At 42.3% G+C, this 72,089-nt stretch overlaps 1 protein-coding gene across 1 annotated transcript; it reads right to left on the minus strand.

The window, feature by feature from the left end:
• Positions 1–45,017: 45,017 nt before the first annotated feature.
• On the minus strand, positions 45,018–47,157 carry LOC309383810 (vomeronasal type-2 receptor 26-like). Its single transcript, XM_081936745.1, has 2 exons — positions 47,020–47,157; positions 45,018–46,257 (listed from the first exon to the last, which is right to left on the minus strand). Exons 1-2 carry the CDS (start codon positions 47,024–47,026, stop codon positions 45,350–45,352), a joined length of 915 nt encoding a protein of 304 aa, XP_081792871.1. The 5' UTR covers positions 47,027–47,157; the 3' UTR covers positions 45,018–45,349.
• Positions 47,158–72,089: the final 24,932 nt, after the last annotated feature.

Below are 72,089 nucleotides of genomic sequence, written 5' to 3' on the forward strand. Positions count from 1 at the left end.
TGCAGAGATGTAATTAATTTAGATAGTAAGGTTTTGTTTTTATTTTATTTTCATATTAAAGTTTGTTTTTCATTAGAACATATTATTGGGTTTTATTTCTTATCAAGAGATATGCTGCAAGGAGGGGCGACGATCCGCACCTCAATCGAAGGTGGAAGGGAAATTTTCATTCCTTCTCATCAGGTTGCTCCCAGTTGAGCCCAGATTGGGAAAACTGGTAGTAGTGTCGGCGGGAGGCTACACTCACCCATCTGAACGCTTCTGTGTGTTTGCAGAAGGCTTGCACGCAAGAGAGAGAAAGCGTCAGAGTGAACTGGTAGTAAAAAAATTGGAAACCCACCCCTGGTGGTGGACCTGTAAAAAAGCAAAAGAATTTTGGTGACAGATTTAGGTGTGGTTAGAAAAAATGGTTGGACAAAGATTAGAATTTAAACCAGAGTTATTTTTATTAAGAATTATAACAAAGGACCAAAGTAAAGGGTCAACATATTTAATACTACACATTATAACAGCAGTGAAAATGGTGTATGCCCAACAATGGAAAAATGAAAATGTACCTTTAGAAAGAGAGATAATAAGGAAAGTATTGGATTGCACAGAAATAGTTAAAATTGTGGTAGAATTAAAGAATAAAGGAGAAACAGAATATCATGATATATGGAATAGATTTTATCAATGGTTGGAACTGATAGGTAGGAGTTGGAACAGGAAATAAACAGGATTTGTAGACCCGAAATGTGTTGTAATATACGTAAACGTAAATGAGTATATTGGCCAGAATAATTGTATATAATTAGTAATGTATGATGAATATATGTCTAGCTTAAGAGAAAGAAGGACTAGGGGAGACATGATAGCAGTGTTCCAATATCTCAGGGGTTGCCACAAAGAAGAGGGAGTCAAGCTATTCTCCAAGGCACCTGTGGACAGAACAAGAAACAAGAAGAGGAGGAGCTTCCGGTAATGGCGATCGCCTCCTGAGCTCCGGGAGATGCCGCGGAGCTCCAGCGGGGCAATGGGTGCTGTTTCCGGCCCTCGTTCCATCGGAGGGCCGAGAGTCGGACTTGTAGACCACCCAGGCTGGTTTTGGAGGTATTTTGGTCCGCCAGGGTGGTCGCAGTGGTCGAGGGGAGGCCACAGAAGATCGGCGTAAGGCAGGAAGAGGCAGGAAGAGGTCGGGGAGTGCGAGAAGGGAGGAATGGCGGCGGCGCTGCAGCGTTCGGCGTCTGGGCGTGCGTGCTGGCAGATGAGACAGAGGAGGCAGAGGAGACAAGTGGAGACGACAGAGCGGCCGGTAGAGAGGCGAGACAGCCGATTTGGAAAGGCTGAAAGAAGACCTGCTTGTATTTTTACTTGTAAAATGCCGTATCATCCTCTGTCGGCCCCTGGTGACTCCTGGAGGCCGGCACTGTTGGGAAGACGCAGGAAGACCAACGCACGGAATTTAGGAACGCTGGGTGAGCACTGGGTGAGCCTGGACTATTGGACCCTTCAGGTGGGAGCCAGGACAGAATGGGAGAAGATGGTGGTTATGGTGGTTGTGGGGCTTGGATCATCTGAGGCCTCTGGGAGATCTGGTCAAGAGCCCTGGACCGGGCCTATGACCATGGAGAGGCTGGAAGGCTGCCTGGGAGTATGGCTATCTGGATACCTGGGCCAAGACTGCCCCCCCACCCACCAAGGACCCTGAACCTCTGTTCCTGAGCTTATCCCCACCCAGGACCATCTAAGACTACGGAGGGTTTTTACTAACCTTATAGTCAGGGCTATCACCCATTTTTCTATCATTTTTACCATTATCGTCGCACCCGTCTAATCCCATTATTTGGACATTTGCTCCCCCCCCCTCTTTACTGAAGAATCATCTAGGACAATGCCTCTCACCTCCCACATTGATTTATGGGACTAATGCCTTCAACCTTCCCCCCATACTGACTTATTCTTACCACCTACAGCACCTTAACCCCTATTGGAACTTTGATAATAACTTACTCGAGGCTAGATTTGCTCCGCCTGCGGGAGGCCCCTCTCTCGCAGGTTTGGCCCTTGGCTCTTTCAAGGGCCCGCCTCGAGGACGGGTTCGTGGACCCCGAGAGGTGCAGGAACCGGAAGCTAAGGGGATTTTTAGTAAAATGTTTTTTATCTTTTTTAGGGGGTTCCAGGGTGGGGGGGAGGGCTATTCAGACCGGGAGGAGAGCCAGTGCCGGACATATAGGTGAGTCCAGGAAGGACGGGGATGCGGTGGAGGGGGGGAATATAAAGGTCACTAAAGCAGAGGGTTGCCCTATTACAACGGTCGCGGGGAGGAGGGGATGCGAGGACAGGATAAGATCTCAAGGTCGGTTGGGAGACCGTGGCTGTTGGTTACGCCCGGTCGCTTGTACCAACCCCTGCAGTCTAGGTGGACAGGTCATACAGAGCCAGGGCCTGCGGCTGATGCTTTGTAACGCAAGGTCTGTCACCAACAAGGCCCCCCTCATTAATGAGTTGATCTCAGAGGGGGAGCTAGACCTTGCAGGGATAACGGAGACCTGGCTGGGCCACGAGGGTGGTTTACCCCTCGTGGAAATGTGCCCACCGGGTTTCCGTGCATTTCATCAGCCTCGGGCCCTGGGTAAGGGTGGAGGGGTGGCGGTGGTTATGCGGGAATGTTTAGAGCCGAGGGAGTTCACTGTTCCTCAGATACCCGGGTGTGAGTCCCTTGGTGTGAACTGGGGCCCAGGGAGGCAGTGGGGCTTGCTGATTGTATACTTGGCTCCTCGCTATGCATCAGCAGCCCTGCCCGAGCTCCTCGAGCTAATCTCAGCGACGGCAGTTGAGACTCCCAGACTTTTGGTCATGGGGGACTTTAACTTGCCGTCGATGGGAGCGGCTTCCGAGGTGGCCCGGGAGTTCATGGCTTCCATGACGGCCATGGACCTGACCCAATTAGTGCAGGGCCCCACTCACGAAGGGGGCCATACACTGGACCTCATTTTTGTATCTGAACAGTGGACGAGTGATCTGGGAATAGGGGATTTAGTTATCACGCCCCTGTCATGGTCAGACCACTCATCCCTCCGGCTGGACTTCCCTGGCGCTATCCCCCACCGCGAGGAGGTGGAACCAGACTCTATAAACTGGTACCGCCCCAGGCACCTGATGGAATCTGATAGATTCCAGACGGAGCTTGGGCCAATTCCTGTAGCCTTGTCCCGCTCCCGCTCCGAGGACCTAGTGATTGCCTGGAATAGGGCGACGACTGGGGCCTTGGACCGGGTTGCGCCTTTGCGACCTCTCCTGCGGCATCGACCCACCCGGGCTCCTTGGTTCACTGAGGAGCTTAGGGTGATGAAGCGCCACAGGAGACGTCTAGAGAGCAGGTGGAGGTCCTCACGCTCCGAATCTGACCGAACACAGGTAAGAGCCTATTTGCGGACTTACCTTGTGGCAATAAGAGCGGCCAAACGTAGACATTGTGCTGCTCTTATTGCGTCCGCGGATAACCGCCCTGCCGCCCTGTTTAGGGTGACTCGCTCCCTTCTATCGCAGAGGGTGCGGGAGACACCCTTACAGGGTAGAGCAGAGGAGTTTGGGGAATATCTTCAGGACAAAATCGATCAGATCCGGAGCGGGTGGACCTCCGTCAGTGGACCAGACGAGCCGCCAACAGCGAGTCTTGAGAGACCACTCTGGGAGGAGTTTGACTCTGTTGCCCCCGAGGATTTGGACAGGTTGCGTGGACGGCTGCGACCCACCACTTGTTTAACGGACCCGTGCCCCTCCTGGCTGGTACTGGCAGCCTGGGAGGTGACACGAGGCTGGCTCCTGGGCCTGGTGAGCGCATCATTGGGTGAGGGTTACTTACCAACCGCCTTGAAAGAGGCGGTGGTGAGACCCTTGCTCAAGAGGCCTTCACTCGACCCAATGGAGCTAGCTAACTATCGTCCAGTCTCCAACCTTCCCTTCGTGGCGAAGGTTGTTGAGAATGTGGTGGCGCAGCAGCTCCCGCGACACCTAGACGAATCCGATTATCTAGACCCACGCCAGTCCGGCTTCCGACCCGGGCACAGCACCGAGACAGCCTTGGTCGCGTTGGTCGATGATCTCTGGAGGGCCAGAGATAGGGGTTGCTCCTCTATCCTGGTCCTATTAGACCTCTCGGCGGCTTTTGATACCATCGACCATGGTATCCTATTGCGCCGGTTGGAGGGGATGGGAGTCGGAGGCACCGTTTTGCGGTGGTTCGGCTCCTACCTCTCTGACCGGAAGCAATGTGTGTTGACAGGGGGACAGAGGTCGTCCCTGAGGCCACTCACTTGTGGGGTGCCACAGGGGTCGGTCCTCTCGCCTCTCCTGTTCAACGCATATGTGAAGCCGCTGGGTGAGATCATCCGTGGTTTTGGGGTTGAATACCACCTCTACGCTGATGATACTCAGCTGTATATTTCAACCCCAAACCACCCCAACGAGGCTGTCGAAGTGATGTCCCGGTGTTTGGAGGCCGTCGGGGTCTGGATGGGGGACAACAGACTCAAACTCAACCCCTCCAAGACTGAGTGGCTGTGGTTGCCGGCACCTCGGTTCAGCCAGCTGACTCCATCGCTGGCCATAGGGGGCGAACAGTTGTCCCCTGTGGAGCGGGCGCGCAATTTGGGTGTCCTCCTTGATGCCCGGCTGTCAATGGAGGACCATGTGACAGCCGTGGCAAGGGGGGCATTCCACCAGGTTCGCCTGGTGCGCCAATTGCGCCCCCTACTGGACCGGAGTGCCCTGCGCACGGTCACTCATGCGCTGGTGACGTCTCGCCTGGACTACTGCAATGCTCTCTACATGGGGCTTCCCTTGGGACGCATCCGGAGACTGCAGCTGGTTCAGAACGCAGCCGCGCGGGTTATTATGGGAAGCACTCGTTACTCCCACGTAACACCTCTCCTGCGCGAGCTGCACTGGCTACCTGTAGCCTTTCGGGTGCGTTTCAAGGTATTGATTACTATCTTTAAAGCGCTCCATGGCAGAGGACCTAGTTATCTGCAGGATCGCATCCTACCACACACGTCCCTGCGACCTATCCGCTCACACAGGGAGGGGCTCCTCCTGGTGCCGTCTGCCAGGCAATGCCAGCGGGCGACACCTAGGAGTAGATCCTTCTCTGTGATGGGCCCAACCCTCTGGAACGACCTCCCCCCAGACATTCGAACCACCACCGACCTCCGCTCCTTCCGGCAAAAGTTAAAGACTCACCTATTTCAATCAGCTGGCCTGGCACCGTCTTAGTTTTACCTCCCGGGATTTATTTATTTTAATTGGGTTTTAAGGGTTTATAGGCTTTTAACGTATTATATTTATTATTCGATTACAGTCTCATAACCTCCTTCACCAGTATTAATTTAATTGTTTATGTATGTATTTTAGAATGTATTTTAGTGACTGTACACCGCCCCGAGTCCTTTCCGGGAGAGGGGGCGGTCTATAAGTGTGAATAATAAAATAATAAATAAATAAATAAATGGGTGGAAACTAATCAAGGAGAGAAACAACTTAGAACTGAGGAGAAACTTCCTGACAGTTAGAACAATTAATCAGTGGAACAGCTTGCCTCCAGAAGTTGTGAATGCCGCAACACTGGAAGTCTTTAAGAAGATGTTGGATAGCCATTTGTCTGGAACGGTATAGGGTTTCCTGCCTAGGCAGGGGGTTGGACTAGAAGACCTCCAAGGTCCCTTCTAACTCTACTATTGTATTATTGTATTGTATTATTGTATATATGATATGTTTTACATTATAGTGTATATGGCAGAGATAATGCCAGGATCGTCGCACTGTATCTGTTATTTTAATATGAAATGAATAAAAATATATTTTTTAAAGAATTTCATCCTATCTGTGACTCCTCCCACTGGGCATCTATCTGTTGACTGACTCAGAGTTTAGAGAGGTGATGTCTCTCTTTAATGTTGCCATTATCCAAATCATAGTAATTTACTTCTTCTCTTGGTGCTAAATCTCTAAAGACGTTTTACAAAAATTTCAGATGTCACACAAAGACAGATGAAATATGCTTTTACTTTGATATTACATCAAAGCCTTGTTGTATTTGCATTGGACAATCTTGGGGGCTTAAATAGCTCTGTACAAAAAGAGAGAATATGGGAGGTTTGGGGGCCAAGCAGGGCTGCATTTTCTCTCTTCCCCTTCAGATGTGAAGCCTCTGCTGGATTCTGTCTGTATTAGGAAGCTTCTGAAGTTTCTGATCGAAGAGGGCTTCGGTTTCTTCCACCTCTTCATACCATTCCTTCTTCAAACAAGACAAAAAACTGCAGATGTTCTGGGGAACACAAGCCATGTTGCTGCTTCTGCTGCTTCTGCTGCCCCAGGTAGTCTTGGCAAGTCTCAAAGCCAAATGCCTCCTGACTCTGAAGAGAGATGAGGTGCAACCACTGAACCATTACAGGCTAGGAGAATTTCTCATTGGGGGCATAGTCTCTGCAACAAAGGCTGGGTTTCGTCCACTAAGCTTCAACAAATCTCCTTTGACTCAATTTGATGGGTAAACTAAAATTTCTAAATGTCTATGGAGATTCTCAGTCATCTAGGCCATGGTTGTCCCAAAGGTGCTTTTTGAAGAAGCAACAGGACTTTCTTGTTTTTCTTTGAAGACATTTTGCTTCTATGCCAAAAAGGTTACTCGGAGCTGAAGAAGTTTCTTGGATGAGAAGTCAAATGTCTTCAAAGAAAAACAAGAAAGTGTTTTGAAAAATCACCTTTGGGTAAACAAAAGTTCCTGCACTGCATGAGAATCATTCAATTCCACTCTCATTTCTTCCAGTTTCATCTCTTGCAATGAATTCAACTGCTAGTTTTCCTCTCTGAGGAGTCCTTGCTGCTTTTTGAATTTGGTTGTTTTCTTGTAGACATTTTGTTACCCAAATTGGTAACATCATCAGTACTAGTCTCTCTCTCTCTTTCCCTCTCTCTCTCTCTCTCCCTCCCTCCCTCCCTCCCTATCTCCCTATCTTCCCCCCCTCTCTCTCATTTTGGTCCTCCAAGATCCCTTTTCCACCTTGCAGTGAATGAGCTTGATTTGAAATTCTCATCAATAGTAACCTTCTGTTTTTCTTGATTTTGAAGAAGAAGCATCCACTTTTCTTGAGCAGAGCAGGATTGGTCAAAATGAGAACAGAACAAACAGAATAGCAGAGTTGGAAGGTGGCTTCGAGTTCTTTTAGTCCATTTCCTATTTGAGTAGGACATCCTATACCATTTCAGATAATGGGTTGTCCAGTCTCTTTTTGAAAGCCTCCAGTGATGGAGAACCTACAGCGTCTAAAGCCAGGCTATTAGCAGAAATGTTGCAGTTATGAGTGGAAAAATGCAGGAATGTTGTGATTTTTCTCTGCAGTAAAAATGGGATAACCTCCAGGTTTTTTTTTTATTTCTTACCCAAATGCACCAATTAAAAGAAAGCAGCCCAGATACATTTGGACTTTCCTTACATGCATTAAACCCATTTGAGTTGACAGGTTAATCAGTTAAATGTCAGTTAATATAGACAATGTACTGAAATTAACAACTCATTCCTTTGGTTAACAATCTCTCTCTCTCTCTCTCTCTCTCTCTCTCTCTCTCTCTCTCTCTCTCTCTCCCTCTCCCTCTCCCTCTCCCTCTCCCTCTCTCTCCCTCTCTCTCCCTCTCTCCCTCTCCCCCCTCTCTCTCTCCTTGAGAGAGGGGGGAGGGAAATGTTGATTTAACAGCAGAAATAATGACAATGTGAGAAATAAATCAAAGCTTTTTATAGAATAAATTTAAAGCTAATGTTGATTTTAAAAACACATGAAAACATTAAGAGTATGGAATAAATAGAAACAGAGATACATTTATGAGAGAGAAACAGCAAATAGGAAGAAATGGTTAATGTGTCAAGTCTTGTTAATACTGCATGATAGAGAAATTGGGATGCAGTCAAGAGAATGATAGATTGCAGAAGGACAAAGTTCTCAGATGTTCTCATCTGCACAGGTAAAAGAAAGTTTTAATGTGGATTAAAAGACAGTCAGAATTGAAAAACAAAAAAATTCAGAATTTGAAACTGAATTACTGTATGTAGAAATGATGAACATGTATGAAGTTTTAAAGATATGAAACAGAAGATGAATAGGTTAAAATTGCACTTTTGGATGTCATGTCAAACTTTAGAGATTTTTTTTCAAATAAATTGATGCATCGTTCATATATGACACCAAATAAATTATCAAAAATATTTCAAAACAGTACATGAATTGTGAAAAGAATGGAGAGCATTTTATCATGCAGGGCAGACTTTGCCAGAAAGCTAAGAAATTTTAGATACTAATTGGCATAATAATGCAAAGAATTTGACAGACCAGAGTTGCGAAGAGATCAGACTTATTTTTTATTGGGATGTCTGAACAACGAATTAGAAAAGATTCATGGTCGTTGTATTTTATATATGGTAATTGCGGCAGGATGATCAAATGCACAATGTTGGAAGAATCATGGAATTCCCACAGTGGAGAACAAGATTGTGAAAATGTCAGAATTTGCAGAAGTGAAAAATTATTTATTGAAAAGAAGATGGGAAGTCATTCCTATAGTTCTAAATGTTAGGGTTTTTTCCTCTTTTGGATTTCTTGCACCTTTTCTTCCTTTATTTATTTCTTTCCTTTTTTTTCTTTTGATAAATATTTTATTTTGTGTAAAAATTCTTAATAAATATAAATTTAAAGAAATAGAAATTAGCAGAAGCCAAGAATAATAAGAATACTTCAGGCATAATATGCATTCACTATCCAAAAATAAAAGAAAAACTGAAAGAACCCCAAAGTTCCATTCAGATAGGCAAGATATTTTTTGGAGATTTGGAAAGAAAAACCTAATATATAATGAAATGTCGCTTTAGGTGGATTTAAAATACAAATGCTGAAAAAACAGTTGGATAAAATGTTGCTGCCACTGATTATGTACTAATATATTCATATTTTCAGGAAAGCGGTCACAGAGTACTGGAAAATGCTATCCTTCCTTTTTGCCATCCATGAGATCAACCAGAATCCCAACATTTCATCTAATGTCACCCTGGGTTACAACATCTATGAAAATTATTTCAGTGAACAAATGACTTCAGAGGCTTTGCTGGACTTGCTTTCTGGTGGGGAGGCCAACGTTCCCAACTACAACTGTGGAAGGCAGAGAAACACAGTGGCTGTTCTTGAAGAGGCTGATACTGACATCTCCATCCAGATTTTGACCATGTTGGTTACCTACAAAATCCCACAGGTGTGTCTTTGCTGAGAAGACAATTTTAAGCTCTTCCAACCTTGAATTAAACTTTGTTGTAAATGAAGAGCAAAGTTCTATTATGGGAATTACATTAAGGAAAAATGAAGGAAAAGAAGGGGACAAAATGAAACATCTAGAGATATGTCTCCCTGGCACATTCCTAATGCAGATAGGGCATCTTGGGTAGCTATTTTCAAGGACAAAATGCTGCACTGAAGTGAGAAGAGAAGCAATGTATGAGCAGAATGACTAGAGATGTCCCTACAGAAAGTTCTTCATTGCTAGAAGTGGAACAATTCCACCATTAGGTCTAGATTTTTGGTTTTTTTTATTGCATTAAATTTTTAATATAATAATTCCATCTTCCGTTGAACAGTGTGTTTTCTGGGTACACGTATCTTTGTTGAACAGTAATCAAAATTTGCTACATCATTCATTACATTGATATTAATTCTACAACATTAAAATATTAATATTCCACACATTAATTCTACAATATTAAAATAGTAATATCCAACATACTAATCATAATATTTGCATATCACTTTTAACATGTCTTCTTAATTTTGTTTCCCTGTTTCTAACTTCCAGTTTTTTTTGTTTAACCGTTGATAAAATAAATCCCATGTTATATTATATTCAGTTTGCTCTTTTTCCTTAATTGCCAGCATTGTTTTGTTCATTTCTGCACATTCTAAAATTTTCCCAATCACATTCTCATCTGTAGGTATCTCTTCACCCTTCCAACTTTGTGCAAATACAATTCAAGATTTTTGGTTTTATGGGTCTCCAATAAAACAGGGATTCCGTTTTTTCTTTGCAGATCAGTTACAGTTTTATTTCACAGATTCTGAGTGACAAAACACACTTTCCTTTCTTCTACCCAATGCTCCCTGCTGAAGGAGTTCAGTACTCAGGGATGGTGAAGCTGGTCCTCCATTTCAGATGGAACTTGGTGGGTCTCCTCGCTCCAGACACTGAGAATGGACACTGGTTCATGGAGACATTGACTTCCATTTTGATAAAGAATGGTATATGTCCAGTTTTATCACAAACCTTTAACCCCTCACTTGAGGAAGCATTTGTAAACTTCCATTTGTATCTCAGTTGGAGAAAGGTGAATGTCTTTATGTATGGTGCAGACATGAATACATTTCATGTAGGCGTTATAATTATGCATCAAATATTTAAAAAACTTACCAAACCTGTTAGAGGAAAAGTCTTGATCACAACAATCCGCTGGGACTTCTCTATTTATTTGACAAATAGCTACTTTCCTACTGAATACTTCCATAGTATTTTTTCCTTTCTTATGAAGAAAAATCAAAGAGCAAAGTATGGTGGGTATATGAAGTTCTCTTATTCCATGAGACGTTTTGCAAGGAACTCCTTCCTGTGTTCTTACACCAAGGATGCCTTTTCAGTGAAAATCTGGAGAAGGTGCAGGCAGAGAGAAGACCTAAAGGCTCTGAGGAAAGAGGAGATGGATCCGATCCTGACTCTGGACAGCTATTTCATTTACAACATAATCTGGGCTGTGGCACGAGCCATTAATGTTGCCTATTTATCCAGATCCAGGAGGAGAACACATATAGGAGCTCAAAACACAAAAACTCCAGTGCTGAAGGCATGGCAGGTATTTCCTTTTTTCATTGCACAGCTTCCCATTGTGGTTGAGAATCAATTGTACGATTGTAAAAACTGTGTATTAATAATAATTTATTCTGAATATAAAAATTAATTTGAATTCTAACTTTCTATTGCTTCCTGTTTTGTGTCTTGCTGATTTCTTACACATTATATTATTTTTAACCACTTCTTTGGAAATGTATTATTTAGCTTCCATCTCTTTCTTCTTTGACTCTTCTCTTTAAAAACCACATCCCACTCAGTCTAAACAAGTGTACCTCTTTGCTCCAGGATATCATTTACCAATAGTGGGTCTCATTACTTAGTTAAAAACTCCCTTTGATTCCTCTTCCCTTGCTTTAAACTCTCTATAGGACCACAGATACCAAGGGTCTCATCAAGAGATAGGAGATGTAGAAACCACTCTGGGCTGACAAACTAAGCATGATTAGCTCAGATCAGAAAGTGAAGGGTTGGAGTGAGAAAAAGTCTAAAAGAAGGAAAAGTGACGAATGTTTATTTCAGCCTCTGTTTCGCTATTTGCTTTCGGCTGCCATTGAAATGGGTAGGTGGGGGCTGGTATTTGGGAGGGGAGGCCAACTGTCCGCATACCTTCCTGATGATGCTCCTTGAAGATGGAACTCACATGACACCTAAGGGATTTGCAGATTGGACAGTGGGATGAGGGTTGCCAGAGGGAGGGGGTTGGTCACGTATTGATATGTATGATTTTGCGTGCTTATGCCTCAGATCTTGCTTTGCTTAGCTACTATCTTTTCATAACCAGTAAAAGTACTCTTAATTCTGCAAAATGGAGTTAAGTGGTTTCTTTCTTGGTTACTGAGGGAGGCCGGCTTGACAGTTTAGAATAGAATAGAATAGAATAGAAGAGTTGGAAGGGACCTTGGAGGTCTTCTAGTCCAACCCTGTGCCTAGGCAGGAAACCCTACACCACTTCAGACAAATGGTAATCCAACATCTTCTTAAAAACTTCCAGTATTGGAGCATTCACAACTACTGGAGGCAAGTTGTTCCACTGATTAATTGTTCTAACTGTCAGGAAATTTCTCTTCAGTTCTAAGTTGCTTCTCTCCTTGATTAGTTTCCACCCATTGCTTCTTTTCCTGCCTTCAGATGCTTTGGAGAATAGTTTGATGCCCTCTTCTTTGTGGCAACCCCTGAGATATTGGAACGCTGCTATCATGTCTCCCCTGGTCCTTCTTTTCATTAAACTAGACATACCCAGTTCCTGCAATCTTTTTTCATATGTTTTAGTCTTCAGTCCCCTAATCATCTTTGTTGCTCTTCTCTCCACTCTTTTTAGAGTTTCAACATCTTTTTTCATAAAATCTTCCATAGAATTGTAAAGAGGTGACCTTAACTAGTGTTGAGGGATCATCTTTCATGGTGAAGATCTCTTCTGGGCTCTCTTCAGCCATGCCAAGTGATTCCTCTATTACTTCAGTGCAGTGTTAGAGCAAAATCTCCCATAGTTAGCCTTGAGGTGACAATTGATTTCTCACTTGGTGATCTCCCCATTGACCTGCAAATCAGTCTTTTACAGCTTTGTTTCTTTATGGCACATATGATTTCATTCTGGCTTCACTGGCAGAGTTTGTTCAGTGTGCTTGTGTATACTTTTTCGTTAAGGTTCTAACTTTGGTCAGGGTGACTTCCCATCCTTGTTCCAGATATTGCCTACCTAGCAGTTCAAAAGAATGCAAATACAAATAGATAAATAGGTACTGCATTGGTGGGAAAGTGACTGTGTTCCATGTGCCTTGGCATATAATCATGCTGGCCACATGACCACAGAAATATCTTCGTACAATGTTTGCTCTTATGTCTAAGAAATGGAGATGAGCACTGCCTCCTAGACAAGGGAAATCTTGCCTTTTTTTCTTTATAGTGAATATTTCTCATTGGTTTTCCAGACTCTGCAGTGACAACTATGCATGGGAAGAGATAAAGAACATCTGATCACCATTCTTTTCATTCTTCTTCCTTTTAATAAGACTATTTTGTATATTTCTCAATACAGATCCTTCATTCCATCCCAAATGGAGGTTTGCTGTTGAATTTTCTATATCTTGTGTAACAATTGCCCATTTTCTCTCCCATTCCAGCTTCATGCCTTTCTTCAAAACTCTCAGTTTTACAATAATTGCATTGATGGGGTATATTTGGATGAGAATGGAGAGTTGATAGCAGAGCTGGATCTTGTGAACTGGGTCTTTTTCTCCAATATGTCTGCTAGCAAAGTGACATTTGGAAGTCTAGAAAGACAAGGATCTTTGGATTTCAGCTTGATGATCAACCAGAAGTCTATTGCAGAGGTGGAAACATTGAACAAGGTGGAGAAAAGACTTTATTCTGCTTTTTTGGAGGTCTCACCAAGAGGACTGTAAAATTCAGCAGAAACAAGTTTGGGATGTTATTTCAGTTTTCCAGAGATGAAACATCTTCTTTGATTAGGTGTTCAGGTGTCTAGGAGAAATATATTCTTAGCTATTCCAGTTAACTGTTGATCAGTTTTCTGCAAGGGAATAAGATTTAGATCATGGAGAAACATGATCAACTTCATCAAAGCCAAAAATCCATTCAACTTTTTCTCAAATATACTGTATACACTGACAAATGAAACTAAACATTGTAGTGTGGGAAACATTAGAAAATAACTAGGCAAACAACAAACAGCCTGATGAACTGCAACAATCAACCATCAGTTTGATGAGTTTCAAGTGGTAAACTTCTAATGTAACAAAGCTAAGCCTTGAAATGAAGATCCTGAAACTTTTCCTTTTATTAAAATTAGGATATGCAAATTATTCATTTTGGGAATGTTATTGCTTTCTTTTCCTTTCTCAGCCCTTGCCTACTTCCAGGTGTGTGGAAAGCTGCCGTCCTGGATTTATGAAGGTGGCTCAGGAAGGGAAGCCCATCTGCTGCTACAATTGTCGTCCATGTGCAGAAGGATCCATCTCTACCATGGAAGGTGGGTGACAGCAGGGGAAAGGGACAGACTTTGGGGAGAAACTGACATTTTCCATGAAAGCTTGTCCATAGTGGGTCTTCTCCTTTTGGGTATTGATCAAGTGTGGGAACGAGGTCGCCATGGTATATGTGCAGATCAGTTTTCCTGATTGGAAGACATATATGGAATTTGGGACTGGAATAAATTGAGTATTGAACACGGGTTGAGCTGGATGCCCACTGGGAGGGCCCCATCTAGAAAGCTGTGTCTGCAAAGTAACAGCTTGCAGAGCAATGCATAACGAGGACTTTCCAGGCTGAGGCAGTTATCAGCAGCCTAGGGAACATATGGTTCAAGCTGTTAAGATACCCATACCGAAAGCACCGACTAAGCAAGTAAAACTAATATAACCATATTAGGCAATATACTGTATGTAACCAATGATAAATCAGAATGCTTTTGTTTCCGTATACGCTGTTAATAAAAGAGGAGTTCAGAACACGCTCTGGGCTCACTCACCTCGAGGAAAACCATGTGTTTGTCTTCATTCCCCCTGAGTGGCCCGCCTTGATGCGGTCAACCCCGGTACAAGACCCGGTAAAACCGCAATCAAGAAGTACATTTATTTCATGGTGAACTACAAGAAATGATCTTGGAGGCTAATCTGATATACATTGTAATCAAGCATACAGTGATACCAATCATGGATAAAAATATAGGATAAAAAAGTTATTATGACAAAAATGACATCTCTTGCCCTTTATCTTTTACAACACAACTTTCATGCTTCAGATTAAGATTTCCCTCTTTGCTCTGAATAGAGAGCAATTTCAGATTCCAGAATATAATGATTGAACTTTGACTGGATCTTTGGAAGAGGATTGATCAGATTCTTGCAAATCTCCATCTCTGGTAGAAACCATTTCTACAGGCAGTTCACTGTTTCAGATTTTCTCAGGACCCAAGATTCTGGAAACTGTCTTTGATGCTTCCACAACTCCATGACTTCTCTCTGTTCCTCTACCATTCCCCCAATCCTTGGTATGTTCATCATCCAGATTAGAGTACCTCTGAATTTCAATCCCTATACTGAACAGGGATGTAGACCTGATGAACTAAATTGACTTTTTAACTCCGTGATTATCTCCTGAATTAAGGAGAGGCAAGGAGTGTCCTGCTTCTGATTTCAATTACACAAATCTGGCTTCTAAGAAAATTAACAGTTTACTCAAGATTGAGGAGTTAACAACAGACAAGATGTTTTGTACGAGCTTGAGTCCAATAAGAAAAGTTATACAACAAGGGTGCTTTTAAGTCAGGCTTCATCCAGTTCTCTTTAATTAAAATATTAATTAATTAATTTGCTAAATGATTCCCATAATGTGCCTTTTCTGTGCTCTTCATTCTATTGACTGTTCATGGTGGGTGGGCAGCCTTATGTAATAATCCTCTGACAACTGCATATATTCAGGTGGCTCTGAGATTGACATGCCCAGGTTCTGCTGGAGGCTCTGAGTCCAGTTATTGTCCTGGCCAATGAGGAGGTGAAAAGAATCATAAGTTGGCACTGAATTTAACTTAAACTCATCCTCTTGCTGTTTCTCCAAATAAAGGAATGCATTTTTTAAAAAAACAAAATTTTATTGATTTTTAGGGAATAAAAAGGAAAGGGGTAATGGAAAAGGTTACAAATTTTGGCAGTTGCAGTGTGCGGCAGGTGTTCCCTCCCCCCATACTCATAGTATACATTTAGACAAAATTCAATACAAAATAGCAATATTTAGTCAGCATATAAATTCAGGTAATAATTTCAATCACTTTATATCAAGCAGATTTTCTTACTCATTTCTGTGATCTGAGTTTTCTTGGTATTGCCCCTTCTCCCCCCGCTGGCAGAGCTCCGGCCCCTCCCATGTCCTGTATGTCTGGTGCAAGATCATCTGGTTTATCTAGGAGTGCTTTATTTTTTTCCATAAAGGCTTGTGCCTCTATGATTGTGTTAATTCTAATTCTTGTATCCTCCCAGAATATTAGCATACCTTCAGGCATCAGCCATCTGAACCACACACCCTTCTGGTAAAGTTTCTTCGCTAGTTGCGAATAGTTTTTCCTTTTCTCCCTCACTTTCTTGGGGATCTGTTTCAGAATGGTTATTTCCCTATCTTGGCATTTCAGAACTTGCCCCCTCTTGTAGTCTTTCTAAGAAATTTAATGTGTACCTCCCTGGGTACATTGTGTGTTCTAGCATATGCAGAATTTACTCTATAAACCAGATCTAGTTCCCACCCCATCTGTTGCTTCTCTTTATGAATGTATTCAGCTAAAATGCTTGTCATAATGTCCCTTATATCTACATCATCTGCCTCAACCACATTTTGAAATCTAATGTAAAAGGACATTCTTTCAAATTCTATTTTCATCTGTTGGATCTCAAGCTCTTTGTTCCCCTTCTGCACCCCTTCCATCCCCCCCCCCTCATCTCAGCCGTCCCCCGCTCCAAGAGATCCAGTTTCTGTGAGTTTTTACTGGTCTGGTCCTGGTTCTCTTTAAGTTCTTCTTTCATCTCTTTTAATTGCCTTTTTATCTCCTCTTGTCCCTCTAGGATTTGTTGAAACATTTGTTGAAAATCAGTCTCAGTAGTTTTAGGCTGCATCAAAGATGTTATCGTCGGTTGTGTATTGGGACTAGATGTTGTAGATATCGGGGCAGAGGCAGCAAAGCCGGGCTTCCCAGGTGGTGGTTTTTTACGTGACATTTTATGAACAATAAAGAGTTCAGAGTCAATACAGAGAAAGATCAGTCAGAGGGGTAGAACCGCCAAGAGAGTCCAGGAGACTAAAGGTCCAGGCAGAAGGAGATTTTTCTGGTCACACTTTCTGGCAATGGAGTAATAAGTCTTTCACTCCAGGGAATCCAAAAAATCCAAATCAACAAGAGATTTGTCTGAGTAGCACGGAGACAAAGACCGGAAGGCTGAAGTTCTATAGGTGGAGTCAATTTTCACTGTTTATAAAGACAACGGAAGTGTACCATCTTGCCCTGCCAGCTCATAAAGGAATGCATTTTGATGCCCTCACTCCATATCCAATTCATCATATTTGAAAAATTCCATCTAACATTTCTTTTTCCATGGTAGTGATCATGCAATTCAGTTGATATAAGATATGCTAACTGATCCTTCACATGTACTTCATTTGTTTGCAGGAAGGATATCATTGGTGCCTTAAAGTATTGAGAAAAGTCTCGGCTTCAATTTTTAACCCGTTCATCTGTGGAAATGTATAATGCTGTTCCTTCCTTCCTTCCTTCCTTCCTTCCTTCCTTCCTTCCTTCCTTCCTTCTTTCTGCCTTCCCTCCTCCCTCCCTCCCTCTCTTCCCTCCCCCTCCCTTCTTTGAATCTTTACTTCCTCCCTTTTCTCTCAACGTATTTATTGTTGAAATGGTGACAATAAAAAAGAAAACAAATTAAGTTGTTCTTGCTGGAGGGAAATGAAGAAATCCTACTCTTCTTTTTTTTCAGATGCAGAAAAATGTGCCAAATGTCCAGAAGATCAACATCCAAACAGCAATCGGGATCACTGTATTCCCAAAATTATAAACTACCTTTCTTATAAGGAAAATCTGGGGATCATCCTGACTTCCATTGCCTTGTTCCTCTCTTTAACCATAGGATTTGTTTTGGGAATTTTCATTAAATTCCTGGAAACACCAATTGTCAAAGCCAACAACCGAGACCTCTCCTACATTCTCCTGGTTTCCCTTCTGCTTTCCACCTTAACCTCTTTCCTGTTCATTGGCAGCCCAACTAGATTGACCTGCCTCCTCCGACAAATAGCCTTCTGTATCAGCTTCTCCATTGCCATTTCTTCAATCTTGGCCAAAACAATCACAGTGGTGTTAGCTTTCTTGGCCACCAAACCAGGGAATAAAGTGCAGAGATGGTTGGGGAAAAGCTTGGCCAACTCCATTGTCCTTTCCTGTTCTGGTCTTCAAATTGTCATCTGCAGCATCTGGTTGGGCACTTTCCCCCCATTCCCTGACTCTGACATGCACTCCCAACCTAGAGAGATCATCCTACAATGCAATGAAGGTTCTGTCACCATGTTTTATGTTGCCCTCATGTACATGGGCTTCCTGTCCACTATCTGCTTCACGCTGGCTTTCCTGGCCAGGAATCTCCCTGGGGCCTTCAATGAAGCCAAGTTGATCACTTTCAGCATGCTGGTCTTCTGCAGTGTCTGGGTTACTTTTGTGCCCACCTACCTGAGCACCAAGGGGAAATACATGGTGGTCGTGCAGGTCTTCTCCATCTTGGCCTCCACTGCTGGTCTGCTGAGTTGCATTTTCAGCCCCAAGTGCTATATTATTGTTTTTAGGCCAGATCTGAACACCAAAGAACATTTGGTGTTAAAATAAAAATAATAAAAAATTAACACATCTATTATTTCTAGAAATTAAATTTTGTAGGCTCCCTTAATATGTTTTGCCCATTTTGCCCAATAGCTACTAACCAAGTCTTAATTTTATTCACAAGTGTGGGTATAATCAGTTTCCAGATGAATGGGACTGTTTAGTAGACAAATTAAGATATAAGGAATATGGCCTACCTAAGGTAAATTTTATCAGAATGTTCCCAAAGCAACCCATGAATGCAAAGATGCAAAGATATTTTTCTTTGTAAATTTCAGAAGGGCAATATGTAATTCAAGGTTTCTTATATTGCTATTTATGAATGTGTATATATGCACCATTGTCTCCTTTTCTGCATAATTTCCCCCTCCTTTCTGAAAAGTGTGTGTATGTGCGTGTGTGTTTGTGTGTATGTGTGTGTGTGTGTATGTATGTATGTATGTATGTATGTATGTATGTATGTATGTATATGGCTGCCATACTAATCCAAAGATGACTCTGGACTCCAAAGAGTCTTAAAATACTCTTACATCTTTTAAGAAATCGCAACATAAATGTATTGGGGCAATGCAATCCCATGTGGCAACGAAGCTGGCATAGTCCTATAACTGGCAGGCTCCAAAACACAAAGCCACTCAATCTTCCAATGTTTAGCTAAAGCCTGTTCTTTCCTATCTAAACACCATAGTGTCCAGGAACATGGTTAAGACATTCACATCAACATTTAATTCACCAGGAGCAGAAATATATCCCTGAAGATGTTATCTAATTTGGTAATGAAATGTCTGCAAGAAAATAACCAAGCTCAGAGAGCACCAAGAACCCCTCACTGCAACCCCAAGCTACAAATATTTTTCTTTATTGGCAGAAATATAAAATTAAGTATGGTTGAGCTTAACTAGCAGCTTCACATAGATGTTGAATAGGAGAAAAGAAATAATTAAGCCCGTCAACAACTGAAAAGCAGGAGCCAAGGACAGGACCTCTTCACCAATCACCACACCTGACTGGTATTGACGCTCAGAGAAAAGAGGCAAACCAGCACAGCACCATGGTGCCCACCCCAATCCCCTGAGTTGATTGAGAAGGAAACTGTGGCCACTGGTATCCCAGGCCATTGAAGGGTCAAGTAGGGCAAGCATGGATGCACAACCTCCATCCCACCCTCCCCAGAGTTCATGAAATTTGAATCTAGTCTAGACACACTGAGCAACACGGTATATCCAATACAATGCAGTGAGCCAAGCCTTCCTTCAGGGCTAGAAAAGAAAATTGAAATAACATAGGGAATTATTTTAATATAAAAGATTAAGGTGTAGACAGAAGCTTATATTATTCCCCACAGCTATGAGAAGCAGAGATGGTCAAATTGATTCTTTTATCCAAAGAACAGAATATATTTGCTTCTGAATTTTGAGCTTGCAATGAAAAAAGAAACTTTGATTTTTGTCTTTGCTAATTGGATAGGTTTGTTGTTATAGAAATGGCTAGTACATATTGTTATATAAAAGTAAAAAAGTTGAGGTTATAATGTTGTTATCTTCTTCTTTGCTAAAGACAGTTGGAAGTCAGTGCCTTTTTTCCTCCTTTTCCCTCCCCATTCCTCTTGCCCAGGAGACAAAGGAACATGTTAAACAGTGGTGAATTTCAAAAATTTTAACTACTGGTTCTGTGGGCATGGCTTGGTGGGCGTGGCTTGGTGATCATGTGCCTGGGTGGGCAAGGCTTGGTGGTCATATGACTGGATGGGTGTGGCTTGGTGGTCATGTGACCGGGTGGGTGTGGCTGCACAACTGACTCACACACAATGTAAAAGCAGCTGGACTTCACACAAAATGGTCCCTGCAACAAGCTTACAGAGTCATAGAGAGCTCAAAAACCAAATATTACACTTTACACAAAAATAACACAAAAGCTACACAACTGACTCACATAAACGCAAAAGCAGCTGGACTTCACACAAAACATCCCCTGCAGGAACCTCACAGAAAATCAGGCACAGCTGATCATTGGAACTTTTTCTTTACTTTTTAAAGCATTTTTTTAACTACCAGACTGGGGAAATAGGTAGTAAAAAGATGCTAAAAAAAGTTTTAAAAAAGTTCCAATGATTGTTCAGCACAGCTGATTGTTCCACAGTTGATCATCAGAACTTTTTAAAAACTTTTAAAAGCATTTTTTCTAGTACAATGTTCGGGCGAACCGTCCGCAACCAATAAAATTTCACCCCTGATGTTAAAGGGATCGTATTCTGCCCCATACATCCCTACGACCCATCCGCTCGCACAGAGAGGGACTTCTCCAGGTGCCGTCTACCAGACAGTGCCATGGGGCGGCGCCTAGGAGCAGAGCCTTCTCTGTGGCGGGCCCAGCCCTGTGGAATGACCTCCCCCCGGATATTAGGACTACTACTGACCTCCGCTCCTTCCGTGTCAAGCTCAAGACCCACCTTTTCCAAATAGCTGGCCTGGCTCGACCATAACTTCGTAACGCTCCTGATGGGTTTTTTAATTTGGTAATTTTATTAGGGGATTTTAAATTGTATTTTTAACTGTCTTTCACTTAAGTCCATCCTCCTCCATGCACATATGTATATGTCTCTGTTCTCTTGTATATATGTTTGTCTTATGTGTATTTTTTATCTGTTTGATTGTACGCCGCCCCGAGTCCTTCGGGAGAGGGTTGCGGCTAATCAAATAAAATTATTATTATTATTATTATTATTATTATTATTATTATTATTATTATTATTATTATTATTATTATTATTATTAAAGGATAGTAAAAGTCAGTTTCCTGGGTTTTGAGCTATCTTCTTCCAGCATCACTTTTTGGACATGTGACAGGAAGGACCGCAACTACTATATTGGACACTTAGCCTCACCTCACATCAGCACTCTCCAAAGCAATGAGAATGGTGTCATAAGAGGATGTGTGTGCATTGATATTTTACCCATCCCCACTGTGAATCCTAATCCCCCAGCATCATATAACAGAATAATAGAGTTGGAAGGGACTTTGGAGATCTTCTAGTCCAACCTCCTGCCTTTTTTGCCTTTTCCCTCCCTCCTCTTCTTGCCTTGGAGACAACAGACCATGTTAAATGGTGGCAAAATTCAAAAATTTTCCCTACCAGTTCTGTGGGCATGGCTTGGTGGGTCATGTGACTAGGTGGGAGTGGCTTGGTGGTCATATGACCGGGTGGGTGTGACTGCACAACTGACCCACACACGATGGAAAGCAGCTGGACTTCACACAAAATGCAACAAGCAGGAGCCTCACAGACAATCAGGCATAGCTGACTGTCACGCAGGTGATCGGTAGTACAAAAGAATGTTTTTTAAAAATTTTAAAAAGTTCCCAGATCAGCTATAGCTGATTGTTGCAGAGCTGATTGTGGGAACTTTTTTTTTTACTTTTTAAAACATTTTTTTTAACTTCTGATTTGGGCAAATAGAGAGTTAAAAATGCTTTTTAAAAGTTTTTAAAAGTTCCAATGATCAGGCAGCAGAGCTGATCATGGGAACTTTTACAAAACTTTTAAAGCAGTTTTTTTGCTACTGGTTTGGGCAAATGGTAACATTTCACCCCTGATGCTAAAAGTTAGTAAAAGTCAGTTTCCTGGGTTTTGAGCTATCTTCTTCCAGCATCACTTTCTGGACATGTTGCAACAGGAAAGACCATAACCACTATAGAACAGTGCCCTCAGGGGTGTATCTCTGATTTCGCATTAACATGCTTTTCTCTGCACATGAATCTCAGAGAGAACATCTGGTTCCCTAGAGGAGAAATTGCTTCTAACTATGATTATCACCCATTCCAGTCTTTGAGCACTTGTCTGCTGCTTCTCAAGTGAAAACCTTTGATATAAACATTGCACTGAACCAACATGGAAGGGATCTTGTATCAGAAAAGGATAAATGCATCTCCTCAGGCTGAATATTTTGCACAAGATTTGGGACAGGCAAAGGACTATGATCTTTGGTGAAGCTTGGTTTGTTGCTGTCTGAGTCCGGAAAGCTACGAGATATTCCCCCCTTCTGAGAATACTTTGAATTCTTCAAACTCATCTTTTTACTTAGAAATCAGAAGATAACTTCATTCAAACCTATACATTATGGGCCTCCTGCTTCTGTTGCTGCTGGCGTCCCAGCCAGTCTCTGGGAAGCTTAGAATGAAGTGCTCACTGAATTTGGAGGATGGAAAAAGACCATGGAGCTATTACAATCCGGGAGACCATCTCATTAGCTTCGTCATCAGCCTAACAAAAATATCACAAAGAATGCTGAGATTCAAAAAGACTCCTTATAGTCAGGTTCAATTGTAAGTCATTACATGTGAATGAGTTGCACTGCTTCCATTTGCAGTTCTCACCTATGCTTTTTCTTCTTGGTTCACTTATTTCTATATTGTAGAACCTGTCTAATTTCTTGAATTACTTTGATTTCCAGAGCTTTCCTCCTTTCTCTTATTTTGGGAAAGGTTCAAATTGAAGCACAAGGTAAATAAAACCTGAAGCAACTCCAGATTATTTATTTCTTCCCATCCAATCTTGAGTTCACTACTCGAATAATGACTTTTGTTTAAAGTAAGGGTGGAAATAGTCGTAGATTCCTCTGCCTATCACATTTCCATATTTTTATAACCATTCATTGATATTAACCATTAAACTAGAACTGGGTATGACTAGTTTAATGAAGAGAAGGACTAGGGAAGACATGATAGCAGTGTTCCGATATCTCAGGGGTTGCCACAAAGAAGAGAGAATCAAACTTTTCTCCAAAGCACCTGAGGGGAGAACAAGAAGCAATGGGTGGAAACTAATCAAGGAGAGAAGCAATTTAGAACTGAGGAGAAATTTCCTGACAGTTAGAACAGTGGAACAGCTTGCCTCCAGAAGTTGTGAATGCCCCAACACTGGAAGTCTTTAAGAAGATGTTGGATAGCCATTTGTCTGAAGTGGTGTAGAGTTTCCTGCCCTAGCCAGGGGGTTGGACTAGAAGACCTCCAAGGTCTCTTCCAACTCTGTTATTCTATTCTATATTGAATGCCTGATCCTTAGAGGAATAGAATATGGCTTGTTTTCATACTTGCTTGTTTTGAAACATCCTCTTCCTTTTATGATTTTTCTGCTGTGATCCCTGAATGATATTGAATCCTTATTGCAGCAATGAACAGCACTGTTACAAATAGTGACATATTTCTAACTATTATCTTATTATCCTATTATGCAGCCCTTCTTCTCAACACTAATATAAAGTTAATGATGATGAGTATCATTTGTCTCTGATTTTTAATTTCTATTAGTTTAAAGCTCGGTCTTCTTAAAGAGACAAAGAAGATTATATTGAAAAAAAGTATTTTGTTACTGCTGTTAGTGATGATGGTAAAAATGATTTTTTTAAACATTAGTTCACCTTTGGCTATCTCACCAATGGTACGTTATATTACTGCCATTCAAGTGGTCAACAAGAATTCCCAGCTCCTGCACAATTTCACACTAGGCTACAACTTCTGTGACAACTTAGTCAATACTCTTGGCACTTCAGATGCCTTGCTGGACATGCTCTCTACTGGAGAAGCCAATGTTCCCAACTACAGTTGTGGAAGGAAGGACAACATTTTAGCTCTTGTTGATGCAACTCTCAAGGACTTCTCTATCCAGATTTCAACATTAGTAGGCCCCTACAAAGTTCCACAGGTTTGTATATGTGTGTGTTTGTGTGTTTCGCTATCTGGTAAAGTAAGTGGGATGGTAATGGAGTGACAGAGCCAATCATATCTTCTCTATGGAGTTCAAGAGCTGCTTTTCATCAGGCCATTGTAGATATCATGGCAAGCGTTTGGGATACAGATGAGGAGGAGACAAAGATCAAAGCAAACATGCTACCTCATGTGTAGCTTCTGCTACACACATGTGAAGGTGAGGAGAGGATCTGTGTCCAATCAAGGTGTCTTCTGTACAAAAGAATAGTGCAGCAGTGAAGGTCATAGTTTATATGTCATCTTAGCCAAATAATTATATTTTTAATGGGGGACAAATCACAGATCCATGAAAAGAATCCCAATGGATTAATTTATCCTAAGGTGTTAAATCCCATATATCTTATTGATTCATAGTGACAACTAGCATTGATTCAACACATTATTTTAAAAACTAAACTGTATTAGCCACATGCCAACTATTTTTACCCTATTTTCATAATTCATTAGAAAATGCTTGAAGAGCAATAAGAATTCTGGAGGGCCATTCTACTAACTGAACTAATTAAAAAAATACCTGGCTTCTAACTGGTGGGGCTCTCTATTGGTAGGTTAATTTACACATGTACATAATACTTGTTAAATCCAGTTGGGTGGAAGGTAGCAATACTATTTTCTATGTATATAAAAGGGAATAAAAATTATCCTAGCAATTATTGGCCCATTGATCTAATATCCATGGGGGCTAAAGTAATTGCTAAGTTCTTCTTGAGTAGAGTTGAAAGCAAGTAAATGAACAAAAAAAATTCTTGCGGAAGAACAAGCAAGCTTTAGAAAGACCTCAATGGAACTACACCTAAATGGAGGAAAGCATGAAGTGTGTCCCTTCAAAGTTCTGTCATAGTCCTCTTCAGCATCTTCATAAATGATGTGGATGAGGGGATAGAAGGGGAAGTCATCAAATTTGCAGATGACACCAAGCTGCTGGTGGGTGGGTGGAGTTTATAACATATTGGAAGATGGATTCAAAATTCAGATTTATCTTGACAGAACAGAGTACTGGGCCTTATCCAATGAAATGCAAACCAGTGATGAATAAAGGTGGTACATGGCTCAACAGTAATAGCTGTGATAGGGATCTAGTTGTCCTGGTAGACTATCAGTTAAGTATGCTGCCGTGTGCCAACGCAGTCCAAGGCTGCATCAACAGAGCTTTGGATAGCTGCCATATCCAGTTGGGAGCTTCTAGTTTACTTAATTGATTTCTTGTATGCTATTTCATATAAGATCTTGTTAATATTCCATGTTTAATCATTTATATCTTGGTATGACTTAACAGCTAAGCAATGATAAGCTATTCTAATCTGTTCATCAGAACAAACTTGGGCTTATTAAAAGCTAATGCTTTGGACTTGAACTAACCCCAAATATAATATGGGATTCATCATTGTTTTCACAGATCTCTTGCGGAATGGCTTCAGAGATACAGAGTGATAAGAGTCAATTCCTCCCTTTTTACCAGATGTTCCCCAAAGAAGGGATCAGCTACTCAAGAATTGTCCAACTGCTCCTCTATTTCAGATGGACCTTAATTGGCCTCTTTGCTGCAGATACAGAGAAGGGAGATAATTTCATGAGGACTTTTACTCCCATGCTTCTCAGGAATGGAATTTATGTTGTTCTATCAAGCCAATACTCCAAGCATGATCACACATCCATCAGGAGTTCCCTCAATAAGTGGAAACAACTCAATGTCTTTGTCGATCTGACAGAAAATGATTCCTCTTCGCAGAGAATTCTTAATTTCCATTTATTATTTAAGAGTTTGCCAGGACCCATTGAGGGGAAAGTCTGGATCCTGATATTATTGGCAGAACTTCGATTGAAAAAGGACAGTGTTTTCAAATACATCCATAGCATTTGGACCTTTTATTTTCAGGAAGAAGAAAAACCAAAAGATGATGCCTTTGAACCCTATTTCTTTCTAGATCCCCAGTTTAAAGATCAGTCTTTTCGCTGTTCTTTCTCTAAGCATATCTTTTCTGTCAAAGGCCGGAGAAGATGCACCAAGAAAGCACCACTGGAGACCCAAAAGAAAAGCAACAGTATCCGGATTAAAAAACATGAAGATACTGCCACTGTCATTAAGACTCTGGCCCACACCTTGAATGCTGCATATTCATCCAGATCCACGAGGAGAAGGAAGGAGGAGGAAACGAGTTTGGTGACTTCAAGGCTGCAGCCATGGCAGGTAAGAGGATTTGGGTTTAGCTAGTCTAGAGGAAAGAAGGACTAGGAGTAACATGACAGCAGTATTCTACTGCCGACTTCCGCTCCTTTCGACAAAAACTGAAGACTCACCTGTTCCGTTTAGCCGGCCTGGCCCATTTATAGTTTTATTCTACCTCCTGGCAGATATTTTAATTGGGTATTTTTAGGGTATTTAAATATTGCTTTAACTACTTTACTTCAGATATGTACAGTTTTTTATTGCCTCCTCTTTGTGTTTGTATTTATTTATTGATGTGTTTTTATTTGTCTGTACACCGCCCCGAGTCCCTTTGGGGAGAGGGGCGGTATAAAAATCTAAATAAAAGTAAAGTAAAGTAAAGTAGTACTTGAGGGGCTGCCGCAAAGAAGAGAGAAGTCAATTTATTTTCCAAAGCATCCAAGGGCAGGACAAGAAACAATGCATGGAAACTAATCAAGGAGAAAAGTAATCTGGTGTTGTGACCTGTTGGTGGCCAATGGAGCTGGCAGCAGAGTCGGACAGTGAGGAGGTTGGGGAGGAACATGGGCCAGTCCTGGGGGTTGATGAAAGCTCAGATGAAGGCTCTGCATCAGAGGCAAAGAGGAAGTTAAACAGCAGTGAGGCAGAAGAGAAGCTGGAGCCTGTTCCCAGTGTGCACATGCGCAGAGGTCCCAGAAGACAAGAACAACTAACAAAGCAGGGTTGACTTGAGAGTAAAGCCACACCTTTGAGGTCATTGGCCCCTCCCAGAGGAAACAAAAGAAGAAGGAATGGGCAGTGGGCTTTTGCTGGAAACAATTTGTTCATTCGGTCTGGAAAGTTCTGTTTGTGATTATAGTAGATATGTTTTGCTTTGCTCTGTGTTTGGAAACTAGTTCTCTAAACGAGATAGGGTGTGTGTAGATAAACATTCCTCTGAAAGACTGTTTGCTAAACTGTGCTGACTGTGAATGAAAGGAATACACAGTTGTGTAAATAAAAGAAGTTTTCTTGGGACCAAGACTTTGTTTATTGCTTTCTGAGGAAGCCCTGAGTCAGAGCACCTGAAATTGAGGAGAAACATCCTAACAGTGAGAACCACTAACCCATGGAATAGTTAAGCTTGCCATCAGAAGTTGAAGGTACATCATCCCTGGAGGTTTTTAATAAGAAACTGGACAGTAAGTTGTCTGAAATGAAATAGGCTCTCCTCCTTCCGCAGTGGGTTGGACTAAAAGACCTCCAAGATCCCTTCCAGCTCTATTCTGATTGAGCTGTATGAGACCCGGTTCAAACCAGCTATGGCCTGAGGGTTGGGGACTCCTGTTGTAGCTGGTAAACATGCAGACAAAGATATTCAGGAATCAGACTCCCTAAATTTTCAGGCTTTAAAAAGAACTGGTGGGAAATTTATACCTTTATGCATGCAAGTTTCTGTGAATTTAGCCTTACATTAAAGTAGAACCATCTTATCTCATCATGTTTCTGAAGCTGGTCTACCTAGGAGAAGATTAGCCTGATAACTTTCTTCTTGACAAATCCATGCTTTCTAGTAATTCCCTGTTGTTTTCAAATAATTTATGAACCATCCATTGGTTTGTTTCTTTCTTAAGTTATTTGGGACCTACTCTAAATGTTCCCAAATTTTATCAATTATCCTTTGTGAATATTCATTTTGTCAATATATGCTTGGCAAATTTTTGCAGAACTTTTGCTTTGACTAACTCTTGTTCACTTGTCTAAAAATATTTACAAATTAGATAATTGTAGAAGAAAGATTTAAATATAGAAAGATCATGTGAGATAAGAAACCAAGTTTATGATTTTAAAATTACTGGCTGATTCCATTCTAGCTTCATCCGTTTCTAGAGAAGAATCCATTTTGGAATTTTTCTGACACCAAACTCTACGTGGATCAAAATGGAGATGTGGTGGGAGATTTGATAATCATAAGTATGGTGGTTCTACCCAAAGAAGATCCCATCAAAGTTATTCTGGGGAATTTTGAAAGGCAGAGATTAATTATCAAACAAGATGCTCTTTCACAGCTAACGTTGCTCAATAAGGTGGGCTAAATATTAGCGTCTTTCTCTCTTTTCCAAAGCCTTAAGACCCATTTTAAGTAAGATAAGTGTTCTGACCCCCCTTCCTCCATTGCCCACACAGCACACACACTCCGGAACAGTACAAGGGAACAAGGTTTATTGCACAAACAGACAAGAGGTTCCGTGGCAGCAAGCCACCAAGACAAAACTCACAGGAACAGAACACAAAAGCAGCTATCCAGCTTGCCAGGATCCCAGACTAGAGCTTCTGGCATAAGTCTTTTGTTGACTGCTGCGAAGGGCGTATCCAAAGTCAACCCTTTTATAACCTAAAAAGGGTGCCTCCCAAACAGCACCTGAGAGCCCTTTACCGCCTATAATTACGCCCACGCTCCTTGCGTCTGTGGGCGCGCCGGTAACGGGCATCCAGAAACTCCCTGCTGAGTCCTGAGTCACTGTCACGTGACTCTTCCCCGCTGCTCCAAGGCATGGTATCGGGAGTCCTCCTCCTCTGGCTCTCACTGCTGCTCCATGCCTCAGGCGCCTCCTGGTGGCCGACCAGACTCTCGGATCCCTGCTCAGCGTCCGAACCCTGTCCAGGGTCCCCCATCTCCTCTGGCGCTGACTCGTAGGGACTATCACTCTCGGAGTCTGGTGGCAGCGGCAACGGCTGGGCCACAACAGATAAGCATGGCCACCATGGCTCAATAGTAAAGTAAGTTGTTAAGTTCCAGGCAATGAATGGAGGCGAGGCCTGAATGACTTCTAACAGCTCTTTATTTACGGCCTGTGAGGCAATTGAACACCTTGGCCAACACACCTCCTTTTATAGGAAACTGCTCAGCCAAACAACCAATCAGGAGAGAGTATTTTCCCACTCCAACAGAGGACCAGACCGAGAACTTCAACTGTCAACTATATACAATACATAACACTCCTCCCCAACAAGATGGAGCATTATGGTCATTATAATCACAACTTAACATAAGTAATCTTTTAGGTTGGCAGGGCAGCGATGTGTCCGTCCCGACCTACGAGATTCCATCTCAAGACTAGTAGCTCTGGAGCCTTGACTAGGCAGAGTGGCTGATGCTGCTTCAGGTATAGCTTGCGGCAGCAACAAGGGCTCGGTCCTTGACCGAATGTCCTTTCTTTCCACATCTTTGACAAATGGCATTTTTGAACTTACACGCCATTTGCGGGTGATAGTTGCCACAACCAGCACATGTTGGTTGCCTCTTTTCTGTGGCCACATTCCTCCCCTTGAAGGATTTGAGGTGATAGACATCATTGTCCTCATCTGCTGATTCACCATGGTTAGCATCTTCATGGTGTACAGTGACTGGTTTGAGTCACGGACTAGAGCCAGCTTCTCTGAGTCCCCGTCCAATTTGCTCCTGAATCGGGGTGGCTCATTCAGTGTTGCTCTTCCCTCCTCATGTTGGCCCCTGTAAGCCACCACTTGATATGGCTGGCAGTCTTCCTCAGCTCTATTTCATAGAGAGGGGAGGGGGCTGCCTGCCCTGGGTGGCTTGTCTGTTGCATGGGGGAGGAACTGGATGCATCCTTGGGCTCCTTCTCCTTCTGGTGGGTGGCAAAAAAGGGTTGCATTCCCATCTGCATCTCCTCACTTCAAAGGGGTCAGCTCCAGCCCCTCTCTCTTTTGGGTGGCATGATGACCCCTCATCACAAATGGGTGGTCCTGTCACATTCCTCCCTCAACTGCTCTATGGATATCCCCAAGGGTTCTGTCAGGGGTTTGGGAGCCTGGTCTGTGCCCAGTCCCACATCCATTCCACTCTTCCTAGCTCACTCAGGGGCCATCCCCCACTTAAGGTGCTAGGGTGGGGGGAACTCAACCCCAGTTACTTTAGGGATTCTTTTCCACCAATAATCGTCCCTTTTTGCTTTGGTCGCTGGAATGGGCATCTCAGATTTGATGGTCAGGAAGGGCTGCACTCCAGTTGCAATTGGACTGCTGGGTCCTGGAGTCCCTGGTTGGAGGCATGTTCTGCCTCTTTCTGGGTCGCCTGGTTCTCATTGGATAGTCCACCTTCTGCCATGGTAGTCTGAGTTTCTCTCCAAACACCTCAGAGGTCAGGGAACAACTGGAAAATTTGGGGCTCAAGAGTCCCGGCTATTTTGATTAGCTTTTAAAGAGTTGACTTTCTGTCAAGGTTCTGACCAATGACCTAATTAAATCATGAGTCTCGACCCAGGTTCAAAGGAAATCCAATTATTTATTAGGAGCGTCATGGCGACACTTTCCAAGTGAAGCCAACTCTGACCCTACGTAATTTGTGATCCAGTTCTGACCCTGTTTCCCACCTCCCCCCAAGATGTGTCATCAGTCACATTCTCCAACAAAGCAATTTTGTGGGTTATAGAGATCACTCCCCTCCAGCCATTGTGGGTAACTCCGGGAGATTGCCTTGACAGAGATACAGCTGGAATGTGCTTTTGTTTTTTACTGAGGTGCTGCCTCACCACAACTGCAAGTTCATGTTCCCATCCCACTTGCCTATGGCAACTCGAGAGCAGGCCAGGGATGCTTTGTGAGTTGATACTCAAAGGAATCAGATAGGTGGCTGAGGCTTGGGACCCCGGTAGGTGACTCTTCTTTAGAGTCCAGTTAGTAGACTAGGTTTGATGTCAAGGTTCTGAATAATGATCTCAACCAAATCAGAACTCTGAGTGGCACCTTTCTTAAATATTTTTTATCGAGAACATCATATTGGCAATGATTAAATGTAAAATGAACTCAAGTATAATTTCAGTATAATTAAAAGTGTCAACGTTTCCCTTTTCCCGAGTGTCAAAGGTGACATTGTCCAACTAACTCAATTGGAGGGCTCTTCAAGCATTCTTCTCTGTTCTCACTCAGCACCTGTGGGAAATGACCTTGGTTCCCATGGGAGTATTCCCTGTTATGCCTGGCACTGGTGAGAATAGCGTTCCAAATCTTCCCCCCAACCCAATGTGATGGGTAACTGAGGAACAAAAGAAAATGGTTTTAGCCAGGATTGTTTAGAGGTTGACACTTGATAAGTTTTATCTCTTAGACTTTGCATCATTATTGTTGTCCATCTCTTGACTCATTCAATCTTTTCAATAACTTTTTAAAGTGAGGTCTCCCAGAGGGGTGTAACTAGATTTATTTATTTATTTATTTCTTCGCACTTCTAGACCGCCCCCTCTCCCAAAAGGGACTCGGGGCGGTGTACAGTCCACATAGCAAATACATCATCCACAGTAAAATTCATTAAATAGATAAACAGATGAATAAGTGAATAAATATAAATATGGAGGAGGTTAAAAGAATTAAAAGAACTGTACAGCAAGAATATAAATATGGCTTTAAAACCCCTAAAATCAATTAAATTTAAAACGATACCCTTAAAATACCAGTTAAAAGTATATTTCCAGGAGGTAACAGTTATAACAGTTATAATTATGCCAGGCCAGCTAATCGGAACAGGTGAGTAGAGACCTATATAACAAAATTATTGTTGTTGTTAGTTGCAAAGTTGTGTCTGACCCATTGCGACCCATGGACAATATTCCTCCAGGCCTTCCTGTCCTCTACGATCCCACAGAGTCCATTTAAGCTCACACCTACTGCTTCAGTGACTCCATCCAGCCCTCTCATTCTCTGTCATCCCATTCTTCTTTTGCCCTCCATCTTTCCCAGCATTAGGCTCTTCTCCAGTGAGTCCTTCCTTCTCATTAAGTATTTGAGTTTCAACTTCAGGATCTGGCCTTCTAAAGAGCAGTCAGGGTTGATCTCCTCTAGGACTGACCAGTTTGAATAACAGAATTAGGACCTCCTTTTTCCTGCTGGAAACTATCTAGGAAGTAGAAATATCCCTTTCTGACACAGGATTCATACTCATGCCTCATGTTCTGTAGCAGAAATGTCTGATTTACTCTGTTTGAGGGATATGTTATCATGATGTTACCTCCAACTCTCCAAATCAGGCAGTCAGTGTTTGATCAAGATAGCTACCATATAAACTGAAGAAATAAATAAAGAATATGTCCTTTAAGGTTGACTGCTCTAATTTATAAGGAATTTTTTCCTATATATCTCAACTGGGAGATTAGTTTGGATTACTTTCAAAGGGGAACAAATTTGCAATGTTTTGTGAAGTCCAGAAGAAATCTGTTGAAATCCTACTGGTGAGCGGTTTCTTTCTTCATCTAATTAAATAAAATGTTAAGAAACATTTTACAATAACATTTGTTTTAAAACTTAACATGAACATTTCATCATACTTTACAATCATGCATGAAAAATGGAGAATTCATCCATGAGGAGGAAGCCACTGATTGCCACTTAACACCTAAATCTCTTTTTAATTTGATTGCTCCATATTTTTTCAAGCAGAAAAGCCTTTTATTGCATTGAGATATTCCAAAAGCAAAAGAGATGAACTAAATGAAGACTCTGTCAATAGTTGTATCTCCTGCAACACTTAGCAATTAGGTAGACATTTCATCCTTATATAAGTGAAGCACAAAGACTACTTAATATATGTTCATGTTGACTTCCATTTTCCATGGATACGAATCTTAATATATTTCTTTGGCATTTTTTGTTTATCTTCTTAGCCTCTACCTCAGTCTAAATGTGTAGAAAATTGTCATCCAGGATTTGTCAAGAAGGCTCAAGAAGGAGAGCCAGATTGCTGCTATGACTGTGTTCCTTGTCCAGAAGGGACCATCTCCACTCAGAACGGTGGGTGATACCAAAGAAAAAGCAGACCTCCTGGAATTTACTTCATTCAGAGCATTTTCATGAAAGTGCAAGTTAAAAGACATATTTCAGACCTTGATGGAATCTTTGGTTTTTTTAGTTTAGCTGTCTCCTTCTGCATTAACCTCTCTAGGAATTTATGATAGTTGAATCATCGTCTTCCTGAAGCACTTTTGAAATTCATTCAACATGGGCCTCCCCTATTCAGCAGGTTCTCACCAGTTCTGGAGAACTGGTAGCAGAAATTTTGAGTAATTCAGAGAAGTGGTAAATACCACCTCTGACTGGACATGCCCCCATCTATTGTCTACATCCTGAGTCCCAGCTGATCGGGAGGGAATGAGGATTTTGCAGTATCCTTCCCCTGCCATGCCTACCAAGACATGCCATGCCACGCCTACCAAGAGATGCCCATAGAACCAGTAGTAAAATTTTTTGAATCCCACCACTGGGCCTCCCCTTTTGGTTGAGGTCAATTGTATCTCTACTCGATGAGTGCACCTTTATTGCACACTAATCACTACTTCTTCCTGAATCATTTGATGCTTATTTGTGGCACTGCTCCCCATAGCCATTGCAAATAATTGGCAGACCCAGCTTTCTCACAAGTTATGCATCATGTGAGTCTAGGATTTTAACAAGTGCCATCTGGCAAGAACAAGGAGGTGGGTGATACCAAAAAGAAAAGCAGGCCTCCTGGAATTTACTTCATTCAGAGCATTTTCATGAAAGTGCAAGTTAAAAGACATATTTCAGATGTTGAAGGAGGGCTGGGTTGAGTTATCAGGGTGTGGCAGATTGCACAAGCTTTACTACTGCCAGAGACTGCCATCTCTTTGGGGTTTTTTTCAGCTTAGATGTCTCCTTCTGCATGAACCTCTCTAGGAATTTATTATATTTGATTAATTGTCTTCCTGGAACACTTTTGAAATGCATTCAACATGGGCCTCCCCAGAGGTGGTATTCAGCAGGTTCTGACCAGTTCTGGAGAACCAGTAGCGGAAATTTTGAGTCGTTCAGAGAACTGGTAAATACCACCTCTGACTGGCCTTGCCCCCATTTATTCTCTACCTCCTGAGTCCCAGCTGATCGGGAGGGAATGGAGATTTTGCAGTGTCCTTCCCTTGGCACTCCTACCAAGCCATTCCACACCCACCAAGCCATGCCCACAGAACCAGTAGTAAAAAAAATTGAATCCCACCACTGGGCCTCCCCTTCTAGTTGAAGTCAATGACATCTCTGCTCCACAATGAGTGCACCTCATTGCACACTAATCACTACTTCTTTCTGAAGCATTTGATGCTCGGATGAGGTACCACTGCTCCCAGAAGCCATTGCAGATAATAATAATAATAATAATAATAATAATAATAATAATAATAATAATAATAATAATAATAATAATAGATTTCTAGACCGCCCCCTCTCCCCGGAGGGATAATTAGCAGAAGGAGATTTCTCATAAGATATGCATCATGTGAGTCCAGGATTTTAACAAGTGCCACCTGGCAGTAACAAGTAAGTTAGTCTAGAAATATTAACTGATTCATTATTCACTTCTTAAGTTGTTGTTTCCTATGAAGTTTCACTGGAAATCATTCAAGTCCTAGGACAGCGATGGTGAACCTTTTTTGGCTCGCGTGCCACAAGTGGGGGGAGCGCAGGGGGGGGTCATGTGCGGGCATGCCACGCCCATAATGCAACGCCCCCCCAGTGCGCACGAATGCACAATGCGCGACCCCCCATTTTTACATGCTTTTTTCGCCCTCCCCAGGCTCCAGAGGCTATATAGGAGCCTGGGGAGGGCGAAAAGAGCCTCCCCCGCCCCCCCGGAGGCCCTCCGGAGTCTTCAGGGACTGTCTGGAGGCTTCCCTGAAGCCTTCGGAGTGCTTAAAACCGCCCTCCGAGCAAACCGGAAGTGACTTCCGGGTTGCTCGGAGGGTCATTTTAAGCGCTCCGAAGGCATCAGGGAAGCCTCCGGACGGTCCCTGAAGCCTCCGGGGGGGTGGGAGAGTCTCTTTTCGCCTTCCCCAGGCTCCTATAAAGCCTCTGGAGCCTGGGGAAGGTGAAAAATAGCTTTTAAAAAGGTGAACTCAGCTGGCCAGCGCGCGCATGTGCGCTGGCCAGCTGACAGGGCAGCGCCTCGTGTGCCACGACAAATGGCTCCGCGTGCCACTTGTGGTACGCGTGCCATAGGTTCGCCATCACTGTCCTAGGACTTCCCCAAATTTCATAGACAATTAGAAATATCGCTATTCTTGGAAGAAAAATCTGGTCCGGTTCCAAGCCGGGAGAAAGATGCTGAAAATGAAGTGGAGGCAGGCTATAGGAAAGGTAGCCTCTGTTTCTTTGGTAGCCAGAAGCTAGTGACAGCAGCATGTTTCTGGGGCGGCTGACAAAATGGGGTTGAGAGTAGATGGGCTTTTATACATTTTTTAGGGCTTTGTGATTGAGATGCCTGTTCCTGTTCAAGAATATGTTTTTTTTAAATATTGTAATGGTTATTGACGGAACCCTTTGGAATCATGTAGGGGTTATTGTTGTCTCTACAGGCAAAAGGAAAATTCAAATCCTAGGTGTTTGATTTGTCTGAGCTAATCTTGTCAGTTTTGGCTCCTTGTCTGTTGTGTTGCTTATTTGGAATTTCTGGTTGCTCTTTGCTTATGATTAGAGTAGCCCAATCTTTCTGAATGGATACGAAATCTCCATTCCTAAAGACGAACCACTTCATGCTTCTGCTTGTGGCTGTTTACCTATAATAGGAAGACTGGGGCTGCTTTCTGCTTTTAAGAATGTTTCTCTCCTCTTCTACTTCAGGGAAAATGTTCTATTCTGCATCTTTTTAATATTAAGAATAATGCATATTTTGTTCCTACACTATTTTTAATCATATTCTTTTTACCTTATCCCTGTGGAGATGTGAAGAAATGAATCTTGAAAAATGGTGCTGGTATTATGATCTCTCCAAATAAAATATTTTTGTGAGGTAAACAGATATTATAGAAATATTGCTTTTTGGTTTACTCAGATGCAGAAAAATGCACCAAGTGTCCGGTTGATAAATATCCAAATGAGGACAAAGTCCAATGTATCCCCAAAATTCTGGCCTACCTGTCTTATGAAGAACTCCTAGGCATCATCCAGACCTCATTTGCCCTACTTTTGTTCCTAGCCACAGGCTTTGTGTTAATCATATTCATCAAATGCCAAGACACTCCCATTGTCAAAGCCAACAACCGGGATCTCTCTTACATCCTCCTGGTCTCCCTCCTGCTTTGCTTCTTGACTCCTTTTCTCTTTATCGGTCAACCAAGGAAAGAAACCTGTCTTCTCCATCAAATAGTTTTCAGCATCGTCTTCTCAGTTGCCATTTCTTCTATCTTAGCCAAAACAATCACAGTGGTGCTGGCTTTCCTGGCCACAAAACCAGGGAACCAAGTGAAGAAATGGTTGGGGAAGAGTTTGGCCAACTCCATTATCTTTTCATGTTCTGCCATTCAAATTATCATTTGCTCCATTTGGCTGGGCATTTCTCCTCCATTTCCTGACTCTGATTTCCATTCCCAGCCTGGAGCGATCATCCTGCAATGCAACGAAGGCTCTGTTGTCATGTTCTATGTCACCCTCAGCTACATGGGCTTCCTGGCTCTCATCTGCTTCACGGTGGCTTTCCTGGCCAGGAATCTGCCTGGGGCCTTCAATGAAGCCAAGCTGATCACCTTCAGCATGCTGGTCTTCTGCAGTGTTTGGGTGACTTTTGTGCCCACCTATCTGAGCACCAAAGGGAAATCCATGGTGGCTGTTCAGGTCTTCTCCATCTTGGCCTCCAGTGCTGGTCTGCTGGGCTGCATCTTCATCCCCAAGTGCTACATTATCATTCTGAGGCCAAACCTGAATACAAGGGAGCATCTGACGACTAGGAGAAATATGGAAATGTGAAGTGGAGGAATTTCAACTCTCAACAGTCCAAGTCTAGCAAATGGTGTTCACCATTCCTTTACTAAACAATTTGTTGGAAATAATTAAAGGGCACCTGGAAGAAAGTATTGTGGGGAAAACATGTTTTTGGAGAAGTGGGAGCATATTATCAAATAGAAATAGAAGGAATGCAACAGGCAGCCTTGAAATCCTCATTTCTCATTAAAGAAATTTCTATAGCAATGTGAAAAATGTTTCTTTTTATTTAGACCATTACTGTTTCTTGAAAATAATAACAGTAGATGGACAAGAAAGTACCTTGAGGTTTGCTAATTATGAGTATTCAAGCTTTCATAATGTCTAAATATGTATGATTAACATTAATTAATATTTATTAAATATAAAATAAAGTATCAATTAATTATCAAATAAGTAAAAAAGGTACATGGTGACTCTGTGGCTGAGACCCTGAGCTTGTCAATCAGAATGGTCGGCAGCTCGGCAGTTCAAATCCCTAGCGCTGCATAACAAAGTGAGCTCCCGTTACTTGTCCCAGCTTCTGCCAACCTAGCAATTCGAAAGCTTGTAAATATGCAAGTAGAAAAATAGAGACCATCTTTGTTGGGAAGATAACAGCACTCTGTGTGCCTTCAACATTTAGTCATGCTGGCCACATGACCATGGAGACGTCTTTGGACTGGCTCTTCAGCTTTGTAACAGAGATGAGCACCGCCCCCTAGAGTTGGGAATGACTAGCACATATGTGCGAGAGGAACCTTTACCTTTTATTCATGATTAACATTTTGTCTTCCTTTCCTGAAATGTATATATTTGACTGCAATTCTTTTGTCTTAGATTTTCCTCCTACTATTTTCTGGAGAGAAACGTCTCCACTGCATACTGAATAAATAATAACTGCAACGAGATTTGATTATTGATTTTTGGGGTCATATTTTTAATTCCACAGAAAGGGGCATCACCAATGGGATTCACAATCTTTGTTCTGCAAACAGGGACAACAGCTGGGGCACCCTTACAGAGGGTTGTGAGACCGATCCCATGTTCCTCCCCATTGCCACATACTCGCTCTGTAAGGCACCAATCTGTCTCTAAACAACTATTTTGGCTAGGAAGGTTTTTTGTATAAGTGTGGTCCCTTCCATTCTAATTCTCAGTTGTCCCTGTCCCTGCTGTGAGTTCAACTGAGCAATGACCAGAGGTGCTTTTTTCAAAAGGCAACTGGATTTTCTTGGTTTTTTTTTGCTGGAAGATACAATACAATACAATACAATACAATAGCAGAGTTGGAAGGGACCTTGGAGGTCTTCTAGTCCAACCCCCTGCCTAGGCAGGAAACCCTATACCGTTTCAGACAAATGGCTGTCCAACATCTTCTTAAAGACTTCCAGTGTTGGGGCATTCACAACTTCTGGAGGCAAGCTATTCCACTGATTAATTGTTCTGTCAGGAAATTTCTCCTCAGTTCTAAGTTGCTTCTCTCCTTGATTAGTTTCCACCCATTGCTTCTTGTTCTACCCTCAGGTGCCTTGGAGAATAGTTTGACTCCCTCTTCTTTGTGGCAACCCCTGAGATATTGGAACACTGCTATCATGTCTCCCCTAGTCCTTCTTTCTATTAAACTAGAAATACCCAGTTCCTGCAGCCGTTCTTCATGTGTTTTAGTCTCCAGTCCCCTAATCCTCTTTGTTGCTCTTCCTTGCACTCTTTCTAGAGTCTCCACATCTTTTTTTACATCGTGGCGACCAGAACTGAATGCAGTATTCCAAGTGTGGCCTTACCAAGGCATTATAAAGTGGTATTAACACTTCACGTGATCTTGATGTTTCCCTTTTCCTCTTTCTCCGAAGAACCAAAGAAGCTTCTTGAATGAGAAGCGAAACATCTTCCAGCGAAACCCAAGAAAGTCCAGTTGCCTTTTGAAAAAGCACCTTTGGTACAACCATGACCTGGAAGAGTGAGAATCTCCATGGATGGCCAGAGGTGTCCAGAAAACAAGGGGGAATTTGGCTTAGAAGTGATAAATATGAGTGTCAGGCCTGCAGCCATATTCCTTTTGGGATCTTTGGCTTGCCACACTTTCTATTATTCCACTAGGCATTTTCTCTTGTGGGAAAATGGGAGGCGGCATGGTACGGAGTTAGATGCTATGTAGCCCAAAAAAAATTCCTTTCTAGAAAGCCAAGGTCATCCTTTGTCTCTGCACCTCTGCACCTGACCGGAACTGGATGGGTGGAACTGCCAGCATGGCAGTGGAAGATTGCACCATGTGATGGGCTTGTGGGTGTGGAGCAAGATCTTGAGCTTTCAATTGCGTGGGGAAAACTGGGAAGGTTTCAGATTTGGGTTTTCCCAGACGGGCCAACATGGCTCTCTTAATAAATTGGAACTTTGAGCAATACTTTGCCTTGGACTCTGATTTAATTTTGGATGCTATTTGGAACCCTGACAATGAGCTTTCTGTGTTGGAGGGTGATCTTGAAGTTCAAGACTGACCTTGAGTTCAAACTCCTTTTTCCCTACTGTCTTAATGTAGGAATTGTAGGAATAATGTAGGAAATAATGTAGAGGTTTGAATTGGCTAACTATTTTTTTAAATCCTGGCCTGCCTGCCTGAAAAAGCTTGAGCTTAGCAGGGGTAAATTATTATTTTTTAAAATTAAAACAAATCAAGATGAGAGATCTGCAAATTTAATTTAATTTTATTTTTTTGAATTTATAGACCGCCCACTCTCCCCAAAGGGACTCGGGGTGGTGTACAGACCACAAATAAAACAATATACAAAACTTAAATATTTTTAAATACCCATAAAACCGATTAAATGATAGGCTGTACAATATAGTTAAAAATTAAAACAACCTAAAAAATCTACCCCAAAATTTAAAATACAGGCTAGAGGGACACAAAAACTACAGTTAGGCCAGGCCAGCTAAGTTAAACAGGTGGGTCTTAAGTTTCTTACGGAAGGAGCGGAGATCGGTCGTTATTCTAATATCAGGGGGGAGGTCATTCCAGAGGGTCGGGCCCATCACAGAGAAGGCCCTACTCCTGGGCGTCACCCGCTGGCACTGCCTAGTGGACGGCACCCGGAGGAGTCCCTCCCTGTGAGAGCGAATCGGCCGCAGGGATGTATGTGGCAGAATGCGATCCCGCAGGTAACTAGGTCCTGGGCCATGGAGCGCTTTAAAGATGATAGTCAACAAATTCCCTCCCCCCTCTCCCAAGCTGCCTGGAGACACTTGTAAGTTGACTAGCATTAAGTGATTTTTTTTTTTAAAAAAGCAACTGCAACCGCAGATCTCTGGGTTCCTGCTTGAAGGGAAATTAGCTTCTAAGTGGAAGGCTTCACCGGAAACAGCTGATGGACAGCTAGCAGCGGGGGAAAAACTCCCAGTTCAGCTAACAATGGCAGTGATCAAGTAACGAATTAGAGGAAATAGTAAGCCAGATCTTCATTCATCTGAGGATCCATGTGATTCAATGAATGAATTTGATTTTTAAAAATCATTAAATTGAGTCTGATTCGTTTGACAATTTTTTTTGACTTACGACCCTACTGGCCAGGCTCCATTAGGATGTATACCTGAAGGACTGCCAGTAATGCCTAACCAGAACTGAGATTTCCACACCGAAATCCCTACATTAGACTTTCCCTTCCTTTCCATCCCCTCGTCTACTTTCAAGAATAAGTCATAGAGAAAAAGAGAGCTGGTTCATATTCACCCCTTCTAAGGAAAAAGACTCCTTCCCCCTCTTTTTTTTTTTGGAGTCTCATCTATTCTGCAGCTGTCTTATGTTAATATATAGTGTATTTTGCAGACTGTAAGATGCACTGGAGTATAAGACGCACCAAGATTTTGAAGAGATCTGCTCATAGCAAAGAATGGATCGTGGATGGGGGGGAAGTATCATGATTGGGTTTTTATACTTTAAAGCCTGAAATGAGTTTTGTAATCTGCAGTGTGCAATGGGGACCCCAAGAACGAGAGAAGAAAGACGGCTAGCAGAAAGAGAAAATCAATGAGAGAACACCTTGAAGGACAGGACCTGTAGACATTTATTGAGGTGGCTGTAATGTAGTGCAGGACAATTGACTTACTTTGAGAATGTTGTTGAAGGACTTCTATCAAAGCTCAATGATTGAAACCCAGCATCCATTGCAGAGACTATACCACTAATCATGTATTCTCCTGGCTTGTAATGATGTTGTGGGTCCACTTCACCCTGCTGCAGAGTCAGGAGGCATTTGGCTTTGGGCACCGCATCAGATCCCCACGGGAAGAGAAACAGCAGAAAGAGAAGCAGCAGCAACATGTATCGTGTTCCTGACCGAGCCTTCTCTGTATCACCTGCTTTTTAAGAGAGAAGAAGAAGAGGTGGAAGAAACTCAATTCTCTTTCCAGACGGAGGCTTCAGATTTAGTTAGAATCATCCAAGGAGCCATAAACACAGACTCTGCTTTATCTAAAACAACCTTGTCATTCTGTTTCTGCATGTACCCAGCATTCTCTGACACAGACTCCACCTAACGTTGATTGTGGGACTGATATTGACATCAAATATTGAGTGGCATGTTTATGTGAAACCTTTTTTTGCAGAAAATTCCTTAGGGTCCTAACATAAAAACAACAAATAAATCACTATGATTTGAATGATTGAATGAGCTCTCTGGTACCCTGAATGGGGCAATGGGCAGATGCTCAGGGGAGAACTGGCTCCAAACTGCGAAGATGGGTCAGTGTGGGCGATTGAACAATTTGGCCCAAAATTTTTAAACAAAACACTTATAGAAAACCCAGGATAAAGTGAGACTTTTAGAATGGTCACAAAGTGTGACCTCTTAAAATGGATTCAGTTAGGCTTTTTGCCTAGGAGAATTTACAAATAGATCTGTAGGCAGTGGTGACATTTGATTTTTTTTTTGCTACCGGTTCTGTGGCCATGACTTGAGGGGCATGGCACAGGAAGGATACTGCAAAATCCCCATTCCCACCCCACTCCTGGGGGAAGGATACTGCAAAATCCCCATTCCCTCCCCACTCCTGGGGGAAGGATACTGCAAAATCCCCATTCCCACCCCATTTCTGGGGGAAGGATACTGCAAAATCCCCATTCCCACCCCACTCCTGGGGGAAGGATATTGCAAGATCTCCATTCCCACCCCACTCCTGGGGGAAGGATAGTGCAAAATCTCCATTCCCTCCCCACTCCTGGGGGGAAGGATACTGCAAAATCTCCATTCTCACCCCACTCTTGGGGGGAAGGATACTGCAAAATCCCCATTCCCTCCCCACTCCTGGGGGAAGGATATTGCAAGATCTCCATTCCCACCCCACTCTTGGGGGGAAGGATATTGTAAGATCTCCATTCCCTCCCCACTCCTGCGGGGAAGGATACTGCAAAATCCCCATTCCCACCCCACTCCTGGGGGAAGGATATTGCAAGATCTCCATTCCCACCCCACACTTGGGGGGAAGGATATTGTAAGATCTCCATTCCCTCCCCACTCCTGGGGGAAGGATACTGCAAAATCTCCATTCCCACCACACTCCTGGGGGAAGGATACTGCAAAATCCCCATTCACTCCCCACTCCTGGGGGGAAGGATATTGCAAGATCTCCATTCCCTCCCCACTCCTGGGGGAAGGATAGTGCAAAATCTCCATTCCCTCCCCACTCTTGGGGGGAAGGATACTGCAAAATCCCCATTCCCACCCCACTCTGGGGTCAGCCAGAGGTTGTATTTGCCGGTTCTCCAAACTACTGAAAATTTCTGCTGCTGGTTCTCCAGAACTTGTCAGAACCTGCTGAATTTCACCCCTGTCTGTATGTACCTAGGAATCCTATTTAGAGATGAGTAATGGATCCCCTAGAGGGATGTGGTGGCTCAGTGGCTAAGACGCTGAGCTTGTTGATCAGAAGGTCAGCAGTTCAGTGGTTTGAATCCCTAGTGCCATGTAATGGAGTGAGCTCCCCTTACTTGTCCCAGCTTCTGCCAACCTAGCAGTTCGAAAGCATGTAAAAAAATGCAAGTAGAAAAATAGGGACCACTTTGGTGGGAAGGTAACAGTGCTCTGTGTTCCTTTGGCATTTAGTTATGCTGGCCACATGACCATGGAGACGTCTTCGGACAGTGCTGGCTCTTCAGAAACGGAGATAAGCACCTCCTCTAGAGCTGGAAATGACTAGCATGCAAGTGTGGTGGAAATTTTACCTTTAATAAATCCCTATTTTGAGATAGACAAATGTGGGGATCAGCAAATAATTTCTCGCAGAGGTGGGTTCCACATAATTTTACTACTGGTCACCGCACATCAAAAAATGTGAATGTGTGTGGCTTGCATGCATGCAGCTTAGAAAATTTGGCTTGCATTGCGTGCAGCTTAGAAAATTTGGCTAAATAGGATAGCCTAGTCATGCCAACCCACAGATCGCCACTACCAATTCACCTGAACCAGTCCGAACCGGCTGAATATCACCATTGATTTCCTCTTTATTTTACTACTTTATGCTCCACTTATGCTTCCCATCAAATTTAGCAAATTCCTGGAGAGAACACTTGCTGAGTGGGGAGCTGCATCAGCAGCTTGGCTTCAAGTTCTCCAAGTGTCACTCAACTGGCTCCTTTTTTTATATAAAAAAAATTCTCTTGTCTTGTGAAATTGAACTAACCAGCTTGATTTCCATATTTCACTTGTAAATATGGTATTTATTATCCACAAGTTATGTGTTAGCTTGGAAATCCCTGATGCAGTGATTCAATATTTAGGGTGCCTGGTATTCTTCATGGAGATGTCCACACTCACATCCTGAAACTTTGTGCTGTGAAAAGCAATTCATAGGCTGAAGAAATATAGTTTTTTTTTTATTTTTAAATATGAACATGATAAATATTGTCTGTTGAAATCATCATTTAATCTTTTGGGGATCCTTTCCCCCCAAAATCATTTCATTTTATTAAAGGAAAAGGTAACGGTTCCCCTCACACATATATGCTAGACATTCCCGACTCTAGGGGGCATTGCTCATCTCCGTTACAAAGCCGAAGAGCCAGTGTTGTCTGAAGACGTCTCTGTGGTCAGGTTACCTTCCCACCAAAGGTAGTTCCTATTTTTCTACTTGCATTTTTGCACGCTTTCGAACTGCTTGGTAACAGAAGCTGGGACAAGTAACGGGAGCTCACTCAAATACGCGGCACTAGGGATTTGAACCACCAAGCTCCTTACCTTTCTGATCGACAAGCTCAGTATGTTAGCCATTGAGCCACTGCATCCCTTTTATTTTATTATTTTGACATTAAATATTATTTTCAATTGGAATAAAAATATTGGAGGTTGACTCCTCCAAAAAAATAGTAGGAGAGTCACTGCTGCAGACGAAATGATGCATTGATATTTAGACATTTCAGAAAGGAGGGGAAAATGAGGTGTGTGTGTGTATGTGTGTGTATGTATGTATATATATATATATATGTATGTGTGTATATATATATATATATGTATGTGTGTATATATATATATATATGTATGTGTGTGTATATATATATATATATATATATATATATATATATATATATATATATATATATATATATATATATATATATATATATATATATATATATATATATATATATATATGTTGTATTTGTACTGATAAATAAATAAAGGGAGACTAGTATAGATCTATTTCGAGCTAATTAGCTCTCATCAGCTAGCCATACCCTTACTGGGATTTGAACCTGGGCATACCAGGGGTTGTAACACACACACATACATACATACATACATACATGTTTGTGTGTGTGTGTGTGTTTTCTGAGGTTTTCACGGGTGTTTGTATGTACGTCTTTGGTTGTTCGGGTTTTCTCCCGCGTAGAATTGGAAGTATCTTCACGACGTTTCGATGAAGTCTCATTCATCATCTTCAGGCTGGTGCTTCCGGCTTGGTGCTTCCAGGAGCACTACTTGTAAGGACCAATATGAAAGGTTCACTATAGTAGTGAATACCAACATTATAGATGAAGTTTTAGATATGGGAATGAGGTTCTAGACATATTGATGGAAGGAAATTCTTGTTTATGGGAGGTGGCAGACAGAAAAGCAGAGGTTGAGATATTTAAACTGTATTTACAAATTCATCGACATAAACCAAGGACAAAAAATTGGGAGAACAGGAAAGGGGACAAACTCTGACAGGAGTTTTCTACATACTTCAACACAATGAAAACAGGTTAAATATATTTATCATTTATAGAGTTGTTTCTAATGTGATGCAAAACAAAACAGATATGTGTGTGTGGACTCATGCTTTTTTAAGGAATTTTAAAGGACAAATTGATATATTTCAGTTATTAAATGGCATAAGGAGAAAAATCATATGAAACGTTAATTACTATTTTGTTTTGACATCAAATGTTCTTTTGTATTCAGGTCTGGTCTTAAAAAGATAATGTAGCACTTGGGTATGAAGATGCAGCCTAGCAGGCCAGTGCTTGAAGCCAAGATGGAGAAGACCTGTACAGCCACCATGTACTTCCCCTTGGTGCTCAGGTAGGTGGGAACAAAGGATATCCACACACTGCAGAAGACCAGCATGCTGAAGGTGATGAGCTTGGCTTCATTGAAGGCCCCAGGGAGATTCCTGGCCAGGAAAGCCACCGTGAAGCAGATAATAGCCAGGAAACCCATGTAGCCAAGGGCAAGGTAGAACATGGCAACAGAGCCTTGATTGCATTGGAGGATGATCTCTGCAGGTTGTGAGTACATATCTGACTCAAGGAATGGGGGAGAAGTGCCCAACCAGATGCTGCAGAGGAGAACTTGGACACCAGAACAAGAAAGAATGATAGAATTGGCCAGGGTCTTCCCTAGCCATCTCTGTATGTTATTCCCTGGTTTTGTGGCAAAGAATGCTAATACCACAGTGACTGTTTTGGCCAAGACTGTAGAAATGGCAACTGTGAAGATGTTGCTGAAGGCTGTTTGTTGGAGAAGGCAAGTGGCTCTCCTTGGCTCGCCAATGAATAGGAATGATGCCAAGAAGGAAAGCAGGAGGGAGATGAGGAGGATGTAGGAAAGGTCCCGATTGTTGGCTTTCACTATGGGAGTTTCTCGGAATTTAATGAAGATTCCCAAGGCAAAACTTGTTACTAAACACAGGAACATTGCAAGGGAAGCTAGGATGATCCCCAAATTTTCTTGATAGGATAGGAAAGTTTCAGTCTTAGGTATACACTCATCTCGCTTGATGTTTGGATGCTGATCTGCTGGACATTTGGTGCATTTTTCAGCATCTGGAAAGAGAAAGATAGCATGTACCAATTAAATCAGGTTGTTCCTTCATGTGCGTAGTTGGAGTGAAACTAATGATGGTGTGGATGAATGTTTTGATTCCAATATGATATGAATTGTTTGAATCCCAGACTTCATTAACCATCCTTTCAATCAGAGGTGAAAACTCTGCAGTGTCCCCCTGGCAATAGTCCATGGAAAAATAGTCTCTTGGACCTCCAAAACTGGACCATTTCAAACCCAGGAAGGAGGATCACCTGGTCTCAGTGCCCCTTCCAGCTCTGCTCATCTGTATGAATAAACTGGAGGATAGGAATACTCTTTTATCAAATCCCATTTTGCCCAAATTGACCCAAGAGTCAATGCCCTCCACCCCCACTGCTGTGATCAAGGAAACTGGACAGTAGTTGCTCTGGCTGGTGTATTCCCCTGTTCAGGAGTCAATCTGAGTCAATCCTTCCTCATGGGCTCCATCATGAATTTGAAAGCCTGGAAGACTCAACTCTGTTCCCAGTGACTGAGTCAGATTGGATCATGTGACTTTAAACAAGATGAAGAGCAAGAAATCTTCTAATGCCGAGGCTTCTTTGATCCCCTGTCTTTTTACATCCTTCCCCTGATTTAATCTCAAATATTATTCATTTTCATATATTATGGAGATTTTCTTTTAAAAGAAAAGTCATATCGGTAAAAACAACAATTCATGAGCTAGGTTGGCTTCTATAGACTTCCCAAAGTCTATACCATTTTCTGATGTCACCCACCTTCCATGGTGGAGATGGTTCCTTCTGCACATGGAAGACAGTCATAGCAGCAGATGAGTTCCCCTTCTCTAGCTACTTTCTTGAAGCCAGGAAGACAACTTTCCACACACTTGGAAGGAGGAAAGGGCTGAGGAGAGAAAGGAGAAATATCCACAATATGAACTCCCTCCCCTCCCAAAAATATTAAAGGAATAAAGGCTAATTACAATACAATACAATACAATAGTAGAGTTGGAAGGGACCTTGGAGGTCTTCTAGTCCAACCCCCTGCCTAGGCAGGAAACCCTATACCGTTTCAGACAAATAGCTATCCAACATCTTCTTAAAGACTTCCAGTGTTGGGGCATTCACAACTTCTGGAGGCAATCTGTTCCACTGATTAATTGTTCTCACTGTCAGGAAATTTCTCCTCAGTTCTAAGTTGCTTCTCTCCTTGATTAGTTTCCACCCATTGCTTCTTGTTCTACCCTTAATTGAAATATGTCAAGGTGCTGAGGATTTAATAGCTGCCAGCTGATGAAAGGTTGTAAGCTGTAATGCAATGTAAGGCAAGGGTGATGCAATGAGGATGATTCAGCAATACAGGCAAAACCCTTTTAAGACTCTGATGGAAGGTCCACACAAGTCCATATATAGGTGGCTATTAAGAGGGTGTTTTCTTCTCAGAATGTATTCAGTTCTCTCTTGTGTCTGTAGTGAATTGTTGAAAGAAATGTCCTTCTGGGTTTGGCTCCAAGTGGGGAAAAAGACACTGGAGACATGGAGTCTGCTTGGAAAGATGGTTTTAATGGTGGACAGGACCACATGGCTTGAGTTCCTGAACACAAAAGGTGATCACATGCTTCAATGTTGGTGGAGAAGAAGAGAAGGGAGGAAGAGAAGCTGAGTCCCTGGTTTTATGCCCTCTCTGGCCTTTGATCTTGAGCTTATTTTCTAATTGGTTGTCAGACTCCCATGGGGCCATGCAGGGGCAACTCTCTAAACTGCCTTTTGAATCCAGGTTTGGTTGAGTTCTCAGATGCCATGTGGTGAGTTGGGTAAAGGGCCAATATTATCATGCCTTAATCCCATCCCCCTGGAGCTGAAGGGGAGAACATTTTATTATGTAAAATAACTGGCTTGGCCACCTTAATGGCCCATTGACAAAGTGGGTGGAGGCAGGAAGCTACAAGGAGCTACTCTCTCTTTAAACATGTTTCTTCCTTTTCACATCCAGGGAAATATAATATTCAGCCTTTTCAATATTTCCTAGGATATTTCATTTTTCTGGGAGAGGGCTGGGTGATAACTTTCCACAGAATGGTAAGGGATTTTATCTTCTGCAAGTGTTTGCCTACATATAGTTGTAAATAAACCACTTGTTAATTGTCTTAAAGACTCTGTGTGCTGTGTCATTGCTCCTGGGTGTATCACATAAAGCTAATCATGCTGCCCAAACTCTGACAAAATACGAGGTTTATCCAACAAATTATCCAACAAATTGATCTGATACTCCTCTGTTTTTGTCCTTCCTCTTGTTGTTTCATACGCGCTATGATTTTGAGACTTGGATTTTAAATGTTGTTATGAAATTTATCAGGGAACTATTCACTGGATTCTTTGGTTAGGCAAATGACGTTATGGACACAACTGGCTCAATCTACTTCCCTTTCCATAGACTCAGTAAATATCTACCATGTGTGAAAATTGTTAACTCTATTTTTCAAGATCACCTGAATAACTGATAAAAAAAAAAGTTCACACTCTTTAGATTCTGGTCAGTTGACTTGAAAACTCAAAGGCATTGACCAATCCGAAAACTGGAATCATGTTTTTGCCACTTTCAGTGAAATAAAACAATTAGTCCCACCTTGCTCAGCATTTCCACCAGTGTGATACTTTTCTGGTCAATGATTACTTTAAAACCTTGGGATGCACCTTTTGCTAGGCTCCCAGATTTCACGCTGTCGACAGATCTGTTGGGGAAAATGATCCAGTTCACAATGTCCAGGTCAGCTGTCAGATCTCCTTTCTCATCCAAATACACCCCATCTATGGAATGATTGTGAAACTGTGAACTTTGAAGGAAGGAGTGAAGCTGGAATGGAAAATCAGAGTTTAGAAACAACATCAGACTGGGGGAAGCTATCTGTAGGCTTGTGTGTGTTTGTGTGTGTTTGTGTGTATATACCAGGGACGTGCGGTCAGGGGAGGCAGGGGAGGCAGAGCCTCACTGCTCTCATCATGAAAATTTTTAAAAAAAAGGGGAAAGGGAAAAGGCGCTGAGGAGCCTTCTGCACATGTGGTCGGGAATGGGAGCGCTCCGTGGTCCCCTTCATGTTGACTCAGGAGTCAGGAAGGAGGGGAATGGGACCACGTGTGCAGGAGGGAGGCTGACGTGGTCCCATTCCCCTCCTTCCTGAGTCAACATGAAGGGGACCGCGGCTCACGCTGATGACGTCACCAGCCTCACCAGCCTTAAACCTCACCCCACGTCACTGGTATATACTGTATATATACTGTATATAAAGTGGTAGGTTCCTACTGGTACGGACTGGTTCGGCCGAACCAGTAATGGTTTGGTGGAACTGGCAGCAACCCAGACCTGCCACGCCCACAAGCCAGTTTTTTGGGCAGCACCATAGGTGGTGCCCTTTTGTTTTTCAGTTTTGGATATGCACAGAACAATTTTAAATGCACCCACCCGTGTGTGTGTGTGTGTGCGTGTGTGTGTGTGTGTGTGTGTGTGGCTCTGTTTTAAGATTCTTTTATGTTTTCATTTTGTCCTTTCTTTAGTTTTTAATACAAAAACAATAGGAAAAATAGGGGAGGAAAACGGGAAGGGAAGAGTGTAGAAAGAAGGGAAAAAGAAAGAGAAGCCATTGACTTCCAACTCCCTTTTGTGCAGTAGAATAAGATCGCGACATCAAATCTCAACTTTTTACTTTTACATAATAGCATAAACTAGCCATTTCTACATCAACAAATGTATCTAATCAGTGAAACCAAACTCAACGTTTAATTTTTTTCCACCTCAAGCACAAAGTCCAGAAGCAGTTTCCAAGTAGAAACAAAAGTAATTATGTTTTTTTTTTAAATCAAAGCAGTCAATTTAGCCATCTCCGCTAACTCCATCAACTTTTGCAGCCATTCATCCACTGTAGGGATCGAAGTGTCCAGCTCTTTTTTAAGTTTCAACTTTGTTATGAGAGCATCAATAAGCATGGGCAACATAAGAGTGGATATTTCATTGTTTAAATATGAAGAACAAAAAAATTATTGTAAAGGAATACAATAAAAATTTGCTCATGTTCTCATTTCTACCATTTTACATATCACAACAATACTAATATAAAACTCCTCTAAAGTCCAATAAGTATTTTTTCCCCATTCATGTTGCATTACCGTATTTTTAGGAGTATAAGACACACCTTTTTCCCTCAAAAAAGAGGGTGAAAATCTGGGTGCATCTTATACACTGAATACAGCATTTTTGGCCTCCCAAAACCCCACCCCCTTTGCAAAAATGGCCATGCATAGCTTTTAGGAGGCTTCCAGAGTGCTCCTGGGGACTGGGGAGGGCAAAAATGAGCAAATAATAGGTCATATTGTGCTCATTTTTACCACCCACCAACCCCCAGGAACACTCTGGAAGCCTCCTAAAGGCTATGCATGCCCTTTTTTTGACAAAAACTGGCCCATTTTTGCAAAAAAGATCCATTTTTGCAAAGAAACTGTCCATTTTTGCAAAAAATACGGCCCGTTTTTGGGAGGTCTGCAGAGTGCATTTTTTTAAAAAAAAATTGCCTCTTCAAAATCTTGGTGCATCTTATACTCCGGTGTGTCTTATACTCCAAAACATATGGTATATTAACATAGATAAATGAAATTTGAGCCATTCAGATTTCCTTTAACTGGAGAGTTTTGTGTGATTTTTCTCTTTGGTTGTATCATCGTTTGCCTAACTGAAGTACATAGCTTCATACTTCCTACTCTCCTGTGTTGTTCTCCAGAGTATTTGGCTATAAAGATCAGTGACTTTTCATGGGAAGTGTCACTGATATTGTGCAAAGATGTTGGATCACAATTGGTTCCCTTTTGCTAACAGTCAGACTTTTCTGTGATTGCAGAGAATTACTCCCATTGTTTCCCACACCATAAAGCAGGTGTGTCATACTCAAGGCCCGGTGGCTGGGTCTGGCCCATGGGGTGCTTTGATCTGGCCCATGGGGCTGCCCTGGAAACAGCAAAGGACTAGGCCATGGTGCCTCTGCCAATAAAAACGGAACTTGCTAGGGCTGCCTGTGGCCCTCCTGAGCTCTGTTTTTGCTGGCAGAGGGTTGCAGGTGGCCATCCCAGCCAAAAATGGAGTTCAGGAGCCCGTTTTCACTGGTAGAGCACCCGCGCCACCACAGGCACCCCCTGACACAAGAGATGTCATGCTGGCCATACCCATCCTGGCTACACTCACCTCCCTCCCCCAAAGTCAAACACAACCCTGATGCAACCCTCAATGAAATTGAGTTTGACATCCCTGCCATAAAGTATAACTCCAAGATGGATCCTTCTCAGCAAAAAACATTGGGTTCAAGTCAATAGGTCAAAAAGGGTGATATAAGTGTATCAACACACTTATATCGCTCTTTTTGACCTATGGCGCAGTGGTTAGAATACAGAACTGCAGGCTACTTCTGTTGACTCCTGGCTGCGACAGTTCAGCAGTTTGATTCTCACTGGCTCAAAGTTGACTCAGCCTTCTACCCTTGTGAGGTCAGTAAAATCAGGACCCAGATTGTTGGGGGCAATATGCTGACTCTGTAAACCACTTAGAAAGGGATGTAAAAGCACTATGATGCAAGTCTGAGTGCTATTGATATTGATATATAGAGCCAAGGTGGCACAATAGTTTGAGTGCAGTATTTCAGGCTGCATCAGCTGATTGCTCGCTGCAGTTTGGCAGTTCAAATCTCATCAAGCACAAGGTTGACACAGCCTTCCATCCTTCTGAGGTCAATAAAATGAGGACCCAGATGGTTGGGGGCAATAGGGTGACTCTGTAAACCACTTAGCAAGGACTGTAAAGCACTGTGAAGTGGTATATAAGACTAAGCGCTATTGTTAAGTCTAAATGTTAGCTCTGAGGCCATTTTTTTAAGCTAGGAGCCATTTTGGGAGCAGCTTCAGGGCTACCACAGCCAGGTCAGTTGGAGTTGTGAGAACCAAAGGGGGGAGATAGGGATATCTGGGGATGTGTAGCCAAAACAACGTTCTGTCCCATGGGAGCAAAGGGTGCTCTACCAGATGTTGGAGAGGTGTGGACCAAAGCCAGCCAGGATGGTGGCTGTGACCTGGTTGGACCATGTGACAGATGTGTGACCCGAGGAGAAGGACTTTGGGTTTTTATTTGGGTGGGGAAAACCTTGGGTCCTCCAGAGTTTTCTCTAGATGTGCCAATATGACATGCCTAATAAATCTATATTTTGAGAAATATGCCTGCCTTGGAGTTGTGAGTCCATTGGGTGTGTTAACTGGAGCCCTGACACTAAGTGCTATTCTGGGTGAATGTTCCTTCTTTTAAATTCCCGCGTCATTTTCATAGAAAAGTTCCAAAGGTTTGGTTGCCTTTCTTGGGGCCTAATCTTGTTTTTTTTCTCCCTGTCCTTTCCTACAAGAGGATGATGCATAAAGTGAATAACCTCTTCAAAATTTCCCCTTTGTCAGGGTTCCAAGTAACACCCCCAATGAAAGATGACTCTGAGGCTTGAGCTTCCTCAAAGTTCCATTTTGTTAGAGATGTCATATTGGCATCTGAATCTGAAAGTTTCCAGGTTTTCCTCACCCAAAAGAAAATTCAAGCACCTGCCCAGACCCACATGTCCATCACGTGGTCCAATCAGACACCATCCAAAACTGGCGATGCCTCCCAGTCTCCTCATCACAGCTGCAGGGCAAGGTGTCCTTGACTTTCTGAGAAAAGAATGTTATTTTGACTATATGTCTTCCAAACTTTATTTGGAAAACTCAATTTTCCTACAGTAGAAAATGTGGCAGGCCTGAAGGCCCAAGTGTAAAAGATGACTTCCAGGCCTGACTGTCCAGGTCCCTCTGAATACTTTGCCTTCCTCCTTTGCTATTGACAAATGGAGGGAAATATCATAGACAGTAGGTTATTTTTCCTTTTTTAAAAAAATTGGATTGACTAACATAGCAGCCAAAATATTCCTGGTGCTGCACTCATTCTGAAGGGTCGGGTACTTGACATTTGATCATGGTGTTTGTTTTTACTATTTTAACTTTTTTAACTGTTAACACACAAGGTTTAGCCTGCTTAGCTTCTTAGCCCAGAGAAGGGCCATGTGCTGGTGTTTGCAATGACCTTCTATCTTTCAATCTCTCCAAACCTACTGAGACATGAGAGTTTTGGTAAAAGAATAAAGCTGGTTGGAGAAAGATTCTGAGCAAGGAGAAACCTTCAGCAGAAGGATAGCACATGAAGGGGAGGGGGTTCAGAGGTACCAATTATAATGTTACCTAGTTTGGCTAATGAAATATCTGCAAGGAAACAATCAAGCTCAGGGAGCACTAAGAACACCCCCCCCCCCTAATTCAGAGGAATTTGACTTCCCCATTGTATCAAAAGGAATGGAAGGGGGTTCTCTGGGGCATATAAATGCCTATGCTTGTAGAGAGAAAGTTCAAAGAAGAGGGACATGGACACAGAATAATATTATGGTCAGGTAAACAGAAGATATTTGATTGAATGAGATAGCAGGATAGAGGAATGAACGAGGTATCAAAGTATTCTGTTTGGGGAAAAATTAAACTGATTCCCAACTGCAAGAGTGTTGGAATTCATTGTTGGAATGTATTTCTATGCAACAACAACAGTAGTATTCAGCCAGTTTGGATCTATGGTATATGTGTTCTTTCGTTTAAATAGAGCTTCTTGTTAACAGTTAAAACAGTTAAGCAGTAAAGCACATGGTGACTGTACTCTTTGTTAGCTCTGTGGTGCTATATATAAACAGAATTTCTAACCAGGGGAAACACATAAAAGAAATACCTGCCAACCCTTCAGCCTTGGAACTTCAATCTTCATACCCTTCTTCCTCACAGATTTCTTGAATCTAGACACAAAAGCTGAATTTAAGGCCCTTGCCACAGCCCAAATAGTGTTGTAAATGAGATGGCTGTCTACTGCCAGGACCCAATCAATCACCTCTTTTTTCAAAATCCACAGTTCTGTCTGTCTGCACCGTCTCCAGACTTTCAAGGAAAAGGCATCCTTGGTGGATGAACATGTAAAGCTTTTCCTCATAACATTACGCATGGCTTTCAAAACAACAGTAAAAACATTAAAGTTTGCCCGTTTCCCTTTCTCTATCAGAAAGGAAAAAATGGGACCAATGTGTTTAAAGGAAAACATATTAAACTTCAAATCAAAACTGAGATCCCAATGAGCTGTGGTGATCCAGACTTTTTCCAGAGTATTTCCCATTATATGTAGTACTTCTTGTACAATCCTTATTCCTACCCGGAATGAACTAGTCTCTGATCCATAAACAAAGACATTAATTTTGCTCCACTTGAAAATTGGTTCTATTATCATATCCATGCTTTGCTCATTTAGAGGAAAGGTTTGATATATAACTACACAAATGCCATTCTGTAACATCAATGAAGACATTTTCCTCATGAACCTCTCCCCTTGGTCAGTTTCTGGAGCAACTAAGCAAACAAAGGTCCACCTGAAATGGATGAGAAGCTTGACTATTCCTGGGTACTGGACTCCTTCAGCAGGGAGCATTGGGTAGAAGAAAGGAAAATGAATTTTATCCTTCAGAAGGGGGGTAGCCAAACTGTAACTAATCTGAAAGGAATGGAAGATGGTAATATTTTACATTTAAGAAGCAAAATGCTTTTGCTCTCATCTCTATAATGAAAAGAATTCCTCCAGCAGAGGACCTCTTATTCAAAGATGCATGACTGAAAACTGCCTTCCCAAGAAAGACCCACCTGAGGAATTTTGTAGGTGCCCAACATGGTTGAAATCTGGGTGGAGATCCCAGCCTCGGCTTCTTCCAGAAGAGCCACTGTGTTTCTCTGGCTTCCACACCTGTAGTTGGGCACATTGGCCTCCCCGTCTGAAAGCAGGTCCAGCAAAGGATCTGATGTCATCTCTACCTTGAAGAAATTTTCATAAATATTATAACCCAGGCTGATGTTGGGTAAGATATGACCATTCCGATTGATGTTCTCAATAGCAAAAAAGAAGGGCATAAATTTCCAATAAAATTTGGTTGATTTGCTGCAGGTACAAACATATTGAGGAAAATAGCATTTGACTTTTCTTTCACAATAATACTTTTAATCTGCTCAGTAAAATTTTCCTCTAAACAGTTAGTAACATTCCAAAATATTACCATATAAAAAGAATAAGATCAATGAAAAGTTTTGGATCCTACAGTTTTTTTAAAGGCACTCACTCACTTGTTTAATAATATAACTTGGCATGGCTGAAGAGAGCCCAGAAAGAGATCTTCACTGTGAAAGATGATCTCTCACACTAGTTAAGGTCACCTCTTGGCAATTCTATGGAAAATTTTATGAAAAAAGATGTGGAGACTCTAGAAAGAGTGCAGAGAAGAGCAACAAAGATGATTAGGGGACTGAAGACTAAAACATATGAAGAACGGTTGCAGGAACTGGGTATGTCTAGTTTAGTGAAAAGAAGGACTAGGGGAGACATGATAGCAGTTTTCCAATATCTCAAGTGCTGCCCCAAAGAAGTTAAGCTATTCTCCAAAGCACCAGAAGACAGGACAAGAAGCAATGGGTGGAAATTAATCAAGGAGAGAACTTAAAACTAAGGAGAAATTTCCTGACAGTTAGTGTTTAAGAAGATGTTGGATAACCATTTGTCTGAAGTGGTGTAAGGTTTCCTGCCTAAGAAGGGGGTTGGACCAAAAGACCTCCAAGGTCCTTTCCAACTCTATTATGCTATGCTATGCTATGCTATGCTATTCTATTCCATTCCATTCCATTCTAACTATCAAAGATATTATACGTACATGTTTTTTGGAATTGGAGCAAGAATTTAGACTTATTGAAAATGGCTCCTGCGTTGATAACTTTGAAGCTTTTAAGACTTTGTTGTCCTTCTCTGCTTTGAAAAAGTGTGAAGGTTCAACCTCTATTGGAGGGATCTTTGCTGTTTTTGTGTTGTTTCTCCAGCAGTTTATTATTCTTTTCATGTTTTCTGTCATATTTTTAATTACAAGACGTGCAGACTCAAAGAGCCTATGAAATCTATAAATAAATAAATGAAGCAGGATAATAGATACAGTATAATATTTTCATTTTTTTAAAAAAATGTGAGTGCTCCGACACTGAAGGTTTTTAAGAAGGGACAGGACAGTCATTTGTCTGAAATGATATAGGGTCCCCTGCTTGAGCAAGGGTTGGACTGAAGGTCCTCCAAGGTTCTTTCTGAATCAGTTCTTCTCTTCTTCTGTTAGTACCCTGGTATACACTCATGGATGAGAATGAGAGATGGTTGCAAATTCAGGGAATGCCCATATTGTTTATTGAGAATCCTTCACAGAAATAAATTTTGGTTGGGGAAAAAACAAAGGTGAATTTATCTCATCTCCAATGGGGAGAGAAAATGCACCAACCCTGTGTTCTTGGATTGGCATCCCCCAGCTTGGCTCAGGGTTGAGGTGGATAACTGTGTTCCTGTTGATTTCTGTTGATAGGATAGTAACTAAAGAGGATGGGGACAAATCTCTTGGTTTTGTTCTGGTATTTGGCAGCTGGAGGTGAGCATCATCACCTGCAGCGTGCAATAAGGACCCCAAATTAGAATTGTAAAGTAAGAAAAGAGCATAGAATGTAGAACATCTGGTTGGAAGGGACTTTGAAGGTTTTCTAGTCTAATCCTCTGCTTAGACAGGAAACCCTATACCATTTCATTCAAATGACTATTAAGTCTCTTCTTAAGAGCCTACACTGATGGAGCATCCACAACTTCTGAAGCCAAGCTATTCCACTGGTTGTTTGTTCTCACTGTCAGGAAATTTCTCCTTAGTTCTAGGTTGGTTCTCACCTTGGTTAGTTTCCATCCATTGCTTCTTGTCTTGCCTTCTGGTTCAGATTAAGGGAGAGCGTCCTATATTTACAGAGGGCTGGAATTGTAAACAGTAACTTCTATGGAAATGATCCAGTGCAGTACAGGAAGATTGACTTACTCTGAGAATTCTGTTGAAGGACTTCTACGAAAATTTAATATTTGAAACCGAGCCTCCATTGAAGAGATGATGCCACTAATGTAATAATCTCCTGGCTTGTAAAGATGCTCTGGATCCACTTTACCTTGCTCCAGAGTCAGAAGGCATTTGGCTTTCTGCATCATACCAGATCCCAATGGCCACAGAATCAGCACAAATATAAACAGGAGAAACATGATTTGTATTGTTGACTGAGCCTTCTACGTTGCACCTGCTTTTAAAGAAAGAATGAAAAGAAGAAGTGGAAGAAACTAAAGCTTCTTCCAAGACTGAAATTTTAGATCCAGACAGCATCAAGCCAAACAACATAAATACAGCCCCTTACCTGTCCTGAAAATAGATTCCCTCTCTATCTCCTGAGCCATTGATACACCATTTCTCACATAGACCACACCGAGCATTGCTTTTGAGTTTGAAATTTACACCAAGACATCCTGGCATGTTATTCTTACTTTCTCTGAAACCCCTCTAGGGACTTAACATAAAGGCAGCAAATAAAAGGGTAAATATATCACTGTGATTTTGATAATTGCAAGGAAGAGAGCACAAACCTCTCTGAATCTTGAATCAGTTAACAGGCAGGTGCCCAATGGGAGAACTCACAGAAGTCACTTTGAAGGTAAGCCAGTGAAGGATATTTGAGAATTTAGCCCCAAATCATTCTAATAAAACACTTTTAGAAATGGCATTGACTTTTTTAGATGCACAGAAAGCCCTTGATAATGTAAATTGGCAATTTGTGATACAACAGTTAGATTGTATGGATTTTGGTGAAAAGTTTATAAACATGATTAAGGCAATGTATTACAAGCAAATGGCAACAGTAATAGTTAATGGGAACCAGACAGAGAACTTTAATATAAAAAAAGGCACGATACAAGGATGTCCATTGTCCCCATTCAATTTTTTTACTACCAGTTATGTGGGCATGGCTTGGTTGGCATAGCTTGGTGGGCACGGTTATGTGGTCATGTGACTGGGTGGGCATGGCCAGGTGGTCATGTGACTGGGTGGGTGTGGCCAATTTAGCAGTTTATTTTGCCAATTTAGCAGTCCATTAAACAATACACAGCACCTGGCCAGCAAAGTGAGGATGTGGCCAGAGAGGTTGGTGGTGCATTACTTTAAGACCAGTCTTGACCAAACACTACGCCCGGCCTGCATCTACAGAGGGTTGCCACCTAGACTGACTGCATGGTTCCAGGCAACCATGGAATTAGCTATAGATTTCTGTGAGGATAAGCCAGGAAGGGAGTGTAGTACATGAGGACAAAGACTGCCACAGATGTGTCCTATTGGATTTGCCCTGAAAACCCCGCAACCCATAGTGGTCTCCATGGTGATACTGTGAAGTTTCCAAGAGTTGCCCTAATTAATTTACGAGCCCCGAGACAAAGTTCAAAAAAAACCCATTCATTTATTAGGACTAACATCTTGGTACGGACTTCTGTGTAGCCGAAACTAAATCCCACTTAAAGGTGTCTGAACTTTACCCCTGTGCCCCCTCCCCTCTGGCAGAGGTCATCAATCACATTCTCCAACAGGACGTTGTGGCAGGGGTCTGGACATGTGCATTCACATCCCAGTACAGCAATATGGGACTTTTACTCTGGCCAAAACTATACATGGCATCACCCCCCCCCCCCTTCTCAAGTTGATAGTAGTCATTGAAATGCTTTAGGCATTGACAGATACCTCCACCCCCTGATGGCAGCTGGACTGAGAACACCCTAACCCATAACACATTTTTATCCAGGAGGCTGGGGCATAGAGCGGCAGTATGCCATGAGATTGGTTCTACAGCATCTGTGAGCACACCAAGGAAATAAAAGGGGACATCCAGGAAGAGTGTGAGGGGTGGTGAGGAGAAGTAACACAGGGCGAGTCAACCAGTTCCTACACCAGTTGACTCCAGCCCATCGGGTGATGTACTCAATACCGGTGGAAGTGATGGGGAGGAGGGTTCCGACCTGATGATAACTAAGCCTATCAAACCATTTGTGATACTGGTAATGGTGGAAGCAGCCAGGCAATGACAATGTACAGCCCTGATCAATTCAGGATGCACTCACTGCTTAATGAATGCAATGGTCGCTGATAGTCTGGGGGTAGGATGTTGGCTAGGCCGATCTGTTTCAAACAGATGGACAGGTCGGTATTGGGGGGCCAATCAGCCATTGCATGTAACTGATCAGGTGGTATTACAGATAGGCCCCCATCAGGAGGTCTTGCGGTTTGTAGTGGCTCCAAAAATTACAGAGGAGATTGTACTAGGCTTTGCGTGATTGGACAAAAGGGGGCCTACGATATGGTGGGGTGGTGGTAGTAGGAATCTCAGAATAGGCCTTGGTCCTGAACGTCCTCCTCATGAGGTGCAAACCATCGCCCAGGCCCTGGTGGGATTGCAAGCTGCAGTGCCATTGGTACATACAGCTGGGGAGGAGCAATTCCCTCAGGTATATGCAAACTTAAAAGATGTATGCAGAAAACAGGAATATGTTATTTTACCCCCTCACCACCCCACAGATTGTGCCGCGGAACTACTCCCTGGTGCTAAACTGCCAATGCCCCGAATGTATTCTATGACCCCGCAAGAGCTAGCAAAAATGAGGACATATATAGAAAAGAACTTAAAAAGGGGCTTTATTCAGCCAGCTAGATCAAGGGTAGTCGCCCCTGTTCTGTTCTGGGAGAAAAAGGATGGCAGCTTACGCCTCTGTGTCGACTTCCAGGACCTTAATGCCATCTGTGTGGAACATCTGTACCCTCTTCCTTTAATGAAGGACATGATGGCTAGGTTAGCGGAGGGATGCATATTCACGAAATTAGATCTCAGGGAGGCGTATTATAGGGTATGCATTCGGGCTGGTGATGAATGGAAGACAGCCTTCAATTGTCCTCTGGGCAGTTACCAGTTTTGAGTTTTGACCTTCAGACTGCAAGGAGCCAAAGCGGTGTTCATGCAGCAAATTAATGAGCATCTCTATGAAGGGGTACTCGTCTATTTAGATGATATACTTTTATATACCAAGACCATGGAGGAACATGTAACTCTTGTACGTCAAGTGCTTAAAAAGCTGCTGGATGCACATTTATACGTTAAATTGTCTAAATGTGAATTCCACAGGACACAACTGGATTATCTTGGGTTCCGTATTTCACCTAAAGGGGTGGAGATGGATCCTGGACAGGTAAAGGTGGTGATGGACTGGCAGGTTCCTAAAACCCTCAAGCAGTTGCACAGTTTTTTAGGGTTTGCCAATTTCTATTGCCAGTTCAACCCGTCCTTTGCCCAAGTGATCCTTCCACTAACCAACCTCTTATGTACAAAACATCTCATGACAAACTCTCGACTGGGAAGCCTGGTTGTGTGGACAACACAAGGCGTGTGAGCAAGCGTTTGACCATCTGACATCCTTGTTTGCACAAGAACCAGTACTGAAACATCCAGAGCCCATTAAACCATTTGTGGTTCAGGCAGATGCCAGTGATGTGGCAGTGGCCGCAGTCCTCTTACAAAAGAACAATGAAGGAGTCCTACAGTCATGTGACTACACCTTGAGGAAGTTGACAAGGACCAAATGCCACTGGCCCATTTTGAAAAAGGAGGCATTCAGGGTCCAGTGGGCCCTATTGACATGGCAGCATTTACTAGAAGGGGGAGGGATACCGTTTGAGGTCTGGATGGACCACAAGAATTTGGAGGCCCTTCAGACCCTGCAAAGATTGTCCCAAAACAAGATAGATGGGCCTTATATTTTCAGCAATTCAATTTCCAATTAAAATATATACTGGGGAGCAAGAACTTCTTAGCCGATGCCCTCTCCTGCAAACCACAGTATCACAATAAAAGGGAGAATCTATTGCAGGCTATCATCCCGACCTCACAGCCTAGGGTATTAGCCACTTAACAGGCCCTACCGGTACCAAACTTGTATGCCCAGGGAGAGGACCTCCCCAAGCTGCACTCCCAATGGACCAATGGTTTCAAGAAAATAAAACTTTATTAACAAAGAGAGAGCACTTTGACTGGAAGGGGTTGAAGTTATACGTACTAAGTGTGGTACGGGTGACCGTGCTGCAGCACTGCTACGATGTTCACTCACTTGACCTTTTGGGTTCCTCAAGTCTCTGAATTTAGTAAATTGCCAGTTCTGGTGGCCCTACATGAAGAGGGACATAGAGGAATATATAAGGAGTTGTGTTGTTTGCACTACCATGAAGGCCTGGCCTGGACGGCCTCCTGGTCTTTTACAGCAGGTGGCAGATCCGATTTGGTCATGGGAACAGATAGCCATGGACTTCATTATGGAGTTACCAGACAGCAAAGGGAACAAGGTCATTTGGACAATAATAGACCTGCTCTCCAAGCAGGCTCATTTTGTAGCATGTACCGGCCTTCCATCTGCTAGAAAGCTGGTCAAACTGTTTATTGCCCATGTCTATAGACTCCATAGCATCACCAAAAGGATAATTTCAGACAGGGGAGTGCAATTCACTGCCCGGTTCTGGCACAGATTCCTGGCGATGGTGGGGTCTTCACAGGAACTTAGTACAGCTTTCCACCCTGTGACCAATGGTGCCATGGAGAGGGCAAATGTGATGGTGGAGCTCTACTTAAGGTGTTACATCCAGTATCAACAGACTGATTCAGCTGAACTCCTCCCCTTTGCAAAAGTTGCATATAAAAATGCAGTGCACAAAAGTACTGGGGTTTACTCCATTTCATGTGTCTACAGGGGGGAGTTCATCCCAATTCCGGAGTGTTCTCAAGTGTGCCCAGATGACACGACCTTGTAGGAGTGGGTAACCTGGATGCAAAAAGTTTGGAAAGTGGTGAGGGATGTGTTATGTCACTCTTTTGCTACATATAAAAAGAATGCCAACAAAAGGCGGAAGGCACAAGGACCTTTCCATGTAGGCCAGAGGGTATACCTCTCCACTAAATATCTCAGGCTGACGCTGCCATGTAAGAAGCTCAGGCCCAAATTCATTGGGCCTTTCCCAATCATGCAAGTTATTAACCTGGTCACAATGCAGCTAAGACTCCCCCTCCGACCTTACTGGGGAAAACACATTCAGTCTTCCACTGCAGCCTGCTCTGATCAATTCAGGCATCTGATATCAGAGGAGACCCGCTGCAGCTACTAGCCCTGGTTACTGTAGATGGGGAACAGCACTATAGTGCAAGATATGCTAGATACCAGGTGGCACAGGTGATGGTTACCATACCTTGTTTTATGGAAAGGTTATCCCCTGTTGGTGGCATCATGGGTTCATAGCAAGGACTGTAGGGCACCAGACCTGGTAGCGAGATTCCACTGCAGACATCCCACAAAACTGGGGGTCCTTTGACTCCTAACTGACTATAATTTTTAGCTCCCCAGATGCTGACTCCGTGGTAGAGGGGCCTCGGGTCAGCTCTGGCCAGCCCAGATGCCCAGAGCTGCCATTCAGGGGAGAAAACTGGGCCAGCTGCGAGGCCTCGTGCTTACCAGATATAGAGTTCCCTCTTCCACAAGCAGTCATTCCTATCTTCCTATCTTCATGATGCCCATTGTAGGTCACTACTTGCTTTAGCAGGATAGATGGGAAGACCTTGACATCATGGATAATTATCATGAGAAACTGCCTGCCTGCCTACCTACCTACCTACCTAATATCTATCCTCTCCTTCTCTCTCTCTCTCTCCCTCCATCTCTCTACCCCCCCACCTGCCTCCCTGCCTGCATGTGTACCTACATAGCATCCATCTATCTATCTATCTATTTTATCCATCCATCCTTCTGATATCTATATCTCTTCTTTGCTCATCTGCCCCTGAATATGGCTCCCAATGAGTCAGTACAGTGAGATTTATTGGGGGAGGGGAGTGTGTCATTACCTTCCTTATGATCTTATTACCTCATGGTGCTAAATAGATATTGATTTTCTACACACAATCCTACACCTCTGTGCTCAGACCCAAACATGTATATATACGTATTTCTAGTCCCCTATTTTCCAACCAATTTACATAAGAAAAGAAAGAAGGAATCCTATATACTGTAATACTTTAATGTAAATCATGGTATTATTACTATCACTTGAATAATTGATGGAGTTGAAATGATTGGGATCTTAGTAGGTTTTTAAAAAAAGAACACTAAAGTATCAAACACTGTTACAATTATTAACTGACATTTCTGAGATCCACATAAATTGCTATTTTATTTTGACATCAAATATTCCTTTGTATTCAGATTTGGTCTTAAAATAATAATGAAACATTTGGGAAGGAAAATTAATATCAACAGGCTAGCACTAGAAGCCAACATGGAGAAGACCTGCACAGCCACCATGTACTTTCCCTTGATGCTCAGGTAAGTGGGAATGAAGGATATCCAGACGCTGCAGAAGACCAGCATGCTGAAGGTGATGAGCTTGGCTTCATTGAAGGCCCCAGGTAGATTCCTGGCCAGGAAAGCCACCGTGAAGCAGATGAAAGCCAGGAAACCCATGTAGCCAAGGGCAAGGTAGAACATGGCAACAGAGCCTTGATTGCATTGGAGGATGATTTCTGCAGGTTGTGAGTACATGTCCGACTCAGGGAATGGGGGAGAAATGCCCAACCAGATGCTGCAGAGAACCACTTGGACACCAGAACATGAAAGGATGATAGAATTGGACAAGGTCTTCCCCAGCCACCTCTGCATCTTATTCCCTGGTTTTGTGGCCAGGAACGCTAACACCACCATGACAGTTTTGGCCAAGACAGTAGAAGTGGCAACTGAAAAGATATTGCTGAATGCCACTTGTTGGAGAAGGCAAGTGACAGTCCTTGGCTGGCCAATGAATAGAAAAGAGGTCAAGAAGGAAAGCAGGAGGGTGATGAGGAAAGTTTCAGTCTTAGGTACACAGCCATCTCGATTGATGTTTGGATACTTTGCTGCTGGACATTTGGTGCATTTCTCAGCATCTGAAAAGAGAAAGATTAACATCTACATCAAGGTTTTTCCATCACAGTGTGGAGAAAGGTAGTATGCAGCAACATTTTGGAAATTTAACTAGTATAACACAAATGGACAAGTGCCTGAGGAAAGCAAGAATCTCCACCACATATTCCCAGGATGTTTGTGGCTGCATTTAAATTGTACTATTTCAATTCCAGATTCCATGAACCACATTTTAAAAATAAAATAAAGTACTGTATTACACAGCCCTCCCATCAATGATTAATGAATGGATGTTCATTGACTAGACTAGTTCAAACACAGGAGGGAATAAATGTTTGGACTTAAGACTCAAGTGGGTGGCCCATTTCAGCTCTGATTCTTTTAAGATGGAAGATATTTCTCCAATAAACTCAGCTGCTGATGTTCATCTTTAAACCAGCTGTTAAGGAAGCTGTTCTATTAATTGATCCTTTGTAAATGTCAAGGCCACCTTAAACCTTGACCAAGGAAATTGCTCTCTGATTTCAATTAAAATACTACTTTTATCACTGTCTATGCAGTAGATTATCTGTATTACAAGATATATATATATATATATATATATATATATATATATATATATATATATATATATATATATATATATATATATATATATATATATATATATATATATATATATATATATATATATATATATATATATATATATATATATATATATATATATATATATATATATATATATATATATTTAAAGCTAGGCTTAAAAATGTCTATCAAGATAGCTTTTCATGAAATATGCCTGCCCCTTTCATGTTATCACCCACCTTCCATGGTGGAGATGGTTCCTTCTGTGCAAGGAAGACAGTCGTAGCAGCAGATGGGCTTCCCTTCCTGAGCTACCTTCCTGAATCCAGGATGACAGCTTTTCACACACCTCGAAAGAGGCAGGGGCTGAGGAAAGAGAAATGCAATACCCTTATTTAGATTTATAGAAAATGTTTCAGTGAAAACAGAAGGCTGTATTTTCATGGCCACCTGAATAATAGAAGTCAGAAGTCCGAATATAGCTGGATGGGATGTTGCGGGTCTTCTAGTCCAACACCCTGCTCAAGCATGAGACCCTAAACCCATGATGGTGAACCTTTGGGCAAAGTGGAGGTTTGGCAATGGACTTCCGGTTTGCTGTTAGGGGCATTTTTTTGCTCTCTGGAGCCGGGGGCACAGGGGAGGCTTCCCTGAAGGCTCTGGAGGGCAAAAAATGACCCAACAGACAAACCAGAAGTCCTGATTTGCTTGTTAGGTCATTTGTTGCCCTCTGGAGCCTTCAGGGAGGCTTCCTGAAGCCACCCGAGGGCCTCCAGGGGCACAGGGAGGCTATTTTCGGCCTCCCCAGGTTTCTATAAAGCCTCTGGAGCCTGGGGAGGGTGAAAAAATCACACCAAAAATGGGGGGAATGCTGGTCGTGCACGCATTCGTGCTGGGGATGTGCACATAGTATTATGGATGCACGCCCCTCCTACACTCCCCCTGCTTTTGGCATGAGAGCCAGAAAGGATTCACCATCACTGCCCTAAACCATTTCAAAGAAATGGCTGTCTAGTCTCTTCTTAAAAACTGCCAGTGATGACACACCCACAATTTCTGCTATTCCACTAGTTAATTGTTCTTATTGTTAGGAAATTTCTCTTTAATTCCAAGTTGCTTCTCTCCTTGATTAGTTTCCATCCATTGTTTCTTGCCTTGTCTTCTGGTGCTTTGGAAAATAAGTTGACCCCTTCTTCTTTGTGGCAGCTGCTCAAATATTGGGATACTGCTATCATGTCCCCACAAGTACTTGTTTTCTTTTGACTAGCCTGGATGTCAGCAACCCGCAGCTTCCGAGCCACATGCAGATTTTTTGGCCCTCTCCTGAGGGGTACATTGCTGGTAGTTACGTTTTTCAAAAGTTCCAGCTGATCTCACCCATCCTCTCCCAGTCCCCTGAGAAGAGAAGAGACTCGCTCTGGGCCTGCCGTGTTTGTCTTTTTGTTAGGGGCAAGTGGGGCAGGGTCTCATTGTGGCTCTGCATTGTAATGTGTCCTTGGAGGTGGGGACCCATCTCCCCCATTGTGAAACATGCTAAATTTTGCTGTGGTGCGCAAGGCACTGTGAGAGCACCTTATGGCCTGCCCGCTGTTGCACAGCACAGTGCAATTTAACATGCCTCTCCAAGCATCTGAGGTGCACACAACACCAGGAAAGGCTGGAAGTAGCTTCCTGCCATTTCCTGCTTCAGTCTGTCGGGCAGCCAAACCCCTGGATGAGATGCTGGAGAATCAAAATCAGAGAGAGAGAGAGAGAGAGAGAGAGAGAGAGAGAGAGAGAGAGAGAGAGAGAGAGAGAGAGAGAGAGAGAGAGAGAGAGAGAGAGAGAGAGGAAGGAAAGAAGGGAAAGAGAGAGAAACATAGAGAGATGAAGGAGAGAAATACAAGAGGAGAAGAGGGGGAGAGAGAGACATACAGAGAGTGGGGAAAGAGAGATACAGAGAGGGAAAAGGGGGGAGAGAGAGAGGGGGAGAGAGTGGGGGAACATCATTTGACATCATTTTAGATGTGAAAAGGGTTTTGTTGCTCCAGGTTCTCTGCGGCAATGATGGCTGGGTAGGCATGGCTAGGGGTGACTGGGTGGGAGTGAGTGATGTGAAGTTCGTCATGCCCACCAAGGTTTTATGGCTCCCCGTGTTTTCTTTTCTATGGGAAACGGCTCTAAATGGTTCATCTTAGTTGCTCTTCTTTGCACTTTTTCCAAGTCTCAATATCTTTTTTTTTATGTGGTGACCAAAACAGGACACAGTATTCCAGGTGTGGTCTTACTATGGCTTTATAAAGTGCTACTAAGACTTTGTGTGATTTTGATTCTATGCCTCTGTTTATACAACCAAGGATTGCATCAGCTTTTTTGGCTGCTGAGGCATACTGCTGGCCCATGTTTAAGTGATTGTCCAGTAGGACTCTGAGATCCCCAACACTGGAAGTCTTTAAGAAGATGTTGGATAGCTATTTGTCTGAAATGGTAGAGGGTTTCCTGCCTAGGCAGGGGGTTGGACTAGAAGACCTCCAAGGTCCCTTCCAACTCTACTATTGTATTGTATTATTGTATTGTATCCCTCTCACAGTTTTCAGCCAGGTTTTGCCTAACCATTGCTTTTCTCCACATTAAATTTCATGTTGTTGGATAGGGCTCACTATTCAAGTCTGTCAAAATCTTTTTGGATCCTGAACTTGCCTTCTAAGCTATTCCTACCAGCTTAGTGTGATCTGCAAATTTCAGATACCATTTTCTTGATTATTCCAATTTTTATTTCCAGACTGTCTTTTACAGTTATGATTTTAGTAGATAGGGCTATAGATTCTTTTTGCATGAAGACTGATGCAAGGAATGACTGAAGCAGCTCTGCTTTCTCTCTAATGCCTGTTCCTTACTTGCCATCTTCTCTCTTTAGTGGACCAACTGTTTCCTTGACTTTTTTCCTTGTTATTTATATGTTGAAAGAAACTTTTTAAAATTATCTTTCACTTTTGTTGCAAGCCTTTGTTCATTCTGAGCCTTTGCTTTCCTGCCTTCATCTTTGCATATTTGGGCTATCTGCTGATATTCTGCCTTAGTTATGTGACCCTCTTTCCATTTTTTGTACTTGTCCCTTTTATTTTTCAGTTTATCAGAGAGATCTTTGTGCAGCCATGCTGGTTTCTTCTTGGATTTCTTGTTTTTCTATTTCAGTGGTATTGTGCTAGACTGGGCTTTTATGATCATATTTTTCAGAGTTTCCCATGCTTCTTGAGTTATTTCCCCTACTATGATTGTCATCCATGGAATCTTTCCCAGACTCGCCCTCTGAGTTTGGTAAAATCAGCTCTTTTAAAGTTCAAGCCACTGGTTTAATTATTTTCCATTGCTTATGTTTGCATTATATTGAATTCCAATATGATGTGGTCACTCTCACCCAAATTTCCAACAACTTCAACTCCCTCTATCACTTCTTGTCAAGTAGTAAGAATCCAGTTTAACTGGTTTCCTCCTCTACCTTTTGGATGTCCAAGTTGTCAACAAGATTGGTAGGAATCTGTTTGATCTCCAACTTGCTGCAGAGTTTGAATCCCAGTTTATATCAGGGTAGTTAAAGTCTCCCACTACCACTATGGTGTGTTTCCTACATACATTTGTTAATTGATTAGCAAAAGGTTCATCCTTGACCAATATGGATTCTAGAAAGCTTTCATCCTTAGTGTTATGCATTTCTGTAGAGTTGCAGTGATATAATGCAACACCATCTCCTGTCCCAAAGATACTTTTTCAGGAGGCAACTGGACTTTTTTTCCCCTTTTGAAGATGTTTCACTTCTCATTCATTTGCCTCCTGAAAAAGCACCTTTGGAACAATTATGACCTGGATGACTGAGAATCTCTACAATCTTTTAACACCATCTCCTTTTTTTGTTTGGTCTGCTTCTTTTGAATAGTTTATATCCTTACATCAGTACATTCCAATTACGAGTTTCATCCACCAAGCTTCAGTAAATGTAGCTATATCATAACTGCCTTCATGTACTAGTACTTCAAGTTCACCCTGTTTGTTACCTAAACTTTGAGCGTCAGTGTATAGGCATTTGAGTATTTTATGAGTCTTGGTTTCTTATATCTCCTACTTTATAACTGAGTTTTCCATCCTTCCCATCACGCTTTGCCTTATTGTGTTTTTCCTTTTTCTCTTTCTTGTTTCTCTTTATTCCTTGCCTCCTTATATGATTGGTTATCTAGTGGTTTTTGCTTGGAATTCGGTTCTATAGGCCATAAAGATTTCCCTCCTATTTCCCCCCATCCCCTCAATGACAATTTGCCGTGACCAGTTCACCAAACTGCCATGGTTATCTCAATGCGGGACAACTTGCCAAAACATGCCCAGGAAAACTCACTGTGGAACAAGATTTACACTAATATCGAGAGAAATAGTGGAATAGAATCATTAAAGAAAAGATGCAAAAGGAGGGACCAAATGAAATTTGAAGGGCAAGAATTAAAATATTTTTAAATTTATTTTAAATAATTAGGTAGAATTGTTAAATTGTCCAGTAGCGAGTTGTCCCATGGCAAGTTGGCCATGGTGTGTCATCCAGCAGTGATTTGGCTGTGGGGACTTGGCCATGGCAATTTGACCATGATAGATTGGCAGCAGGCGAGTTGGCTGTGGCAAGTTGTTCCTGACTGTCCTCAATTTTAGTTTAAGATTGTTTAAAATTTAGTAAAGATTATGAAGTAACAATATTTACAGATTATGAAGACATTCACATCCGTCAAAGCCAAATTGACTAACAAGAAAACTCAAAGGCATTGAAAGAAAAATCCCACCTCATCTAAAATGTAGCGCTGTTTGCCACCTTGAATGGAATAAAATAAACATTTATCTCACCTTATTCAGCATCTCCACCTTTGTGATACTTTTCTGGTTGATGGTAACTTTAAAATCCTGGGATGCCCCTTTTTCTAGAATCCCACATTTCACTCCCTTGAGAGATTTGTTTGGGAAAATGACCCATTTCACAATATCCAGGTCAGCTGTCAGACCTCCTTGCTCATCCAAATATACCCCATCTATGGAATGATTGTGGAACTGAGAACTTTGAAGGAAGGAATGTAGCTGGAAAGGAAATGAAGAGTTTAGAAAGCACATCAGAAGTATTTTGAAAAGACCCCTTGATCTACACCGGGAGGAACTTTAATATTATAATCTCTGAATACAAATCATGTTAAGATCTTTTGTAGACCAAGGGATCCTTTCAAAATATTTCTTTCTTCCTCCATCCCATGCTTTCTACAGCTATACTGAATCAAAAGAATAAAGCTGGTTGTAGCCAAGGAATGAAGAGAGTCTCTGGACAAAGGGAACCTTTGATCAGAAGGGCAGTGCATTAGGGTTTGGAGTTCAGACATTTTAGACTGTCCCATCCTATCAGATGGGATTCTGTAGGTCTCATGGAACACAACAGTTCTCCAATTTCCAGACAAAAAGGTATTGAGTATGGACACAGTATTGAGTATTGAGACCTGGACACAGCATAATATCTTGGCTAAGGAAATAGTTACTAGAAGATCATTGATTGAAAGAGAATAATGGCTGAAGCGATGGGATATAAAAGCATTCTCTTTGAAATAAAAACAAAATGAAATGGTAATATTGCAAAAACAAGCATCAGGGCAATTGAAAGAAAAATATAGAGAACAATTCATTTTGGTTTCTAAACAATGTGCAACTCAGTTGGATTTAAGTCTCACGATGATGTATCTTTTTGGAATAAGTAACCAGGATAGCCACTTTAAAATTATTCCCATCTGCGAGAGAATTATCTCTGGTGGGAAAGAAATACCTGCCAAGCTTTCAGCCTTGGAGTTTCCATTTTGGTAAAGACCTTCCTCCCTGATCGCTTGGATGCCTGTTCATCAGCTGAATGTAAGGCCCTTGCCACAGCCCAGATGGTGTTGTAAGTGAGATAGCTGTCCTGAGCCAGAAACTGATCAATCTCCTCTTTCTTCAGAGCCTCCAGACGTTCTCTCTGTCTGCACCGCCACCAGACTTTCACTGAAAAGGCATCCTTAGTGAATGAACATCTAAAGGCTCTTCTTAAAAAGTTTAATTTGGATCGGTGAAAGAGATCAAAAGAACCATATTTTCCCCATTTCCTTTTCGTTATGATAAAGGAAAAAATGGAAGAAACATAATTAAGGAAACGTGAGACAGTCATGATATCAGAATTAAGGTCCCAGTGAGCTGTAGTGATCCAGACTTTATCCAGAACATGTTGCTGAAAAGTTTGAAATATTGATTGTAAAATCACCATTCCATTCCAAAATGCATTAATCCCCGAACCATAAACAAATACATTGACTTTTCTCCACTTCAAATATTGTTTATGGTGTACGACTATCCGATGCATATTTAGTGGAAAGCTTTGATGTATAACTGTGCAAATACCATTTCTTAGCATCAAGGAAGACATTGTCCTTATGAACCTTTCCTCTTGGTCAGTTTCTGAAGTAATCAGGCCAACCAAGGTCCACCTGAAGTGGAGGAGCAGCTTGACCATCCCTTGGTACTTGACTCCTTCAGCAGGGAGCATTGGGTAGAAGAAGGGAAAATGAGTTTTATCCCTCAGAATTTGGGAAGCAAAACTGTAACTGACCTAAAAATAATGGAAGATGGTGGCATTTTAAATGTAACATGCAAAATATTATTCCTCCCATTTTCATAATCAAAATCTGCTTTTCATTTGCAGCAGAGGACCTCTCACTGAAGGCTCCATGACTGAAAACTGTCTCCAGAAGAAAGACACACCTGTGGGATTTTGTAGGGGGCCACCATGGTGGAAATCTGGATGGAGATGCCAGTCTCAGCATCCTCCAGAACAGCCACTGTGTTTCTCTGTCTTCCACACCTGTAGTTGGGCACATTGGCCTCCCCAGCTGAAAGGAGATCCAGCAAAGGTTCTGTAGTCATTTCCATTTTGAAGAAATTGTCATAGATATTATAACCCAGGGTGATGTTGGGTAAGATATGACCACTCCGATTGATGTCCTCCACGGTGAAAAGGAAGAGCAGACTTTTCCAAAAATAGATGTGTGTTAGTCTGCAAGTATGAACACATCAATGAAAATAATAGTTCATTTTTCTTCTGTAACAATACTACAAAATGAAGTTTTAGTTCATATAATATTTGAAAGAAATGTTGGTTTGTACAATAGTTCAACATTCCAGATTGCTACAAGAACACAACGTCAGTTTCATGAGTCAGTTTTCACGCATTTTATTCCATATTTGATGGATGGTTCCT

The sequence above is a fragment of the Natrix helvetica genome, assembly GCF_964273705.1.
Source record: "Natrix helvetica genome assembly, chromosome: 1".
Lineage (NCBI taxonomy): Eukaryota > Metazoa > Chordata > Lepidosauria > Squamata > Natricidae > Natrix > Natrix helvetica.